The sequence below is a fragment of the Onychomys torridus genome, chromosome 1, assembly GCF_903995425.1.
Source record: "Onychomys torridus chromosome 1, mOncTor1.1, whole genome shotgun sequence".
Taxonomy (NCBI): domain Eukaryota; kingdom Metazoa; phylum Chordata; class Mammalia; order Rodentia; family Cricetidae; genus Onychomys; species Onychomys torridus.
This window is the reverse complement of record NC_050443.1, coordinates 162,496,404-162,549,630: the sequence shown is the minus strand read 5'-3', so window position 1 is coordinate 162,549,630 and position 53,227 is coordinate 162,496,404. Positions and strand designations below refer to the sequence as shown.

The 53,227-nt window shown below is 45.9% G+C and overlaps 1 protein-coding gene across 1 annotated transcript; it reads left to right on the top strand.

The window, feature by feature from the left end:
• Window positions 1-18,637: 18,637 nt before the first annotated feature.
• Cpn1 (carboxypeptidase N subunit 1) lies at window positions 18,638-51,874 on the top strand. Its single transcript, XM_036176281.1, has 9 exons — window positions 18,638-19,075; window positions 24,052-24,248; window positions 29,545-29,700; window positions 33,369-33,554; window positions 35,664-35,775; window positions 42,004-42,143; window positions 44,922-45,021; window positions 48,761-48,879; window positions 51,549-51,874. The coding sequence occupies exons 1-9, from the start codon at window positions 18,853-18,855 to the stop codon at window positions 51,690-51,692; spliced, it is 1,377 nt and encodes a 458-aa protein (XP_036032174.1). The 5' UTR covers window positions 18,638-18,852; the 3' UTR covers window positions 51,693-51,874.
• The last annotated feature ends 1,353 nt before the right edge of the window (window positions 51,875-53,227 follow it).

Below are 53,227 nucleotides of genomic sequence, written 5' to 3'. Positions count from 1 at the left end.
CTATATTGAAACCACATGTGTGGGGCCTGAGAGATGGCTCGGTGGTGCAGAGCACACACTGCTCTTGCAGAAGACCTGAGTTCTGTTCCCAGCACCCACATCAGGCAGCTCACAACCTCCTGTAACTCCAGCTGCAGGGCATTTGATGCCCTCTTCTGGCCTCTGTGGACATGCCTGCTTTAACATATGTACATATCATACCCCTACACAGACATACAACATAATTATAAATAAATACCTACCTGTGCACAGTTCTAGCAACGTTAGTTTATAATTGTGAAAACTTGAGATCAACCCAGCTGTTCTTTGCCACATGAATGGATAAGTCAGTTTTGGTACATCCCAGCAATGGGATGCTACTTGGTACTGACAAGACACGAAATGAGAATGCCTTGGAGACAGTGAAAAGGTCAGTGGTTGTGGTCAGAGGGAACACAGAGGACTTGGTTTTGTGTGATACATAATGATGGAGCTAGAACTTTACAGCTCTACCCAGAACTATGGAATGTGCAACACCCACAGTGAGCCCTAGTGAAAACAATTGGCTGTGGGTGATGATGATACCTCGGTGAAGGGTCATCATGTGCGCTGCTCTGGTGAGGAAGGGTGGTGGGGTGGGGGTGAGGGACTTTGCATGTGTAGGAGCGGGTAACGTATAGAAAGTTGCTCTACCTTCTGCTCCAGTTGAGTGTGAACCTAAGAGCCCTCTGAAAAAGAAGACTAAATCTGGAACTAGTGAGATGCCTCAGTGGTTAAGAGCACTTGCTGCTCTTCAGAGGACCCAGGCTCAGTTCCCAGCATCCACATGGCAACTCACAGTTGCCTCTAAGTCCAGTTTCCAGTGAATCTGATGCCCTTTTCTGGCCTCTGTGTTCACCAAGTATGTACATGGTATACATGCATGCATGCAGGCACTCAAACATACACACAAATTTAACAAATCTAAAAAAGGAATCACATATTTAAAAAGAAAATAACATTAGCCCTTATCTTGCAGCATATTTTTAGAAGTAGAGCTGAGTTCTTAGTACACGTAAGGAAAGGAGTACCTGGAGAGTTACCAGCACACGTCTGCTCACAGCTCCATTCATAATAGCAAACAGTGGAAGCAGCGCAAATGCTCCTCAGTGGAAAGGCAGATAGACACCATGTGTCACGTCATGCAATTCGTTACTTTCTGTCTTTAAAAGGGAACGAATTCTGACACATTCTGACACATTCTACAGCGCAGAAGAACCTCCAGGACAGTAAAGGGAATAAGCAGTTGCAAAAGGACAAAGGTACGATTACACTCAGCAGAGGCACTTAGGCAATCGACAAACTAGGCTAGTGGTCAGCAGGTGGGAAGAGGGGAAAGGAGCAAGTCTTTATTGGGGATAGAGTTTCGGAGGGAGATAAAAAATGTTTCAGCTGAATGTGGTGAGCCATGGTTGCACAATAATGCAGATGGACACAGTGTCGCTGGGAAATGTTGCTTCCCGGTAGTGAAGGTAGTAAATGCTATGTTGTGTGTAACTTACATGTGTAAAAATGGGTAGCTGAGGTACTTGAGTGGTAAAGGTGAGGATTTTAAAACCACACACTTTGGATCTAATGATTACTGTGGCTTCGTGTGTATTTGTCTTGTTTGTTAAGATAGGGGGGGTCTCACGTAGCCCAGCTAGGCTTCAAACTGGCAAATGACGATGACCTTGACCTCTTGCCCCTTCTGTTCCCAGCCCCCACCAAATACCTGGATTGGGATTCCAACACACGCCCCTGGCCGGGCTGTTGCAGTGGCCGACATAAATGTCCTTTCCCTTCCTCCTGTCACCTTTTGTTCAGCTCCTGGGAACTTTGCCTTTTCCCCTCAGGTTCCTCTCTTCCCATGCGCTTGAACAGTTAGAACCAGCCACTGAGTTCTCTGAGATCAAGTCCTTCATTTTCCTTTTAACTGCACTTCAGCATCACTGTGCATAAAGATATACTTTTTCACCTGGGTGTGGTGGTGCACGCCTTTAGTCCCAGCACTCAGGAGGCAGAGGCAGGTGGATCTCTGTGAGTTCGAGTCAGCCTGGGCTACAGAGTGAGTTTCAGTTAGCCAGGGCTATACAGAGAGACCCTGTCTCAAAACAAAACAAAACAAACAACAAAAAAAAAAAAACACAAAACTTTTTTTCTTCTTCTTCTTTTGCTAATCAATCTTTAAATCAATAGATTAAAAATCACATGTATTTTATAGTATATACATGATTCTTGATACTTTTTTTTTTTCCCCGGAAAGCACAAAATTTGCTTCTAAACATGAGTTAGGCTAGGCCGATAGCAGAATGGTAAAGTGCCAGCAATTCCAGGACCTGAGTTTGAACTCAAAACCGTCTAAAGAAGCCAGATGTGGGGGTAGCATTGTAATGTCTGTCCTGGGGAGGCAGATCATGTAGACCCCTCAAACTTGCTGGCCAGCCAGCCTAGCCTAAGTTAGGGAGTTTCCGGCCACTGGGAGACCTAATCTGAAGATTTCTTGGACACATGGAAAGGTAGGATAACCATACACATCACAAAGCTAAACATTTTTACAGAGCCTGTAAAAATTCAGGCTCTCTTCTCTCTCTGACTTGAGCCTTTCCCATCCAGTTCTCCATTTCTGAGCTGATGTTCCTCTCCTGCTTCCTTCTCCTTTCTCCTTCCCTTTTAGGTCAGGTAGTTTGGTTTCTCAGTTCCCACCCACCCCAGTTCCTCACGAAAAACATCACAGCAGAGCGTAGAGGCAATGGTAAGACGGTGCAAACATTGGGCTCTCTCAGTGCAAGTCGGTCAGGGTGATTATAAAGTTCTGGAGAGTTACTTTTCCTCTACAAATTTACAGTGTCTCTTCACTGCATAGAATGTCCTGTGACACAGTGTAACATCCTCAAGAGATTCTGAGAGCATTCTTCCACAGGGAAGTTTGGTCTGTCAAAAATAGCATCCTCCACTCTTTAAGCAGGTTGCTGTCAGCCTCTTACACCTCCCCCCAAAATGCTATGAGAGATATAAGGTTAGGAAAAACAAACAAACAAACAAACAAAACAAAACCCTGATGCTCAGAGGGTAAGGAGTTTGACCAAGTTTGCCCAGATCTCAGGCATAAAGTCCAGCTGCTGACACAAAGCCCTGGAGTTTGCCCAGTCTGCTCTCCAGCCATCGAATGAGCTTCCCGAGATCTATTTCACAGATCTTCTCAAGTCAGGAGACACTAGTCTTTCTTTTGGGGGGAGGAGGGTGTCATAATACGAAGTCCAGGCTTGCTCAACTATGTGATTCTCCTTCATTGGCTTCCTGGGTGTTGTGACAAAGATATGTGTCACCACACCCAGCTGACATTAGTTCTTTAATTTTAAAGGACTGACTAGCAATACGACCCAGAGCAGGCTCTATTGTGTCAGGTCGGATGGAAGTGACGTGTCATCTCCAGCTCTCCTTTGGAGATGTCTGGCCCTGCACAGTGCTGCTCCTGAATCCTTAGTTCCCTTGGGATCCAAGTGCTCTGAACTAAGTTTATGAACCAAGTCCAGCAAAGCTTGTAGGGGCTGCCCTGCCTTAGGGGTCAGGACTCACCAGGAAATTGCTAAGAGATTATATAAATGACCCATGTAACTTTTTAATCTATCCCCCAACCATAGAGACTTCTAGACAATTTTGGTTTCCGTTTTACTTTCTTATTAGCATGTTGTATTTCTAGGCTGGAGAGATGGCTCAGAGGTTAAAAGCACTGGCTGCTCTTCCAGAGGTCCTGTGTTCAATCCCCAGCAACTACATGGTGGCTCACAACCATCTGTAATGAGATCTGGCACCCTCTTCCTGCATGCAGGCATATATACAGGCAGAACAATGGATACATAATAAATTAATAGAATACTATATTTCTTTGGGCTGAAGGAGGCAACTATTTAAAGACACATCTCTATTTCAGAGACATTAAAATGCCAAACAACAATAAAAACAGCATCTTCGAATCAATGAGATCCATTTACCTGCTCTAGTTAATAAGACAACTCAAAGTCTGACATGCAATGGCCCCTTCCTCTCAAATGACCAGACCAATTAGCGCTATGGTCCTGGTTTCCAATTTACCTTCTACCTGATACCCTGATAGCCTTACTGAGGTCAAATCAGTAAACATACATCACATTCATTTTTCCAAAGCCAGAAAGAAGCTCTTTATCCCTGACAGAGAAGATTACTGCAGTACAGACTGTTTACAAATTAGGCAAGCCTGGTACACAGAACGGATTCAGAGTCCACACCACACAAGCTTCCCATTCACTAGACAGCAGTGTGTCACCCAACCAATGATCACAATCTTGGAAGCAGGGTTGGTGGAGGCAACTGGAAGAGCCTTGGATTCTAAAATTCCACATAAGTCATTTTCCAACCTGCTCTAAAGTCAACACAATGTAAAAGCAGAGATGAGTTCATTGTTTTTGACTGCTTTTCAACATGAAGACTTGTAACATGCTGGTGTAGGCTGGGAACTAGGGATCCAGAAACAGTCCTTAAGTGCCTTATGTTGTAACTGAGGAAGACAAACAAGCCAGCAATAACAGCAGAAGCCAGGGTCTGTGACTACACACAGAGTTCTGTGGGAAGGACACTGAAACCAGACCAGGAAAATGACAGGGCAAGTTTTCAGAAAATAATGCTTGAGTTTATTATTATTATTTTTAACACAAATAGGTGTCAGCCAGCTTCCATATGGAGAGAGAAGAGTGATCCCAACACTCAAAAGGACCTTAAAGGAAGATGTTGGATATTCAGGGGAGTCAGACAATCTGATGGTGGAAAGGTAATACAGTACACTTCCAGTCCTGGAAGACCTCTGCCAAGTAAAGAATTCTGGACCTAACCTGGGACAGCCAAAAGGCAAGGGTCTGAACAGGGGGAAAAGGTACAGAGAGCATGGTGTAGTTGGTGGGAATGGAACCCTGGGCACAAGGTAAGTGGGAGGCTGGCACCATGACCTAGGCAAGCCTGAATCAGAAAGTCAGTACCCTTGAGGGGGAAGGTAAGAGACACCGGTGGATACTTCCAGACAGAAGGGACTGCAATGGCTCCCGTGCCTTTGACCAGGGAAAGGTGGTGCCCTTTCCCCAGAGGAGCAGCTATAGAGGGAGACGGGGCACCTTCAGATTGAAGCGGTCACGGCTGGGGTCCCTGAAGACCAAGCAACAGAGAAAACATCTCAGCCCCCACATTAAGCAGCAGAACTGACACACACGCAGCATTCCACAGTTTGTACAGAACTTCTGTTGAAACAGAGACACGATTGACACAGGTGGTGTGGAGGCGGAGGGGTGAGGACTGCTATCTGGAGAGGAGCAAGCTGTTTAGAGAGAGCTTTGAAAACCTCATCACGGAAGCTGGGCTGGAGGCAAAAGCGACAACAAACTCCGAGGATGTCACACATTGAGACTAGCAACAGCAAGCATTTAAAAGAAAAGGTTTACAGGGATACTTTAGAGAATTTGTGTTAAGGATTATATATATATTCCAAAATGCTTGTCTCATATATATATATATGTATGTATATATGAGTCGATTTTGGTTCTTGAAACCAATTGAAAGCAAAATAGAAACACAAAGAAAAGAGAAGCTTCTGCCTTCTATAAAATTAAAAAAAAAAACTTGTTATTAAACAAAACCAAGAAAATGACTACCAGCCAAATGAAGTGGATTCAATTCAAAAGATGTGAGGACACAGAGCCAACCCATCCAAGTACAGACACTGGAGGACAGACCATCTTTCCCAACACAAAGTGTCACGTTCCTGATGGTTTCATGGAGTGGTCCTCTGTGGTGGATGTGTAGAAGGACATGGTATTAGATCCTACCAAAGATGGGGGGAGATGGCAAGTGTCCTGTAATGTCTTCTCTCTCATTCATGATAGAATCTCTGATCTTTAACTGGATACATCATTGTCTGGAACTTGTGACTATATTTGTCTGCTTTCCTTACATGTAGGCATGGCCCTGTGACCAAGCTTGAGCCTATAGAATATAAATAGAAACTCTGAGGTTTATTCTTTTTAAAAGTTCATTGAAATATAATTTCAACTCAATTTAGCCACTTAAACAAGCATGGTTTTAGGGGGGCAGATCAGACATGATAGCATATGCCTAAAATTCTAGCACCTGGGAAGATGAGGCAGGAGAATTACAAGTTCCCAGAGATTGTCTCAAAACAAACAAATTATGCTTTTATTATTTTCCACAGAGTTAGGTAACGAGCAACACAATCTTAGATCATGTCTATTACTTCGAAAAGAAATGCTGTACCCTTTATCTACCATTCCCCAGTCCCCAACACCCCCAGTCCTCGATAACCACTAGTCCACCTTCTGGCTTTACAGACTTGCTTGTGTCGAACATTTCTTGTAAATAAAGTCATGCACTGAGTGTTCTCCTTTGTAGGATTCCTTTACTCAGCGTGTTTTCGAGGCTCACCTGTGTTGCCGCCTAACATTGATTTCTTTTGGTTTTGGCTTATGATGCGTTGTGTGGATAGGACACACTATTTATCTTAGCGTTAGTTGATGGACATTTGTCTGGATTCTGATTTGGTGCTGTTTTGAATAATGTTACCATGTTCATGGACAAGTCTTTGGGGGGACACATTCCCATGAGTCTTGGGTAGGTACCCCAGAGTAAACCTGCTAGTTGGTAAGGTTTTGATATGGCTCTACGAGGAAGTCTGGTGAAGTCTCAGAAATAAGCTCCACAGCGGCCGCTCGGTTTCTTTTCATGGACCGACTGTGCAAGGCTGGGTGTTTTCTTCATGAAGAGAGAGTGCATCTTCCTTCCTGGTGGCCGAATGTGAACAGAAGACAAGTTTGGAACTGTCCTTGGCAAGAAGGGAAGACATGCACATTGAGCGTGGAGGGACAGCAAGCTAGCTGGAGTCAGGCCTACAGAGGCTCCAGACTTCGTTAGAGTTTCCTGTCGCTGGCAGCGGAATCTAACCCCAGTGTTTGTGGCCGTGGGCTTGATGACCACTCTCTAGAACCAACGAACAGTAGAGAAAGCTGCTGAGACAGGGGAACCCACAGAGGAGCTGGACCAGGAAGAGACAGACAATGTGGATGTCATCTGCACCTGTGCCCAAGGGTCATCCATCCTGTCGCAGATAGCATCGTTATCTTTCTGAAAGGTCTGTCTTTGTGAAGCTGGCTCATGAGAGGAATTCGGAACAACCAGATTACAATATTGAGTGGTGAGTAAACTGTCACCCTGAGCCACAATGTCGTCCCGAGCTCTGAGAAAGGATGCAGCAGTGTGTGGGAGGTCTGGAGGGAGCTGTCTGACGGAGCTGAGAGCCGGAGTTGGGACAATGCCTTCTCACATCCCTAACCCTATCTGCCCTGTTTTTAAATAACCCAGGCTGTTGGAACATGAGCACTAACCAGAACGGGGTATATGTGGAGATTATTAGAGAAAAATACATCAGAAGAGAAATTATTCCAGACAACAGAAAATGAGCTCAGACACATATCATCTAAAGGAGATGGGTTGAATTAGAAGAGCTAAGCAAAAAATTAGAGAAAAATAAAACCATGACAAAGAAATGTAACCAGCCTCAAGGCACCAGGAGGATGCAGATTACATGCAGCTAAATCTCTCACTAACGAGTAACAATCCTAAACGCTAATAGGCACAATGTGATGTTTGAATCAACATCCTGGGAAGACAATAGAAAACTCCCAGATTTGGAATTAGAAGGCCAACTATCTCCATATCTGCTGTTTAAAATCTAGGTAAATAATTTAAACTTTAGTGGTGAAGTGAGGGATGGCTCACTGGGTAAAAGCACCTACCACCAAGCTTGATAACCCAAGTTCAATCCCTGCAGCCTACATGGTAGGAGAGAACAACTCACCCAAGTTGTCTTCTGATCTACACACACACACACACACACACACACACACACACACACACACAAGCACACACACCATGGCACATGTACTGCTCCACATACACTATAAATTTAAATGTAATAAAATTCAAATACTAATAAATACATTTTAGTGGATCCCAGGTTCATTTCTGTGGCTGTAATCAAGTGCCCGGGCAAAAAGTACCTTGGGGAGGAAAAGGTTTAGTTTGGCTACAATTCCAGGTTTTATCTGTCACAGCAGGGAAGTCAGGGCAGCAGGGACCTCAAAAGCCAGGGACATCACATCCACGGTCAAGAGCAGAGAAAGGTGACGACATGGATGTTTCCAAGTGCTCACTTCCTTCTTTATACAGCTCAGAACCGACACCCAGGGAACAGCGGATACACACACAGGAAAATGGGGAGTGGTGATCTCCCAAGAAAACTTGGCACATCGTGTCTGGGGAGGTTACACTCTGTTTCTGGGGACTGCCGTGGGGTGACAGTTAGTCATGGGTGCCATCGGCAAATCCTAGTGGGATGTGAAGTAGACATTTGGAAGTGAAATTTTGGGTTCAGAGAAGTAGAAGTATGAAAGAAAAATCAGGGAGCTGCCAGCCATATTAAGCAGACAGGGTGGGGGGTGGGGCGGCAGCAGGTTCAAGGGCTGATTCCAAATGGTCAGGGTGACAATGAAGAACCAATAATCCCTTCCCAGGTACCAGTTTACCTAGCCCTGCACTCTCATGACACTCAAACCCCACATACTTCTCAAAAAAGAGTGATTGGGGAGTTGACTAAACTCTTGATCCACTTATAAGTCCAGTTCACTAAAGCCCATTTATCGGGGACTATGGGGGTCCCGCCCCTCAATAGTCCCCTCCCAGGGTCCGGGAAGAATCTACAACCAGCTGATAATTAATCTTTGATGGAAAGAAATGAGTCTATGTACATGAAACTCCTTAGTCCATACACTTTATTATTCTATGTCAGTTACAAGCTTATATTCTGTTCTCATATTTAGCTCCTTTCTTGCCCAATTACTCTTTACATTTATCTGTGTCCCCTCCAGGCTCTATCTTAATTCCTTCATCTAGTCCTGCCCCTTCTAGGTTCTCATCCATCTAGTTCTTTCCCATATCAGCTCCTCTCCCATCTCCTTCTCTCTCATCTTGTTCTTCCCCATCTGACTCTTCCTCGTCTTCCATCTCGTTCCTCTAGTCCTCTCTTCTAGCCCTTCAATCTAGTTCTTCCCCATCTCAGTTTGTTCCTCCCCAGTTATTACCCATCTAGTTCTTCCATTCTCTTTTCTCGTTTCCATTCTGTGTCCTGGAAGTCCTGGTATAAGAAGGGAGGGTCCGAGCTAAACTGTGTAAAGCTATTACTTAAGGTCCACCTGACCAAGGCGGTGTCTCCTTGTGGAATTTACCTTAAGTCAGGAGACTTGCATGTGGGTTGTTATTACTGTTAGTCCTTGAAAGTTGGGCATCAACCTAGGTAGTGTCTCCTGTTAGTCCTTGAAAGTGGCTAAGGGAGGTATCTGATTCCAGTGAAAACCTTTCCTGAGGCGGTTCTCCAAATTCCTGGAATTAGTATGTCCAGAGAGTGATCAGTCCACACTGTTAGCCCTTCTAGGGAAAAGTCAATTGGGAAAACTGAAGGCACACATGATTTTCATAACAGAATACAGCTGATATATAACAAGCAAAATAACACCAAAAACTCTTTGGAATTTGGCTTCCTCTGGAAGAATTCCCTGATCCCAAAGTGACTTTACTATAATCAGCTGAGTTCTTATGATATATTCCTGAGGCCTGTAGTACCCATTGATCAGGGTTAAATTGCATTGAGACTGCTCTGCAAGTCACTGCTGGAGGATACAAAGAAAGAATATTTAAAACTAAGATGCCTTGAGTCCGATTAAGCAAGACTGGTGTGAAAATTAGCCAAGACTCATTGTCAACATGATACATTTGGGGAGGACTCTCAATCAAAGAATTGCCTCCATCAGATTGGCCCTTGGACATGTCTATGGGAACATTTTCTTGATTGCTAGTTGATGGAGGTAGGTATGTTCCATTCTGGGTGGTACCATTCCTGGGCAGGTGCTCCTAAGTTGTATAAGAAAGCAGGCTGAGCAAGCCATGAGAGCAAACCAATAAGTGGGGTCCTCTGTGGTTTCTGCTTCAGTGCCTGCCTTCAGTTCCTGCCTTCAGTGCCTTCCTGCCTTCAGTTCCTGCCTGCCTTCAGTTCCTGCCTTCCTTCAGTTCCTACCTTCCTTTCAGTTCCTGCCTTTAGTTCCTGCCTTCACTGCCTGCTTTAGTTCCTGCCTTCAATGCCTGCCTTCCTTCAGTTCCTGCCTTCAGTTCCTACCTTGGTTTCCCTTGATGATGCACTGTCACCTGTAAGCTAAATAAATCATTTCCTCCCCAGCTTGCTTTTGGTCATGATATTTATCACAACAGAAAACAAAGTAGGACAGTTGATTCAATTGCCTACACAGCTCCCTCCCCTGAGTCCTCTCTTTTGTAGACTCTAGGAAGGATAGCAGAAGAGGATACTTGTCTCTGGCCTCTCTCCCTAAGGGTTGGTGTCCTCTCTGCTTTCTACAGTTTGAGCATCCTCCCTTTGCTCTGATCTCTCTGGTGGTTTGCTGACTCTGCTCTGCTGTGGATATTGCTCTGTATGCTGTGAATGTGTTGCTCTGATTGGTTAATAAATAAAGTGCTGACTGGCCAGTAGCCAGGCAGGAAGTATAGGTGGGACAAGCAGAGAAGAGAATTCTGGGAAGAGGAAGGCTGAGTCAGGAGACGCCAGCCAGACACAGAGGAAGCAAGATGTGAAGGCAAAACTGAGAAAAGGTACCAAGTCACGTGTCTAAACATAAATAAGAATTATTGGTTAGTTTAGATGTAAGAGCTAGTCAATGATAGGCCTGAGCTAATGGTTGAACAGTTTTAATTAATATAAGCCTCTGTGTATTTACTTGGTGTGGGACTGTGGGAGCCAGGTGGGACCAGGAATACTTCAGTTACACTGCTCTACAATGGTGTTCATTGGGACCGATTGATTTAGGATATATTTTTCTAACTGTGCTAGGTGGCCTGGGGTCTCTGCCCACCCTCTCTTTTTACTATTTATCTAACTCTGAGCAAATTTCTCCTCTAAAATGAGAAATGCAATGTCTTCTTTGCTGGACTGTTCTGAGGGATGTCTGTGGAAGTGTTTAGTAACCTGTAAGGCAATGTGTGAAGCATGTCTAAGGTTGGCTGGAGATTCAAAGGTCTAGATAGGGACAACCTTGGGAACACTGAGAATCTAGAAAGAGGGAAATGTCTGAAATTAGGGTGAAGAGAAGTGGGAACCCTGAAAGCGCCATCTGGTTTTGGAACACAACCATCTGCAGAGTTTGCTTCCCAAGGTTAGAGTCAAGGTCTGGAGAAGAAGTCAGACAACTGAGCTCTCTACTTAACCTCTCCATTAAAACCTTGAATTCTAGCTCAAGGTGTTTGTGGGAAATGTTCATTTCCTATTGCTTTTGTTAAAAATAATAATAACCACAAACATAGTGGCTCCCTGTCTCACTTGTGAGGACACTCGTAATTACAGGGGCCCCATCTGGCTGACCTAGGACAGTCTCCCCATCTCAAGATAACTGAGTAGCAATCTGTTTTCATCTGCAAACTTCATTCTCCTGCCATGAAACACGGCATTCACAAAGGTCAGGAATTGGACACTTTTATTATCCCCATGCCCACCACAAGAAGGGACAGAATTCTTGCACACACACCCCCAAAAAAACTAGGTGCTGTGAACCTGCTTGCCCACCCGGGAGGCTAGAGTGCTTTTTCTGACTTGACTATGCCCATCTCTTCGATAAGTTTACAAGTACCACACACACACAGGGCTCTCAGTTGTTTTGGTCCTTGGTGGAAAAAACGACATCACATATAGTCTTCAGCTCAGCATAGTCTCCACATACAGTTGTGGAGTGTATGGGGACTGCTCCATCGCCTGTACAGGATCCTGAACAGGTCAGATGCTTAATGATGTTGTTGTTCTGGCCAACTCTCACTGCCATTTCTGAGCACTTGTCATATGCCAGGTTCTGGAAAGAGCCTTACATCCATCATCTTTTTCTTTTCTTTTATGCATTTTACATACCAACCACAGATCCCTCTCTCATCCCTCCTCCCACTCTCCCCCACCTTTCCCCACCTATCCCTCATCCCCTCCTCCAACAGGGTAAGTTCTTCCATGGTGGGGGGACAGCTAAGCCTGGTACATTCAGTTGAGGCAGGACCAAGCCTCCCTCCCCCTCCCCCCCACTTCATCAGGGGTGAGCAAGGTGTCCGACTATAAGTAATGGGATCCAGAAAGCCAGCTCATGCACCAGGGATAGATCCTGACCACAGTGCCAGGGGCCCCTCAAACAGACCCAACTACATAACTGTCCCTCATATGTAGAGGGTCTAGTCTGGTCCCATGCAGGTCCCACAGCTGTCAGTATAAAGTTTGTGAGTTCCTTTGAGCTTGGTTCAGTTGTCTCTGTAGATTTCCCCATCATGGTCTTGCTCATGTAATCCCTCTTCCCTCTCTTTGACTGGACTCCTGGAGCTCGGCCTGGTGCTTGGTTGTGGATCTCTGCATCTGTTTCCATCACATACTGGATGAAGGCTCTGTGATGACACCTTGGGAAGAGGAAACAGAGATCTCCATGAGTAAACTGGGATGAGGGGGCAATAGAGGGGGAGGGGGTGGAGGATGAGAACTGTGGGGTATTTTCACACCAGCCCCACAGCTCCCCAGAGTTTTCTTGAGTGTGAGCAGCAGGAAATATTAGATAGGATTTATAGTGCGGAGATAAACAGAAAATACAGGATAGCCTCGAGAGGGCCTGGAACCTTTTCCAACGGCCAGACTGTCTCTGCCCCAGGGTATTTATAGAGACACAAAGGGGTGGCGCAAAAGACCTCCTCCCCCAGCACAGCCAAGTGTAGACCATCTCAGACACCTACACTCAGGCCCGTGGTCCAATCATCCTCTCTATGCAGACCTGCTGGGTAAAGCCATGAGGAACCTGAGAACGGGCTCCCACAGAGAACATGAGGGAATGAGATGGTTGAGCTGGGGGGAGGGACGGAGTGGAAGAGCAATGAACGAGATGTCTTGATAGAACATTATGGGGTAGGGAGAAACCTGGTGCTAGGGAAATTCCCAGGAATCCACAAGGACAACTCCAGGTTAGAATACTAGCAATAGTGGAGAGGGTGACTGAACTGGCCTACCCTGGTAATCAGATCGTGATTGACACAACAGTCCATGAGGGAGGAGGGGCTGTGTCTCCTCATGCTATGCAGAAGGGAGCTGAAGTTAGAGAAGTAGTTTTCCTCAGGGTCAAACAAGCAAAGAAAGGAATTGGAGTTAGATTTCACATCTAACCTTTGACCCTTGAAGTTCATGTTCCTCTTATTTCTAATGGATTTGAGGGACATTGTGGGCCCTGGAACTTCAAGGCACATACTCTAAAATTCTGTGGGATTCAGGAGAAGCTATCCCAAATTCAGCCCTCAATAATCTGCTAACCAAGAATGTTTCCTATAGAAAGTCAGGGGGTTCCCTCTCCTACAGAACAGGGGCCATCGATTTAAGATGACTGAAGTCTGCATAGAGAATGTCAGCACACTTCCCAGAGAGGCAGAGGCTTCCTACAGAAGAATAATTGGAGTTATCTGGGGGTCACCAAGCCACACCCTCACTAGTGACAGTAAATACCGTAGATCAAGGGCTAGTATGTGACAGCTAGTGATGACTGTACTCTCAAACTTTTCTCTGGACCCTCTCCTTCACCATGGAGGGTGACAAGATCACACAGGAAAATTATCACATTTTATCATCGATGTCCGGGGATAAAACTTAGCACTGACCTTGGGTCCACCCTTGGGGCCATCTATAAGCCACACTGGCCAGGCTATGTGCTTGCTGTTCACACCGAATATCCAAGAGGCTTCAAGTTACCTTTGTGGGTGGGTGTGGAGCTTGGGAGTCCCTTGAGTAAGTTAGCTAAGGGCAGAGCATGGAGATGCAAGGGAAGCCAGTAAGTGAACCCGTTTGTTCATTCGCTCAACAAATGCCACCCACAAAAGCCACCTGGGTGGAGCTGGAGACAGTGCTGCTGGCAGAAACCGTGGCCCAGGCTAGCCTGTGCTTGCTCCTGACACCTCCGGGTACATGGGGAGCTACACACGCCAGGCTAAGGCATGAACACTGCAGGTAGGAGGCTGACACAGCAACTCCCAGGGGAGGAGAGGGATTTGGGGCAGCGTTGAGCTCCCCAGGGAAGCAGCATTCAGGCAAGGATGTGTGCTTAGAAGGAGGAGGTTTTGTGATGGGCCACCAGAGCAAGGTAGAGGATTTCAAGGTGCAAGTCAGTGATTTTAGATCCACCAAGTTATGAACCCATGCATGTCACCTTGTTTTAGAGCACCCTCCTGCCCACCCTCTACTCCTTTCTCCTGCCTCAGGCAAACACTGTTAATTTCTACAGCTCGCCTTCACAGGATATTTCACATAAGTAGAATTGTATGGTGTTGCATCCTTTTCTCATGTGGCATAATGTTTTTGGAGTCCCTCCACATTGGACCAAGGCTTTTATTCCTTTTTATTGATAAATAGAATTCAGTTGCATCTATATACCTTTTACTTTTCTTTCCCTCCTTCCTTTATTCTCTCCATGCCCTGCTTCCCCAGCCCTGTCTGATGGGTTCTTGCTATATGGCCCAGGCTGGCCTTGAACTCTAAAATCCCCCGCTTTAGCTTCCCAAGTGCTGAGATTGAGTGTGCACCACCATGTCTAGCTAACATTTTATGACTATTCTCCAACTGATGGACATTTGTGTAGTTTCCACTTATAGATTATTATGAATGATTCTAGCATAAACATTCTTGAGTGCAAATATTTACACTTGAGCAGAAGCCTATTGATGGAGCCACTGAATTGTAAGGTAAGCCGTATTTATCTCTATGGGGAGGGGTTTACCTAATTACTTTTATATCACCGTTGTAAAAATAGCTATACTAGATACAATTTACATGCCATAAATTCACCTGGTTTAAGTGGATAGTACAAAAATATTAGTGCAACCAGGCATGGAGGTGCATGCCTTTAACCCCAACATTCAGGAGATAAGAGAGGCAGGTTGGATCTCTGTTGTACGAATCCTAAATGGTCTTATTAAAAACCTGGAGCCAGATACTGGGGTAAACGCTGAAAGATCAGAGACAAAGGAACAAGCCACAGCCACTTCTCACTTCGACAACTCCACGAATCCTCTGAATGTTGAGTCCTCAGCCAAAAGCCTCTAGTTCCTGTCTCCATGCCTTATATGCCTTTCTCCGCCCAGCCGTTTCACTTCCTATCACAACCTTCCTAGTGCTGAGATTAATGGCGTGTGTGTGTTTCCCTAATACTGGGATCAAAGCTGTGTGCCACCGCTGCTTGGCTCTGTTTCTTTCCTAGACTGGATCAGTCTCATGTAGCCCAGTGTGGCCTTGAACTCACAGAGATCCAGACAGATCTCTGCCTCCTGAGTGCTAGGATTAAAGGTGTGTACCACCACTGCCCGGCTTCTATGTTTAACCTAGTGGCTGGTTCTGTCCTCTGATCCTCAGGCAGGCTTTATTAGAGTACAACAAAATATCACCACAGATCTCTGCATTTGAAGCCAGCCAGGACAATGAGACCCTATCTTGTGTGTGTGTGTGTGTGTGTGTGTGTGTGTGTGTGTGTGTGTGTGTGTGTGTGTGTGTATGTTCAGTGAGATGGCTCAGTGGCTGAAGGTGCTCACTGCCAAGACTGATGACTTGAGTTTGATGTTGAAATCCAGGTGTGCAAGGAACCAGCTCCTACAGGTTGTCATGTGACCTCCTCATGTGAGCCATGGCATGCAAGCATCCCACCACCTACTAAATAGATAAATACATCTAAGTTTTAAAAGATACATATTAGTACATTTCCAGTTGTACACCCACAGCCACCATCATTGTTATCCAGTTTTAGAACTTTTATGACCCTAAAAAGAAACCTTGTGTCTAGTTACAGTTGCTCCTCACCCCATGCTTAGCTGTGGGTAATCTCGGATCCACACCAATTTCTCTACATTGATGTCAGCTTTTTGTCAACATCTCAAGTGAAAGGATTCATACACAGTGGAGCCTCCCTTGTGGGACATAGCGTTTAACACCCATCCACATTGCACAAGGTGTCAGCTCTTGGCTTTCATGTCATCCAACAACATCCCCTGGTGTGGCTTCCACTCTGTTGTGAGTAGGGCTGCTGTTGGCGTCCCTGATGGAGTTTTATGGGTATGCAGCTCCCACTTCTCTTGGGTAGATACCCAGGAGTAGAATTGTTGGGTTATATGGGAAATGTATATTTAATCTTTAAGAAACCATTGACTATTTTCGAAAAGGTCTGTGCTACCTGATTTTCCCATGAGCACTGTGTGAGGGCCCTGTTGTCCCTACCCTCACCTGCTGCCATTGGCATTCCTCCGTATTAGGGTCATTCTGGGGTAGGTAAAGTGATATCTGGTCTTACCTTGGATTTTAATAACTAATAATATTGAGCATTTAAAAAACTGACCATTCATACTTTGGTAAACTGTCTATTTCCATTCTCTAATAACCTTCTACTTAATGTCTTTGTTTGTCTGTTTTTTTGTTTGTTGTTTGAAGCAGAGTTTCTCTGTGTAGCTTTGCGCCTTTCTTGGATCTCACTCTGTAGCCCAGACTGGCCTCAAACTCACAAAGATCCACCTGGCTCTGCCTCCCGAGTGCTGAGATTAAAGGTATGTGGCACCACTGCCCAGCTTAATGTCTTTTTTAAAATAAGATTTTACACATAATTTAAAATATATATATATAATAACTGACATTCTGAATCTGGCTTATTTCACTTAACATTGTATGATCTCAGATCCATCCCCTTCTTGAAAGCAACATAGTTTTATTCTTTATGGCTGACTAATTCTCTACTGTGTGTATGTTTATCACATTTTATCCATCCATCTGTTGCTGAACACCAAGGATAACTCCACAACATGACTATTGGGAATAGAGAGCTACAGTGAACACAGATGTAAAGGTTTCACCATGTTGTGCTGACTTAGATTCCTTTGGCCATACACCGAAGAATGTGATAGCTGGGTCATATGACATGATTTTAATTTTTTTTGTAAGAAACACATATTTGTTTCCAGAATGGCTGGGGACTGATTTATATTTCTTTATGTTATCACCAGCATTGCCCTTTTCTTGATGTTAGTCATCCTGACTGGAGTGAGACAGACTTTCCATCTTGTTTTCATTTGTATTTTCCTGATGATTAAAGATGTTAACATCTTGATTTGAAAAGTGTCTGTTCAGCTCCTTTACTCATTGATTGGACTATCCATTCTATTGTTTAATTTTACTGTTGCTGTTTGTGGTAGTTTGAATGTAATTGGCCCCCATAAGCTCATAAGGAGTACCACTATTAGGAGGTATGGCTTTGCTGGAATAATATGGCCTCGTTGGAAGAAGTTTGTCACTGTGGAGGTGGGCTTTGAGGTCTCCAAATCACATCCAGTATCTTAGACCACTTCCTGTTACCTTGAGTCGAGATATAGGACTCTCAGCTACTTCTCCAGCACCATGTCTGCCTGCATGCCACCATGTTGTACCGTGATGATAATGGACTAAACCTCTGAAAACATAAGCCACCCCAATTAAATGTTTTCCTTTTTGAGAGTTGTCATGGTCATGGTGTCTCTTCACAGCAACAGAAACCCTAACTAAGACACTGTTCTTTAAATTTTATGTGTATGGGTGTTTTGCCCACATGTCTGTCTGTTACCATGTATGTGACTGGTGCCTGTGGAGGCCAGGGGAGGCTGTCAAGTCCCCTGGAACTGGAGTTATAGGTGGTTATGAACTCCCATGTGGGTGTAGGACTCAAACCTCGGTCCTCTGGAAAGCAGCCTTTGCTCTTAACTGCTAAACTATCTCTCTAACACCTATTTGGGGTTTTTGAGACAAGGTCTGATCAGCTAGCCCTGGCTGGCCTGGAAGTCACTACATAGACCAGACCGACTTCAAACTCCAGTAATCCTCCAGCTTCTGGGTACTAGAATTATAGGTGTGTCAGTGCATTCCAGCAGGGGTTTAATTTTCCAAGTACTTTAAATTTTGGATATTAATTTTATATTAGGTTAATATCTGGCAAACATTTTCTCCTGTTCTGTGGGCTTTACTCTTTGCTATGGAGAAACTTTAGTTTGATGCAGTCACACCTGCCAATTATTACTCTAATTTCCTCAGCTGTCAGAGTCCCATTCAGAAAGCCGTTATCCTTTGACAATGTTGAAATAGGATTGTCTTCCTATTGTTTTGTTATAAATAATTTATTAATTATATATACATTATCAAATATGAGGTTTCCAATTGCTTGCTCGAAGTATGTGCCTCATTTTCTCAAATTGTTTTGGTTTTGAGTGGGAGGACAAGACAGAACAGTGCTTCAGAATGGGGCACAGGGGGTGGAGTGTGGCCAAAAGGAACAGATAGCCCTATTTGTAAGTTGTAACTAGCACATGCCGAATGTCTTAAAAGCCCCTGGGCACCAAAGGGTTATAAGCAGCTGTTTCTTGAGGCCTGTTTACAGTCCAGTTAATCAGTAAGCCAGAATCCCAAAGTGGGGATGCGCAGAAACCTCCCAAAAGGTTTTCTAGGCTTAAGAGAGGAAGAGACATGAGACGGCGGAGCATCGTGGCTATCCTAGGGCCTCGGAAATAATTCCCAGAGTCACGGAGGCCGGTCCCCAGTCTCCTGCAGGTGCGGCAGGTGCGAGGCCCCGCCTGGCCGCTCTTGGCTCTGGATCCTGAGAGCGGGAGGCACATTGCAGAGCGCTTGGGAAGCTCGGTGAGATGCCAGATCTACCTTCAGCCTTCCTGCCCCTCCTCCTTCTCTCCAAGTTAGTTGCCCCTGTGACCTTTCGTCACCACCGCTATGATGACCTCGTGCGGACGCTATACAAGGTGCATAACCAATGCCCGGACATCACGCGGCTCTACAATATCGGGCGCAGCGTGAAGGGGAGGTACCTCTACGTGCTGGAGTTCAGTGACCACCCGGGAATCCACGAGGCCTGTAAGTCTTGAGTAGTTCTGGGGTGTGTTGAGAAACCAACACCTTCTACAAATCCAGAGATAGTGGTGGTTGTAGCAGGAGACCTCCATATACAATGCATTACCTCTTCCTCCACCTGAGAAGGCAGGCGGTCGGTCCTACTTGGCTCTCAAGATTCTTTTGGACCCGGGGAGCTGCAACCCCAGTTCAGGCTACAGCGCTTTCCTCCTTCCTGACTTCTGTTTGCTCAAGACTTCAGGGGTAAAGGGTGTCTTCCTCCTGTTCCCTCCAGCCTCCCCTCTCTTCCCTCACACACACCCCTGGTCTTTTTTCTCTCATTCCTTCTAGCAGGATCCAATAGCTTGTGAACATAGCAGAAATGGTTGACCTCCTCATTCTCCCGAGGGGCCAGGCAGATCTCTTCCAAGAACGGCAGTGATCCAACATGGTGTCCTAGAGAGAGTTTAGAGGTTGGGATATTCGTTTTCTTTTTTGTTAGTTTGCTTCTGTTATCCAAGCAATCCTTGTTTGCTTCAAAAATAGTTCATGACAAGCCAGGCAACATTAAAAAAAAAAAAAAAAAAAAAGCCCATCTCAAAACAACTAACCAACTGAAAAGACTAGAAATTAGATCTTTTTAAAAAAATAAAACTGAAACGCAGTCCAAACACTCAAGGATAACTATTATTTACATGGCTTGATATTGCTCCTTCCAGATGTGATAGTCAATCCTACCTCTCAAAGGCAAGTGTCTTTTCACTCTGTGTCAATGAATGACCCTCTATGGCTTTCTTGGTTGTGTGACATGCTATTGTCTGGCCTCAGTAACCACTCACACACTGATGAACTTGGATGATGTCTCTAGTCTCTCGTTGCTTTGTTTATAACAATGGTGACATTTGAGCTAAGTCACATGACTTATGTCAGTTCCTCCTTCAGACTGTCTGTCTCTCCCTCCCATACCCAGCCCTGCTCCATTCTGCATGATGATTTGCTTTCTGTCATTGCACGATACTCCCACTGGGTCTGTCATGCCAAGATGACCGTTCTCTGAACCCGTCTGCTCTCACTTGCCTGGGAGATGCCAGATCATTTCTTTCATTACAAATACAGTCTTCTTGCACTTCTGCTTTAAAGGTCCAATGGATACCGGCAGTGAGAGCTTCAAAGTTTTACACAGAGAAAGCTCAAGAAGGACGATGTGGTTCCCTGGGATCAGGGTCTTGCCTTAGCAAGCACCTGCTTTTGTTCAGATCACATGCATATTGTGGAAGTTTAAGGCTGTTGATGGACTTTATGAGGTCAGCCTCTTCAGGCCACGCCCCTTCTTGGTGCCGCTTAGTGCTCAAGGCCTTCCTTGAGGCTGTTGCAGACAATGTTGGCTCTCACTGATCCCTCTTTTCCCCTGAGTTAGCAGTTCTTTCATTTGCTCCTTACATCCCTCCATGCTACAAATATTTACCCATTGCCTGCTAGACAGAAGAACTTCTGTTGAGGATGTAGAGGTGGCTCAGCCGCCAAGAGAGCACTTGCTGTTCTTATAGAGGCCCCAAGTTTGGTTCCAGGCACCCAAGCAGCTCATCTACCTGTAACTCCAGTTCAAAGGGATCTGATAGCCTTTTCTGGGCTCTATGGAACACCCATACATACACACATATGATTCAATAATAAACCAGAAGGAAAGAGAGGGGGAGGTCCTTATTAAAAAGAATTTTCAGGCAGGCATGCTGGCACTTTTGTAGGCTTTAGAAATACAACAAAGAATAATACATCTTTTCCCTAATAAGCCTGAATTATAGTGGACTGAGACCATCAATAAATGGCACACTGGGCAAACGCTTGGTATGTCAGATGGAGTAAGTTCTGTAGCGAGAACTTGAACAGGAAGGAGAGATGGTCCTGCTATGTGGCAATCGGTAAGGAAGCAGAGAGGTCACTGGTGCCCCACAGGCTTCTCTGCGGGGTGTTGAGCAGAGATCTGAAGGTCTCTGATGGGGAGGGCATGGCAGCCTAAGGAGAAAGAAAATGCAGCCCCCAGGAGCCAGTACAATTGGCACTGAGGTCAGAGCCAGGTGGTGGAGAGCACTGGGCACCAGGGAGCTTGTTCGGGACTCAGAAGCAGGTGGACCCATCTTAGCCTTTACTGTGAGCAAAGCGAGATGCTGCTGTAGAGTTTTAGACAGAAGAGCCATGCACTCTGACTTTAAAGAGGACTTGGGATGGAGGCCAACAACCACAGTTTTAGGACCAGCCACTTGCTCTGGTGAATGGGCTTGTTTGTTTGTTTGTTTAATTTTTATTGACTCTTTGTGGATATCACATCATGTTCCAATCCCACTTATCTCCCGTCCGGTGATGAAGTTTCATGGATCACCATAACATTCAATCTGCTCTTGAATTATCTGTGCTGGCTTCTACTGAAAGAGTTGAGTAGTTGTGATAGTGATAACTGTCCACAAAGCCCCTCCTTGTCAGCCCCTGATGGGGATCATGGATGCTAAGGTGCCACACAGATGCAGGAAGACTAAGGGGAGATGGGTTACGAAGATGCAGATGTGAAGGTGTGAGAGCCCCAGCCACAGCAATCGCCGTTGGAGCTCATTATGGGAAAGGGTTGCATTCTGTCTCTATGGAAATAGGAAGCAGAGGGCTTGCTGGTGAGCTTCCCCTGAACACGCAGCACTACGCTGTGTGAACCAGACTAGCGGTTCCTCTGCCCGAGTCTCCCATTGCTTCGGGTAACTAAGAGAAGAGAGGAGACTAAACAGATTCTCCGGATTTGGTTTTCCCGAAGACAAATACCCACTACTTACTATCACAGACATTTTCTTAAAAGAAAGAAAGGAAGGAAGGAAGGAAGGAAGGAAGGAAGGAAGGGAGGGAGAGGGATAAGAAATGGGCTGGCATGGCAGTGCACACCTTTATTCCCAGCACTTGACAGCAGGAGCAGGAAGATCTCTGTGAGGCCAGCCTGCTCTACATAGCAAGTTCCAGGACAGTCCAAGGCTACGTAGAGATCCCTGTCTCAAACAAACAAACAAACAAACAAACAAAAAAACAAGAAAGAAAGAAAAAAATTAAGAAAGAAAGAATAAAGGAAAAAGAAGGAAGGAAAGAAGGGAAAAAGAAAGACAAAAGATTAAAGCAATAGAATACGTATTAAATGAAATGATTTTTTTTTTGTTTGTTTGTTTTTTGTTTTTTCGAGACAGGGTTTCTCTGTAGCTTTTGAGTCTGTCCTGGACTAGCTCTATAGACCAGGCTGGCCTCGAACTCACAGAGATCTGCCTGCTTCTGCCTCCCAAGTGCTGGGATTACAGACATGCACCACCACCACCCAGCGATATTTTTCTTGAGTTGAGTCTCTCTAGGTAGCCCTGCTGGCCTGGAACTTGCTGTGTAGACCAAGCTGGCCTCAGACTCACAGGGATCTGCCTGATGACACCCAAGTGCTGACGTTAAAGGCAAGCGCCACTATACCAAACCTGCATATTATTTTTAAAAATATGATCCTTGTGGATTGAAGGCATTCTTTTAGAGAGGCTCGTTATATACAGGAACACTAAGATAATAATGATGGATTTTTTTTTTCTAAAGGCGTGTTAAGATCATCTACTTGGCTAATACTAGGTCCATAAGGAAGCAGGACGTGTGCCTGTGTAAATAGAGCTCAGAACAATAAGTACCGTAAAAGGGAAGGCTGCAAAGGACTCCCTTCTAGCAAGAAGAGCTTAAGCTGGTGACACGTACTTACAGTGTTTGAACCGGACAGTGAAGAAATACGGGACAGACAGGAAGAGTCGACTAGCAGAGAAGCAGAAGCGTGCTGTGGAGGAAAGAAGGCAGCCCTGGCAAGAGCTTCTGTTCAGAGCGTAGCACAGCTGTCTCACAGGACACTGGAGCAGTGGTTCTCAGCCTGGGGGTCACAGCCCCACAGCGTCGCATATCAGATATTCTGCATAGCCAATGTCTACAATTCATAACTGTAGCAAAATTACAGTTATGAAGTAGCAATGGGAATAATGTTATGGTTGGGATCCCCACACCATGAGGAACTGTATTAAAGGGTCACAGCATCAGGAAGGTTGAGAACCCTGATCTTGAGGTTTTCACAGATCCTCACTTCTGATGTCCGTTAACAGCTAATGTGGCCAAAGGGAAGAATAAGGACTCAGGCAAAAGGTGATTCCTTTCTCTCATGCCTCAAGACATGCCTTTCTGGCTCTGAAGGAGAGATTCCAGAGCCCCATAGACCAAACAACTTACATCTTCAACAGGGAAGCCTGTTTTAGGACCAAGAGTACTTTATGAGACAAGTTTTGGGGAAACGCCATGGCCCAGAAAGACTGGTGTCTGAGCAGTGTTCTGGGTGTGTCTTTATGCTGTGCTCCTCCAAATGGTCCTGAGTGCTCCCTGGTCTTTGACCTCTAACACAGGCAGCCTCAGACAAGTTACTTAGTGTCTTCTGTCACTCACTCTCCTTCACGCTGAGGCTATGGGACCTGCTCCACAAGTTCTCTGTGAAAGTTAGCAATAATGATGTGAACAGCTAATACACTTGGGGGTTCAATACACGGTGGTCATTATTATCCCAGACATGAATTTCTATAACTTTTCCAATCACAATTTATTAGGAAGGGGCTTAGGGGTTTCTGGGAAAGACCTAATGAAAGCCTGAACTTTCTTTTCATTTATCTATCTTCTATCTATCTATCTTCCATCTATCTATCTTCTATCTATCTATTGTCTATCTATCTATCTATCTATCTATCTATCTTCCATCTATCTATCTTCTATCTATCTATTGTCTATCTATCTATCTATCTATCTATCTATCTGTCATCTATTTATGGAGGGGGACAATATGGTGGAGTGGGGTGAGACAGTCTTGTGAGTCTTAGGTTAGTCTGGAACGCACTATGGAAGCTAGAGATGGCCTTGAACTCGTGGTCTTCCTGCCTGCCCCTTCAATAGCTGGGTTGTGTTTCTGTTTCCAGTGGAACCGGAAGTCAAGTACGTGGGGAACATGCACGGAAACGAGGTGCTGGGCCGTGAGCTGCTCCTGCAGCTGTCGGAGTTCCTCTGTGAGGAGTTCCGGAACCGGAACCAGCGGATCCTGCGCCTCATCCAAGACACGCGCATTCACATCCTGCCGTCCATGAACCCTGACGGCTACGAGGTGGCTGCTGCGCAGGTACGCTGCCCAAGGGCGAGGCAATGAAGAGACTAAAGCCGTCCTATGAAATGAGTCAGTGGACAGTGTTCCAAGTCCCTTTGTAAATGTCAGTACAAAGAGGGAGAGGGAGATGAAAGAGAAGGGTAAAACCCCGGGGATGCAGGGAAGGCAGAAGCAAAGGGTTTAAACGTTAGCATCCCTGAAGTGCTCCACTGAGGGCTCTGGTTGAACTCAGTCCCTCCCGTAGTCCAGCTAAGCAGTAAAATACTGCCGACGAGCGAGCGAGGGTGTTCCCACATACCCACCTTCCTGCACTTTTAGCAGAAGAGCACACACTTTCCCCAGATATTTGGGGTGGGAGGTTAATTCTAGATGATTCCTCTCCCTCCCACCCCTTTCACCCATCGAGGCTTTAAACTAAACATGCTAGCTGAGTTAATATAAACTGAACTATATTCCCCAGCCTCCCAAAGCAGGTCTCAAACTCAGGCCCCGCCTGACCCAGGCGCTGCGTCCCCAGGCCTCCATCTCCTTCAGTGCACACCATTCCAGTTCTTTATTCTGGAATTGACGGTGCAGTGAGCTGCACAGAAACGTGCTTGCTGGCTTTGCCCTTCGTTCCCTAACGTAAATACGGCATGCCTTCATGTCCCCCTTTCAACCCTGGCGCTGCTTTGTGGCCCTGTGTCAGAGTAACAGGGGAAGATCTTTGAAATGTGGCTTCGAACCTGGCGGTGGTGGTGCACGCCTTTAATCCCAGCACTCGGGAGGCAGAGCCAGGCAGATTTCTGTGAGTTCGAGGCCAGCCTGGTCTACAGAGCGAGATCCAGGAAAGGCGCAAAGGTACACCGAGAAACCCTGTCTCGAACCCCCCCCCCCCAAAAAAAAAAAACAACTAAGAAAGAAAGAAATGTGGCTTCGAGTCCCAGTTCAGTCTGCTTAACGTCACAGAAAGGCCTGGGCATCAGGCTGCGTCCACACAGCACATGTATTTTCCTCAAACTCACAGAGATCCGCCTGCCTCTGCCGCCCGAGTGCTGGGATTAAAGGCGTGCGCCACCACCGCCCGGCCACATGCATTCTTTTAAAAGCTGTGTCTAAATGTCTTTGCAGAAGGAGGCTTACATTAAAGTATATTTTAAATCTGCTTGAGTCGGGGAGAGTGGAGGCAGATAGGGTGCCCGAGCCAGGATGCTGACGCAGCACAAGCGACTGAACACACGGAGAGAACTGATGGGAAGCCCTGCCAGGCCTCCAGCCTTGAGGAGGGAGAACTCCAGTATGGCTCTTGTCCTGCATTAGCTCCTCTGAACACAGCAGGGAAGCTGGAGAAGCAACTCGGTGCTGTCCCCATCCTTAGCACCAGACAAAGGAGGGACAGCAGAAATCCCCTGTAGCCCCTTCTCTGCCCACCTGGTGTGTTCTTAATCAGAGGGAGCAGGTCTTGAACTTGGTTGAATCTGAGAGAGGACCTAGCAGGTTCTCAGACTTCTGCCCAGAGAAAAGCTGTCGGCATGGCTGCCCGGGGAGATGCTTAGCCAGACTTTAAAGCCATGTGCAGGGAAGCAGAATCAAAGGTTCCCTGGTGATTCACACCCTATGAAAAAACGTTATAATGCTTGGGTAGAGAGGATCATGGTTGCAGATAGAACTGAGGTCGTGTGCCACCGCCATCCGGCTTAGCAATAGGAATCTATTACACCATTTGCTCTTTATGGGAACCTAAGAACCTGCATCTAGGTGATGTCCCTCCTCTTCCTCTTTTTCCTCCTCATTTTCTCTCCTCCCCTTTCTTTTCCTTCCTCCTCATTACCCCCCTCCCCACAGCTTTGGCTCTGCTGGAGATGAAATCCAGAAGTTTCACACACACTAAGTAAACACTCTGACACCAGCCCACAACCTGCAGCTCAGAAAGCCCTTCCTTGCCAGCTTGACTAAGGACCAGTTATGTACAAAATCAACCGATAAAGCCCATTGCTCTTAATAGTGACAGTTAAGAGCTACATCGCTGCCAGGCAGTGGTGGTGCACACCTTTAATCCCAGCCCTTGAGGGCCAGATTCAGGTGGATCTCTGAGTTCAAGGCCAGCCTGGTCTACAAAGTGAGTTCCAGGACAGCCGGGGCTACATAGAGAAACCCTGTCTTAGAAAAAAGAAAAGAAAGAAAAAAAGAGCTACATTGCTAAGAACAGGAAGTAGTGACAAAGGCCCTGCTTAGAGGTGCATACCAAACTCAAAAGTCCATAAATGTTTGCACTGTAACAGAAATGATGTGGGTAACTTCAGAGAACTTTGAAAAATGTCATGTTTTCAGTGCAATCTAAGAATAAAATGTGAGTGGGATGCCCATGTAAAAAGGGAGACGCTGAGAATTATAAAGATTCTTAGAGAAATTTTGAATGACATCTCTGAGTTTCCAATAGAAAGTGGGGTTCGTTCACCTCACTTCTGGGAACAGCCAAGAATTTGAGCTTTACCCACTTCATCTGTAGGACTGTAGTGGACACTATTCCCTTCTCCAGTGACACAAACAATAATTCTTATGACCTCCGCCCCACAGGCACATGCACAGACCTGCCCCCGCCACACACACTCTGAAACAGTATCTCATGTAGCCCAGGCTGACCTTGAACTTGCTATGAAGCAAAGCATTACCTTGAACTTGTGAACATATGCCATAGTGCCTGGTGTTTACCAGTGTCAGGGACTGAACAGAGCACTTTGTGAATGCCAGGCAAGCACTCTTAACAGCAGAGCCCGGGCTACTGATGGTAACCCTAACCCATCTCTGTTATACCACTTTCTATTTATTTATGTATGTGTCTAGCTCCCCAAGTGTGCTATGAATTCCTAGAAGGCTAGAGTAATATCTCACTTAGCTCTTTCCCCAGTGTCTGAGGGCCTTGGATTGACAATGCGTAAGTGAATGGTAGTTGACTAGAGGGATGAATGAGTAGGTAAGTGAGGGAATACACGAACAAATAAAGATAAAATCTGAACTATGAACAGAGACGTTAAGGGATCCAGAAGTTTAAGATTACTCAGAAGAATCCTATTATTCCATAATTTAGTTTCATTAGCATATGTTAACTATACATAAGGGTTTCTTGGTGACATTTTCATATATGTATATAAAGTCATCCTTTCCACCTCTTGAATGTGACCCAGAGTTTAATTAAGGTTGCTTTTGTGAGCATGGGTGGAGGGTCAGTTATTGGAACATGAGCATTTTACTTGTGGCTAGACCACTGAAGAACTCCCCGCTACCCATTAACCATCAATAGCTCTTCAGGGAAGGGCAGGGCCTTGGGAGCCTCTTCTCCCTCACAGCCATTAACTGTCTGTAAATCCTCAGAGAGGGTGGGGTCTAGGGAGTTTTGAGGAGCCCAATCTGGTGCAGGTTTTACACAGGGAATCACAGCTAGTGTGAGTCCATGAATTCAACAGCTGTTGTCCTGCCTGGGAGATAGCATTCCACAGCACTTCTCCATTCCACCACCTCTTCCACAGTGATCCTGGAGCCTTGGAAAGGGAGCAGATGTCCCATCTAAGGCTAAGCCATCAACAGTCACATATTCTTAGCACTTTGAATGGTTATGAGCCTCTGTGGTAATGGCTGCCCCCCTGTAAAAATATACTTCCCTGTCCAAAACAGGGATCTATAGACAATCATAATCGAAAGCCAGTTTTACTGATGCCCTTATAAGAAGAACACAACCAGGCACAGTGCTGCACACCTGTGGTCCCAGCATTTGGGAAACGGGGGCAGGAGGATCGAAAGTTCGTGGCCATCCTTGCTATATAGCTAGTTTAAGATCATACTGGAATACATAAGACCTCGTCTCATGAGGGAGGGAAGAATGGGGGACAGATGTACTAGTTACTTTTCTGTTATTGTGACAAAACACCATGGCCAAGGCAACTTAGGAAAGCATTTAATTGGGCTTGCAGTTTCAGAGCCTTAGAATCCATGATGGCAGAGCAAAGGCATGGTGGCAGGGTTAGCTGAGGGCTCACATCTTGATCTAAGAGCAGAAGGCAGAGACACTAGGAATGGTACGGGTCTTTTGAAACCTCAAAGCTCACCCTAGTGACATACTTTCTCTCCAGCAAGGCAACACCTCCTAGAAGTCCCCTAACAGCCACCAACTGGAAAACATGTATTCAAAGGCCAGAGACTTAGGGGATCAACACAGAGGGAAGAGAGAAGAAAGGAAAGATACGCAGAAACAGACACATTGGGGAGTCCAGGGGAGCCAGAAAGAAAACGTCCTGGTATACATCATGTAGGCAGAGTTTTTTTCCTGGACCACCGATCAGCTCTGTCCCATTAGCCACTCCCAATAACCACACAGAGACTTATTATTAATTATAAATGTTTGGCCGATAGCTTAGGCTTGTTACTAACTAGCTCTTACATTTTAAATTAACCCATTTCTGTCCCTTTACTTGCTGCCACGTGGCTTGTTACCTCATTTTACATGTCCTGTTTCCACAGATACAGAATATGGCTTTTCAGCACTGGGGTGAAAATAAGAAGCAACCGTGAATGGAAATGAAGTTTATTTTTACAGGAACAGAAATGTCCTGAAATTATGATTTTAGAATAATCATGACAGTGGTGTTGTTTTTCCCACTCTGTGGGCATACTAAAATACATTGAATTGTATTCTTAAGCAGTTCTGTAAAACTATATTAGGAGTCTCCTGGAACCCCCTAGAACTTCATGGTGTCTACATTTGAACCACCCAACGGGGACACTGGATACATGAAAGGCAATAATGCTGCATCATTTCATAAATTAGGCTAGTGCGTTGGTTTGAATGAGACATACCCTCCATAGGCTCATGTGTTTGAACACTTGACCCCTCATTGGTGGTGCTTTGCGCAGAAGGGGTTGGAACCTTTGGGAGGTTGAGCTTTGCTAGAGGAAGTACATTGCTGTTGGTGTGCTTTGAGGATTTACAGCCTCACTCTATTTTCTGATCTCTCCCGCTGTTTCCATCCTATGATTAACCATGATCAGCCAACCTCCTGCTCCTGCTACCATGCCCAGATCATGGTAGCATGTCAACTATGCCCTGCTTTCTGGCCCATTATAAACTCACCCTCTCCCCCCTCACCCCTATCTTTCTGGAGCCGTAATCTGAAATAAAACTTTTTTTTTTAATCTTAAATTGATTTTGGTCATGGTGTTTTAGCACAGAAACAGAAAAGTAACTAATGTAGTTAGTACCTTTAAAAGTTACACCACACTCTTGAAATATAGGGTTCTGTCTTAAATGCTCATCTTTTCCTTTCTCCATTTCTCCCAGGGCCCAAACACATCTGGGTATCTGGTTGGAAGGAACAACGCAAATGGAGTGGACCTGAACCGCAACTTCCCCGACCTCAACACCTATTTCTACTACAACGAGAAGTACGGTGGCCCCAACCACCACTTGCCCCTCCCAGACAACTGGAAAAGTCAGGTAGGAGATGAAAATTGGCAACAGAAGCTGGTAACTCGGCACCTGGAGTTGCTTGAGGGATGCTAAACATTCTTCACATCAAGAGAACTGTCGAGAATTGAACATCAGCTCCTTCCTTGCTTCTCTACCTAGAAGAATGTTTGCTCTCAGACTTCTTTGTACTCTTCCCTCTGGACAGCAAGGCCTCACTGACTACTGTCCAGGTTGGTAGTGATGGTGGTGAATGAGGAAAAGGCAGATTCTTGGTGATTTCTCAAAGCTCTTTCGAAGCCTGTTCCAGTTGGTCACTATAGCACATGAATGTGACAGGCAATTATAGTGGTACATTTCTCCAGTCCTGCACAGCCCTACAGTCCCTTAGCTGCTTATAAAATAATCCTTCAGCCGCTTAAAATTATTTACAAACTGTCTGACCTACGGCAGGCTTCTTGCTATCTAGCTCTTTCATCTTAAATTAACCCATTTCTGTTCATCTATGTTTTGCCACGTGGCCGTGGCATTAACAGTCTGCTGGCATCTTGTTTCTCCTTGGGCTGTGGCTAGGCATCTCTCCCTCCTCTCCTTTCTTCTTTCCATATATCTACTTGTATTTCCCTCCTGCCTCTAAGCTGCCTTGCCATAGGCCAATGCAGCTTTATTTATCAACCAATCAGAGCAACACATATTCACAGCATACAGAAAGACATCCCACAGCAAGCAATGGTAGCCAATATTAGCCCTGTTTGACAGCTACTACATTTATAGATCAAATTAAATTTACATAAGTAGTAACTGAAAGAATCAATATTAAACCCTAGGCATGGACTGGGGAGATGGCTCAGTTGGTAAAGTTCTTGTCCTACAAGCATGGGGACCTGAGTTTGAACCCCAGAACCCATGCCAAAATGCTAGGTGTAGGGCCAGCGAGACAGCCCAGTGGGTAAAGTTAGTTGCTGCCAAGCCTGAAGATCTGAGTTTGATTCCCAGAACCCACATGATGGAAGGAGAGAGCTGACTCCTTCAAGTTGTCCTCTGACCTCGACATCAGGCTGTCATGTATATGTGTTCATGCACACACACATATGCACACAAAATAAGTGCAATTGTAAAACATGTACATGTATGGTGGAGAGTGGAAAAGAAAGGTCTCCAGCTTCATCCTCTGACCTCCCTACACGTGCACACACCAGCATGTGCACACTCATGTGCACAGACACAGACAGACCTTCTGACTCACGTTTCCAACATGCTTTCTGCTGATACTGGACTGTTGACAGAAAGCTCCAGCATTCTACAGACAAGTTTCTCCTACCTGTGATGAACCAGATGTTCTCATGTTAGCTATAGAATGGTGTCTAACTTGTGGCTCCTCTTCTTTCCTCCTGAGTGACCTTTTGCATCTTAAAGCCCCCTTGTTTCCCACCCTCTCACTGGAGACAGCATCTGGCAAGCCTGAGGTAGCGTGAAAGGCTCCACCCTGCTTGGAGCTGCTGCTGCTGCTGAGCGTAACCTTTGCCTTTCTGGGAGCATCCCTGGCAGCCCTGACTTTTCTCCTGGGTGGGAGGGCTCCATCTGTGAACATCGAAGCTTAGAGACTGGGAGAAGAACACAAAGAGGGGAGGCCTCTCATTGGACGTTCCTGGGTGGATAGGGTCAGTATTTCCCCTTGAAAATGGTGAGGGCTGGAGAGATGGCCCAGTGCTTCACTGTGTCTACCATGCTTACAGAGAACCCACATTACACAGCTCACAATTGCCTGTAACACCAGTTCCAGGAATAGCTGATGTCCTGTGTCCTTGTGGACATACCCCCACACAGACACACATACCCACACATAATTTAAAATAAAATAAAATCTTTTTAGAAAAATGATGTAAAAGTTATATTGACATGTTGGATTTCTGGTTACAGCTGTCCTTTTGGCTCGGTTAAGTAAGTGAAAAATAACATGGTCCTATTCAGTGTATGTAGGCAGAAGAATATCATAGGTAATTTTTTATTTCCTGAGGCAAGATATCATGTAGCCAAGGCTGGCCTCAAACTTACTTATGAGGATGACCTTGAACTTCCATTCCTCCTGCTCTGCTTCCAGAGTGCTGGAATTATTGTTGTGAGCCATGTTCTGAATTTTTGAAAGGTTTATTTTGTTTGTATATTTGTAATTATATGGGGGTCTGTGCGTCTGTGTGGGGATGTGTCCATGTTAGCTGCAGGTGTTCTCAGAGTCCAGAAGAGGGTGTCAGATCCTCTGGAGCTGGAGTTACAGGTGGTTGTGAGCTGACATGGGTACTGGAAACCGAACTTGGGTCCTCTGTGCTAGCAGCAAGTGCTCTTAGCTGCTGAGCTGTCTCTGCATCCCCCATGCTTTGATTATTAAACTTGTTTCTCTGCATAAGACAAGATAATGAGCCTCCTACTCAGTCCTCTGCCTAGCTCTGAAGAGGAAAAATGGCCCTTGTGCTCCTGATAGAAGAGCCGTGAGGGAAAGGAACGACCAGAAGCTGGCCGGTTGGAACATGGAGCATCAAAGGGCCTGAGCTCTTGGTCCTGCAGCCACAGGCCACAAAATGACAATTTCTCCAACAGAGATCACACGTACAGCAGAGACCCCTTGGTCATGTAGCCATCTTAGTTTGTGTAAGTTTACTCTGTGACTTTGCACAGTGACAAAATGACCAAACATTGCCGGGAACTTACCTACCGACACATGGTGTGTTTGTCTGTCTGCCCTGCTTGTGTAAGCCCCAACTCTCCTCAGCTAGTCCCCTTTGGGGACTGGAGAGACAGGACCTTTAGAACTGACCTTTGGTCCAGGAAGCGCCGTTAACTCATTGACTTCAAGAGATCACCAAAGAGGCCCATGTGTGGGGAGAACAGCACTGGCAACTGGACTTTTGTGCTGCAGGTCCAGTGGGTTCATGGTTTTCTTAATCCCGCCAGTCACTAGCAAAGTAACACTCAGTAGAAATTAGTGTGTCTAATCCATGAAATGTAGATATGATCAGAGTGTCATTAAAATGGTGCAGCAGATGTGTTGGGAAGAGGAGGCTGAAATCATTACTTCAAGCAAGTGGTTTCTATTATTAGAACCCTAGATTTTTGCAAAGATGTCTTAGAAGCCCAGCCCTTGCTACACAGGAGGAACTGGGAAATCTTCGGCTCTCTCTTCTCCCTCCTTGTGCCCTTTCCTTCTCCCTCTCTTCCTCTCTCAAAGTTGAGTAAAAAAATATAGTGTTTATGACACTTCCTGACCCCACCTTCAACATCATATCCCAGAGTGGTGCATTAATTACAATCAATGTGCCTACATTGAACTGACCCAACACTCAGGATCTAAAATCACTAGTCCCACTAGTGACTACCCTTGGTGTTCTGTGGGTGTGGGTGCACATGCTGGAAGCGTCCATCACTGTCGCATGGACTGAAGAGTCTTCCTACCCTGGAGGCTCTCTTTGCACCTATTCCGTGCATTATAATCCACATATTTCACTTTGGGAAGGGGTCCCATATACTTAATTTTGAAATCGTCACCACCAAGGCGGAAGTTTCCCAGCTCCAGTTCTCATATCTGGGGTGGAGGGAGTGGGATTCACAATTCCTGCAGGCTCGCTCCTTCCTGACAGGATTCTCTGAGGGACCATGTGGCAGCTCAGCCACACCTTGGCTGCCAACTTCTCATGTCTTCACAGGTGGAACCCGAGACCCGGGCGGTGATCCAGTGGATTCGCTCCTTAAACTTCGTTCTCTCAGCCAATCTGCATGGCGGGGCTGTGGTGGCCAATTACCCATATGACAAGTCACTTGAGCATCGGTTCCGAAGTCCCCACCATCGAACCTCCAGTTCCCCCACACCAGATGACCAGCTCTTCCAGACAGTAGGCAGAATGGCAGCGGGGGACTGGGCTCAGGAGAGGAGATTCATGTCAGAGATACACAGGTCCACAGACAGTTACAGAAAACAGGGTTTGCTTGGGAGGGGCTGTCTAGTAAGTTACATTTCATTTCAGGTGATGGACCATAAATCCAGGAATGATTAAATCAAAAGGAAAACATTCTATAATTGCTATGTATAAAGAACACTTAAGCTGTGAGTTAGTGGAATGAAATGTGAATTTTGAGAGAATCTAACTTACACTTTTATGATAATATGTCTATCTTAATGAAAAATAGACCATGCAAATTAAGACTTAAATAATAATATAAAACAGTAGAACAGTGGCTGGGGAGATGGGTCTGAAGCTAAGAGTCCTTGCTATTCTTGTAGCAGACTCCAGTTGTGTTCCCAGCATCCATGTTTGTTAGCTCAAAACCACTTCCAGGGGATCTGACACTCTGGTCTCCAACGGCAACTGTACTCACATGCACACACACACAGGCAACAGACACACAGACACACATATAAATCTTTTTTTAAAAGATGAATATAGAGAGTTATATATTTATAACATATATTTTGTAAGTTTGTGATCTTTTGTAATAAAATTTATTAACTAAATTATAAAATATGAGCCAGGCGGTGGTGGCGCACACCTTTAATCCCAGCACTCAGGAGGCAGAGCCAGGCGGATCTCTGTGAGTTTGAGGCCAGCCTGGTCTACAGAGTGAGATCCGGGAAAGGTGCAAAGCTACACAGAGAAACCCTGTCTTGAAAAACCAAAAAATATATATAATGTGAATATATCTATAGATAATAAAATATTAGTAATATTGATTATAATTTATCAATGAATTACAGAAAATGACACCAATTTACTTTTCAAAGGCAGTAAATTAATTTATTTTTCTCCAGTAATAACATTTTGTCTACTGTTATAAAAAAATAATGACCAGGCGTGGTGGTACATGGTCTAAGTATTTTAATTCTAGTATTTAGGAGACAGAGACAGGTGGATCTCTGTGAGTTTGAGGCCAGCCTGGTCTATAGAGCCATTTCCAGGCTAGCCAGGAAAAGATGTTGTGGTGATATTTTGTTGTACTCTAAGAAAATTTGCCTGAAGATCAGAGGACAGAGCCAGCCACTAGATTAGACACAGAGGCCAAGCAGCGGTGGCACACACCTTTAGCCCCAGCATTTGGGAAGCACACTCGCCATTAATCCCAGCACTAGGGAGGTTGAGATAGGAAGTGAAATGACTGGGCAGAGAAAGGCATATAAGGCATGGAGACAGGAACTAAGGCCCTTTCAGCTGAGGACTGAGGCATGTGGTCAGAGGATTCGTTGAGACAGGATCTTCTCTTTTTGGCTGAGGAGTTGGGGAGGTGAGAAGTGGCTATGCCTTGTTTCCTCTGATCTTTCAGCATTTACCCTGATATCTGGCTCCGGGCTTTTATTATAAGACCATTTAGGATTCGTGCAACAGATGTCTCAAAACCGCCCCCCCAAAAAAATTATTAAAAAACAATGGGGATCATAGAGTCTAAGTATGTGCCTCTCTTCCCAACACACATCTTTCATCTGTCAAAATACACGTTTTCTACTTTACTCATTCTTTGATTTCTTTCATTAAATTCAGCTAGAAAATGGCCCAACTGAAAAGGACCTTCTGTGTGATCTGTTGTCATCCATTTCTTTGCACGTGGCAGACTTATCCCCGAGAAAGCAGAAACACCAGAATACAGGGCTCCTACAGCAATTACAACATCTGGGAAGCTGAGGCAGGACTGAGTTCAAAGCCAGCCTGAAAACAGAGTGAGACCCTGTCTGGAAAAACCCAACAGAGAGAAGGAGAGAGGTCAAGAGTGAATCCAGAATTCCTAACTGCAGCCTGAATCATGCTCGCTTACATAAATGCATGCACACTCTCACACACACCACCACCACCACCACCACCACCTCCTCCTCTATCTCTGGTCACACTTCCTTGCGCTGAAACATATAATGCACTGTATGTGTCATGTTGCCCCTTGGCATCCCCTAGTTCAGAGTCTGAGCTGCCGCTATGGGAGATGGGATTGCTCTCAGTCATTTCCTGTCTTTCCTCCAGCTGGCCAAGGTCTACTCCTATGCACACGGATGGATGCACCAAGGTTGGAACTGTGGTGATTACTTCCCAGACGGTATCACCAACGGGGCCTCCTGGTACTCTCTCAGCAAGGGTAAGCGGAGTCCTGGGAACAGCCATTTTACCTCCTTCTCAGGGACTCACGGGGAATGCGATAGAATTTTGCACCTCCCACAGGGGAAATGGAGAAATGGAGAACTCCCAAGCTAGCATTTAATAGCCTATTTGTGATCCTAAAAGACCAAAGTGGGGATCATGTGTGGTCTTGTAAAACTAGTGTGTTGCGCCCTGATCTGCTGGGGCATGGGAGGAAAGTAATGAGATCCAGTGGTGAAGGGTGTGGTCTCTGAGATCGAATTGTCTTGGAGTTCATCTTGCTTGTGTATCAGCTGTGTGGCTTCAGGCTAATCCCACGGCCCCTCTGCACTTTGGTTTTCCCATCTCTAGCTAAGCTGGATAACACACTCACCTCACGGATTTAATGCTGTAAGTAAAGCACTTGAAACGCCTGGCTTTTAAATGCTCTGTTTTCAAAAGCAGCACAGAGGTGGGCTTCAGACAGCAGCAGTTAGCAAAGGTGCTGGTCTCTCTCTCTCTCTCTCTCTCTCTCTCTCTCTCTCTCCTAGGGCTACCAACTCCTGCGTGAGCATTGGCCATTCATAACAAAAGGTCAGGGAGTTCAACTTCAGGTGCACTCTGCCCCTCCCCCCCAGCCCCAGCCCCAGCCCTTCCCTGCACCTTGCCTGGGACAGGCTTAGGATAAATGTGTGCTGTGAACCTTCCTCTGTAAGGACAGGGAAGAGGCTAGAGCAGGGAGCCGGGTTCACTCAGGAGCTGTTCACATCCATCTTTTCCCATACTCTCACCACCGGTATTGACAAGGGATGAGCTGATGTTTGGTCCTGGGAGAGTGGAGGGGAGAAAAGCCATGGTGTCACTGTGTTCTGAGAAGTTAAGACTTGTGGCCCCAAACCTACCTGAACACAAGAAGGAAGATTCAGTTAGATTCTAATTTCTTTAACTTTGTTCTAGGAAATCAGCTTCCCCACCCCACAAATTGGAATCATTAGATACGTGTTTTCAAATCATGCTTTTTTTTTTTTCCTCCTTCTCCACCTTCCCTGTCCTCTGAGGAAACACGTCCCATGCCTCCTCAGAAATCTCCACTCTAAAGCAAACTGGCACAATCTCAAGAATAACTTGATTAATTAGTCAATCACAGTGATTGTCTTAGTGCGTGGTCTCTGACCCTGCATCAGCAGTGCCCCTTGGGAAGTTAGACCCTTTGCCTGAGTCAGAAACTCTGGGAGTAAGGCCCAGAGTTGAGTTGTGTTTAGTTGGATGGCCCTGGCTTCCCGGGGACTCTAGTGCATGGGAGGAAAACATTTATAGAGTTTGGAGTTATGGTTATTGGTCTCTGGATTAGTCAGCGTTTTCTACAGGAACATAATCCATAGAATGAATGTATGTTAAAAGGGGAATTTATTATAATCACTTATAGGATAGAGTCTGGGTAATCCAACAGTGGCTGTCCTCACACTGAAGATTTGAGGACCCGGAAACTGCTCAGCTCACAAAGCTAGGTCCCTCTGCACCCCCAGTCTGGTGCTGAAGGCCTAGAGGGTTCCTAAAGAGCAGGTGGTCTTTAGCCCATGTTGTAAGACCAAAGAAGCTGGGTTCCAGTGTCAGGGGGTGGATGGCAGCAACAGAGTACATGAACTTAAGAACAGGGTAGATGAGCTCATCAGCAAGACGTAAAGACAAGCAGGCCACATGCAAAGCTTTCCCTTGAACCACCTTTTATCTGGATTTCTGCCGGAGGACGTCACCTATATCCCACTTCAGATGACTGGAAGTCCCCCATAGATATGCCCAGCAGCGTATCTCTTAGTGGAATCCGGGTCTAGTAGAGCTGACAACCAAAATTAACCGCCAGTCTCCAACTTCCTCTGTTTTTTTCTTATTTTATGTGTACATGTGTTTTGCCTGCATGTATGTCTGTGCACCCTTAAGAGCCTGATGCCCGAGGAGGCTAGAAGGTTTTGCATCCCCTAGAACTGGTGTTATAGATGGCTGTGAGCCACCATATGGGTGCTGCAATTCTAAGCCGGGTCTTCTGGAGGAGCAGCCAGTGCTCTTAACCATCTCTCCAGCCTCCTGCATTCATTTTATAATAGCTGCTTGCTCTCATCAGCCCAAAGAACAAGTGAAAGTTAACCAAGTGGATAATTATTTTTCAGTTTTTATTGTGACAAAATACACGTGCTACAGAACTTACCATCCTTTTCTTGTGGCTAGTTCTCACTGTTGCTGTGGCTGATCTTGCACTCATGGGCTCAAGGGGTCTTCCTACCTCATCCCTCTCAGGAACTGGGGCTCCAGGAGCATCCCACCCACCCAGCTCCATCGTAACCCTTTAAAATTATTTATAGATGTAATGTGTGGTGTGTGTGTGTGCATGTACGTGTGTGTCTGTATGAAAACGAGCACATATGCCCCAATGCAGGTATGGAGGTATTCAATGACAAATACGTGCTCCTTCCCCCACTTTGGTCTTTGGAGACAGAGTCTTTCTTTGTGTAGCCCTGGCTGGCCTAGCATTCACTCTATGGTCCAGGCTAGCCTTGAACTCATATCAAGCCCTCCAGTCTCTGGCTCTACAGGACAGAGATTATAGGCATGCACCACCACATCAGGCTTGCTGATTACACTTTTTTTTAAAAAAAAACATTCTTTTTAAAATTATTTTTTTATTTATTCATTATATATGCAGCATTATGACTGCAGGCCAGAAGAGGGCACCAGATCTCATTACAGATGGTTGTGAGCTACCATGTGGTTGCTGGGGATTGAACTCAGGACCTCCAGAAGGGCAGTCAGTGCTCTTAACCTCTGAGCCATCTCTACAGCCCCGACTGATCACACTTTTAACTGTGCTGTTAGCACCAGCCCTGTCTCTAGACTCTTCCCATCTTGCCCCATGCATACTTCTCTACGATTTTGACTAATCTGGATATTTCATATTGGAATCATGCAGTATTTATCTTTGAGTTTGGGCTAGTTTATTGCACTTAATGTGGCATTCTCACAGCTCATCAAGGCATTACCTTTGGAAGGCAGAATCCCAATGCATTCATCCACCACATTTTGTTTGTACACTGCTCATCAAATGGAACATGGGTTCTGTCTACCTTCTAATTACTGAGAATAGGCTGCTATGAGCATGGCTGTAAAAACATCTCTTGTTTTTACATCTTGAGATCTTGATTTCAGTGCCCTCGGATCCATATCGAGAGCTGGAATTGTTGGATTAGGTGGTAATTCTTTTCTGTGGTAGCTGTACCATTTTATAGTCTTATCGACAGCACACAGGCTCCAATTTCTCAACACCCTTTCTTAGCACTCATTATTTTCTCTCCACATTCTTCTTTCTGTAGTAGTCAGCTTGTGGGTGCAAGCTGGTATCACACAGAAGCTTGATTTACATTTCTCTAAAGATGAATGATGTAGAATATCTTTTTCATGTGCCTACAAGCCATTTGTACATCTTCTTTGGACCAGCATCTATTGAAGTCTTTGCTTATTCACCCATTCTTTCGTTCATTTATGAGATAAAAACTTTCATTTATTCATTTGAGATAAAACTTCGATATATGGCCCTGGCTGTCCTGGAACTTGCTCTGTAGACCAGGCTGGCCTTGAACCCACAGAGATCCTCCCGCCTCTGCCTCCCAGGTGCTGGGTATAAAGGGATCTATCACCATGCTGGACACGTATTTATATTTTTACACTTGAGTCTTGCTGTGTAGCCCAGGCTGACCTGGAACTTACGATCTTCTTGCCTTATCTTCCAGCCTTCTGAGTGCTGGGATCACAGGTGTGAACCACCATGACCATCTCTGTGTGTGGCTTTATACGTGGATCTAACTTTATTTTTACTTAGTGTTTCGATTGGTGTAACTTTGGTATCAGAAATGAGGTCTCCAGCTTTGTTCTTCTTTTCTCCCCCACAGTTATTTTGGCTTTGGGGGAGGTGGGTCCTTTGTGATTTCATATCATTTTAAGATTATATGTGTAATGATTCCATGTGAGAGAGATACAGCAGCCACACTGATTAAGCCAATTAAGAGAATAAGAAACCTTTAATCTTGGCTACATTTTTAAAGACAAAACTTACAATTGTGTCAGTGTTGGATGAGGGACAGAGTAACCTTGCAACATCTGCTTTTGGCAGAACATAGTAGTTACTTCAGGTATAACATGACAACTATTTTTACTTATATTCTTCAGTTATTAGTTATTTTGGTTAACACATCTTGGCCATGGTCAGGGTCACAGAAATCCCACATATGCTACCAAGCAGATATGGCTGTTGAGGATGGAAGACTGAGAAGCATCTGAACAGACAACAGATTGAGTCAGGACATTTCATATGTAAATTTAAGAGTATATATAAGGTGTAAAAGACGATCAGAAGTTACAGTGAGTTGGTTGGTCACTCTTGGTAAAATAGACGTCTTCGAACTGATGAATTTTAACCCAAATGAATGTACAATATAAATGTCATTCTAATAATCAAAAATATACTGAAACAATTGATTCAATCTACTATGTGAAAAATATAAACACTCAGAGGGAGCCATATATGATAGAGGAAAAAATAAAATGCAGATGTCTGCCACTTTTCCATGAGTCCACTTTTCAGATCACAGTTGTGTACCTCATTATTTGTGAGAGGCGTGAAGCAAATGCCCACCTTCTCTTGCCTCTCAGGTCTGCAGAACATCATACCTCAAAGAGAAACGCCATTCTCCTGAAAGCACACCTGGGCACACTCAGCTAGTGGGCAGACAGGAATAAGAGGGGCAAGAGAAATCAGGGCTGCAGAGGTGGCTCAGTGAGTAACAGCCTTTGCTGCACAAATGTGAGGACCCGGGTTCAAATCCCCACACGGTGGGACTTGGAGAAAGAAGACCGGAGAGTTATTGTACTTGCTGGTGGAGAGCTTCTCAGAAGAAGACATTCTCTCAAGGGAGTAAGGCAGAGAGTGACAGATCAGATAACCTGATACCTTACACACACACACACACACACACACACACACACACACACACACACACACACGGGAGGGGAACCAAGTCATGAAATGGAAGAAACATTTTCGAAAATGATTATGGTCCAGCGGTAATAATCTTCTTCCCGAGGACCCAGAAGAGAAGCTGTGAACAGCACGAATAGAAAGAATCTAGGAACACGGAGCTCTTTGTCCATCCATCTACTTTATGCCTCTGGATAAAGTTCTGTCTACACAGCTTCAGTTCTGTTCTCGTGCCTCGCTCCTCCCCTGCCTGATTTCTCTCTGCCGTCATCGGCGGTCCCCTCTGAGTTCTGTCTTAATTCTCTCATCTTAGTTCTGCCCCACCTTGGTCTTTGTCATCTCCTTCTGGCCCATCCCATTCTTCCTCATCTTCCATCTTATTCTTCTGGTTCCCCATCTAGTTCTCCAGTCAAAATCCTCAAAATCCTCCAAGTCTCTGAGGTTTACAGTATATACCCATGCAATAGCAGTGCTCCAGCTAAAGCAAGGTCACCAGGCTTGAATTCTTACAGGATCATGAAGGCAGAGTCTTCCTCAGGCAGTGACCACCAGGCTTTCTTTTATAACCCAAAATGAGAGAGGTAAGGGAGGAGGTCAGCTGAGAGCTAAAATCAGTAAATATATCAGAAAAGGGGAATTTGTCTGCTTGAACTACACTCCTAGTGGTGGTTAGGTAAATGTTAGGAGTCTATAATGTCAGTATACACCACTAAGGCTGTATAAGAAAGGATAGTCTGAGCTCAATTTGCTTTAATTCAGGAGATTGTTGGGCCTTGGATGTTTGATAGGTATTTCAAATAAAATACACTGTTACGAGTTCTTGGAAGCATATGTAGCCTAAAGGAAATCATTGTAGGAATCATCTAATATACATATATAAAAGCTAAAATATCACCAAGACTTCTTAAGCCATGGCTTGACTTTCGGAAAAGTCCTTGGCCTTTCCTAGTAGCAGCTTTTGTGATAGTAGCTGGGTTCTGTTACATTTTCCTGTGGTTTGCAGCAGAACATAAAGGATGCAGGTGATGATATGAGCACTGGAGAGAGAGAAAGGGACACATCTGAGACTGGGGAACAGCCGTGTGTAGATAAAAGTTAACAGGTGTCAGGAGGTAGAAGAGAAGGTGATGAGGATGTAGTGGAGAAAATGTGACTAAAGAGAAAGATGGGATGGGGTGATGGTGGGTGCCCAACACGAAGACCTGATGCTGCCTCTTTCCCTAGGAATGCAAGACTTCAATTACCTGCACACCAACTGCTTTGAGATCACACTAGAGCTGAGTTGTAACAAGTTTCCCCCCCAAGAGGAGCTGCAGCGGGAGTGGCTGGGTAACCGGGAAGCCTTGATCCAGTTCCTGGAACAGGTAAGGCGCAGAGAGGCGCTTCTGATGGTGGCGGGGTACCCGGGGACTCAGGCCTGGCCCTGGCTCTCACTCAGTGCAACAAGCGCTCTACTCATGGACTTTTTCCCTACAGTGTCCTGGACCACTACTGTCTGCCAAACCCTTAATTATAAGCTGAGGACTCTGGGTAGACAAGCATCTATCTCTGTCTCTATGGAACTGCCATTCTAACCAGGACAGACAATAAACAAAATAAGAAAGTAAACTCTCTAAAGTGTTTGAAAAAAAGAGAAATGCTGTGAAAAAAGGGAAATTATGGTGAGAGGGATTCTTAAACAAGGAGGCCAAAGATCGGAGGGGCACAGTCCGGCCAGGTGTCTAGAGCAGGGGCACAGTCGGGCCAGGTGTCTAGAGCAGGGGCACAGTCGGGCCAGGTGTCTAGAGCAGGGGCACAGTCGGGCCAGGTGTCTAGAGCAGGGGCACAGTCGGGCCAGGTGTCTAGAGCAGGGGCGCAGTCGGGCCAGGTGTCTAGAGCAGGGGCACCAGGTGTCTAGAGCAGGGGCACCAGGTGTCTAGAGCAGGGGCACCAGGTGTCTAGAGCAGGGGCACAGTCGGGCCAGGTGTCTAGAGCAGGGGTGCAGTCGGGCCAGGTGTTTAGAGCAGGGGCACAGTCAGGCCAGGTGTCTAGAGCAGGGGCACCAGGTGTCTAGAGCAGGGGCACCAGGTGTCTAGAGCAGGGGCACCAGGTGTCTAGAGCAGGGGCACCAGGTGTCTAGAGCAGGGGCACAGTCGGGCCAGGTGTCTAGAGCAGGGGCACCAGGTGTCTAGAGTAGGAATCCCAGGTGTCTAGAGCAGGGGCACAGTCAGACCAGGTGTCTAGAGCAGGGGTGCAGTCAGGCCAGATGTCTAGAGAGAGGGGCACCAGGTGTCTAGAGCAAGGGCACCAGGTGTCTAGAACAGGGGCAGGGCCCTCCAAAATAGTTACGTGAAAAAAAGTCAAGCTGCACATCTGAAAGCATGCCCGGCATCACTAACCACAAGGAGCTGCCACTCACATGCACTGGAGCAGCTTCTGCCAAAACCAGGAATGACCAGGCTTAGGAAGAAGTGGAGAAACTGGACTCCATGAGCACTGTTGCTGGGAATGAGAAGTGGCATCATTTCTGTGGGAAACAATGTGACAGCGCTTCTGAAAAATTACAAATCAGCCCGAAATTTAGCTCAATGATATAGTACTTGCTTAGTATGAGAGAGACGCAAACTTGGGTCTTCAGAGCTGCAAAAGAAACAATTAAAAGAAAACAGCACTGTTTTATTCTAAGGAAGTGGAATCAGACAGACAGGAAGGAAGGAATATTATTCAGCCTTCAAAACAAAGTACGCTCTGACACATACCTTGAGGGCATTATGCTAAGTGAAATAAGCCAGTTACAAATAGACACTTTAAGTGACTCCATTTGTTTAGATAGAGTTCTTAAAATCATAGAGACAGAATGCAGAATGATGGCTGGGGCTGCAGGAGCAGAAGGTGGGGTCGAGAGTGGGAGGTGTTAGTATTGCAGCTCTGAGGGGAAAGGTCCCCTGGCATTTGGGAGCCAAGGAGTACCACAAAGTCACACCTCACAGAAGATATTTATTGAGAAAGATCCAAGAGGGTGCCTGCCTCTGCTCTGGTGGGAAGCAGCAGGGAACTGAGTGAAAGGCAGACTTGTACTGGGTTTCTAGGGGGTGAAGTTTTCCAGGGGGGGGATTGGTGGGTTCTCAAGTCCTGAGTTTGGAGTGAGCCCAGGGATTGGTGGGTTTCAAAACCCAGAAGTGAGTGATGGGGAGTTACTACTTAAGGAGAGCAGTTTCAGTGTCATCAGATGAAGAGAGAAATGAGTCATTATGCTGGGCACACATTACAAATGTATCTGATAAACTGGACTGTACAATTTACAGTATAAGCATTTTATCACAATTTAAAGTGTGTGTGTGTGTGTGTGTGTGTGTGTGTGTGTGTGTGTGTGTGTGTGTGTAGGTATAGGTGCAGGTGCATCCATGCCGTGGTGTTTGTTTGGAGAGCAGAAGACAACTTGTAGGAGAGAGTCTGTTCTCTCCTTCCACCATTTGGGTCCTGGGATCAGACTCAGGTTGCCATGCTCGGCAGCACATGCCTTTATCCACTAGGCCATCTCAACAGTCTTTATCACAATTTAAAGTTCTTTAATTTAAGTAAAATTCAAGGTTAGATCATGAGGAACTGGAGAGATGGCTTGGCAGTTAAGAGTACTGGTTGCTCTTTCAGAAGACCTGGGTTTGACTCCCTACACCCTCATGGTGGCTCACAATCATTGGTGAGGAAAACTGAGGCCCTCTCTGCACACCAGGCATGCACATGATGTGCAGACACACATGCAGGCAAAATACCCAAACACATAAAATTAATAAGAATTTTAAAAAGATTAGAGGGGCAGCGCAGCTGGAATGGAAGCAGATCTGAGGAACCAGGCCTAGGGTAGTTGTCATCAAGCTGGGCTGCTCTTGGGAACTGCAGCCTTACAGACCAGCCCAGGAGCCTAAGGCCTTGCTGAGTTGGGCTTTGAGAAGAAAGGCAGTATGATTTGATTGAGTATCTAGCAGGCTCACCCCATCTACTGAGAAGGCAATTTGCGTTTGGAAGAGTGAAGTACAGCTTTGTAGGCTGCTGCCATGGTGTTAGTGAAGAAGGACTGTGCAGACCCATGGGAAATGCCAGAGCTCTCCCACTGCACAGCTGTTCTGTGATTCTTACTTGCTGTTGGCCACTGTCTCCTGCAGGTTCACCAAGGCATCAAGGGAATGGTGCTTGATGAGAACTCTAACAACCTCACAGGGGCTGTCATTTCTGTCTCTGGGATCAATCACGATGTCACTTCAGGTAGGCAGGAAGGGAGTTTCTGCTCCTTGTCTCCTTCAGTAGAACTAGGGACCATTTGTAAGCCAGAGCAACCAGCCATCAAGGACACTGGGGATGAGGAACTGGAGGGAGGAAAGGTGCCAGATATGGGGGCAAAAAAAGGAAGCATGGCATCAAGTATCCAGATGTTGATGAGGAAATTCCTTCACTTCTGGAGTGAGCAGGCTCTGAGAGCAGGGAGCATTGATGAGACGGAGGTCCTACTTAGAGCTCAGGTACTACTGTGGAGATAGTCTTATTGGGAGTATTTCTGGGCTTGGCGGTATTAATTAATAATGATGGCATGGAATAGGACCAAGAAGGATGGTAACACTCATGTTTAGTCTCCCCTCTGTATCAGGCATTTCCCACATGTCCATTCAGGAAAAGCTGATAGATTCTGTAGTTGGTTGTTTTACTCTTTGCCTCTTCGTGGGGGCCCACTACCCAGCTCTCAAATGAATACATTCTTACTTATAAATGTCTGGCCTTAGCTTGGCTTGTTTCTTGCCATCTTTTCTTAACCTAAGTTAGTCCGTCTATGTTTTGCCTCTGGGCTTTCACCTTTTTCTATTTTTGTCTTTCTCTCTCTTTCTTTCTTTCTTTCTTTCTTTCTTTCTTTCTTTCTTTCTTTCTTTCTTTCTTTCTTCCTTTCTTCCTTCCTTCCTTCCTTCCTTTCCTTTTTCTTTCTTTCTCCATTGCTGGTTGTGTAGCTGGGTGGCTGGCCCCTTGTGTCCTCCTCCTTCTCTCTCTTGCTCCTCCTTTATCTAATGTTCTTCTTCTATTTATTCTTTCTGCCTGTCAGCTCCATCTGTTTCTCTCTCCTGCCTTGCTATTGGCCATTCAGTTCTTTATTAGACCATCAGGTGTTTTAGACAGACACAGTAACACAGCTTCACAGAGTTAAACAAATGCAACATAAAGAATGCAACACATCTTTGCATCATTAAAGCAAATGTTCCACAGCATAAACAAATGTAACACACCTTAAAATAATATTCCACAACAAAATTCCTCCTATAGACTTGATTTGAGGCAAGGTCAACAGTAGAGGATAATCTTGGAATTACCTAGAACCTGCTGGAAGGGTACGGTCTTGGTTTCTTTTGCTTTTGCTATGATAAAGTACTCTGAAAATAAAAAGCAACTTAGGGGAGGAAGGGCTGTTCTGGCTCATACTTCCATGGTCTAGTCCATCATAGTCAGGGGTCGAGGTGGCAGGAGCTTGGAGCATCTGGCCAACTCACATCAATACTCAGGAAACAGATTGATGAGTGCGTACACGCTGGGACTCAGCTCCTTTTCTTCACTCACACAGCCCAAATCCCAGCCAGGGAGTGGTGCCGCCCACAGTGGGTGAGCGGTCTCACTCCCGTCAACACAGTCAAGGTAATTCCTCACAGCATGCAGAAGCCCATCCTGGGTGATTCTAGACTCTGTCAAGGGACAGTGAACACCAACAGGAAGCAGAGTCATCTCATGGAAGAGTAGTGTTGCAAAGTCCCCCGCTCCCAGAACTGCTCACCACTCATAGGAGTGCCTATGTGTTGGCTTTTCATGGATGTCTTAGCTACTCACTTCCCAAAACAACCTTGTTTGCTACCAAGCAGGCATCTCATAGCTCATGGTTGTCTGTCCAGGCTGGATGAAATCTGTGCTTCATATCCCTAAAGGTGGTCCCAGAGGCTCTTCAGTGGCAGGCTTGTTTAAGGAAAGGCCAATGTTCTAAAAGAATTGTGTCACCTCCGTCTGCCCAACAGTCGGGAATCTTTCAATCATGCAGAGCTTGGACCTCAGCACCTTCCCCAAGAGCTCATGCTTCTGGGCTTGGTTTTCACCCATTTAAGCAAGGATGGGAAGGTCTCTAAAATGTCAGAGCCCCTAAGAACAGATACCATGGATAGGCCCTGTGTTCAATATCCATTATGCGAAATAGATGCCACTCCTCTCCTTAGTGACATTTATGGGCTGCCTGGCAGGGCACCTGTTGTTGGTTTCAGATGAAGATAGCCTCTTTGAAGAAACATCTAGAATGGAGCTTTTGTAACACAATTGCTAATTACCCCTGAGTATGAACACCCAGTTAAGATAATAATAGTTTCAGGATATAACCCTAAACTGTCCAATATGTGCATAATAACATGCTGCATTGCTAAAGTATTTTTAAGTAAATTACAGGACTGGGTTGTAGCTTGGTAAAGTACTTGCCTAATGTGCAAGAAGCTCTGGGTCCAATCCCAGCACTGAATGAGCTAGGTATTGGGGCGCACACCTGTAATCCTAGCATTTGGGAGCATCTTTGGCTACACCATGAAGTTAAGACCAGACTGGAATGCATGAGTTCCAGCACCACACAAATTAGGCATGGTAATGCAGACTTGTAATCCCTAAACTGGGGAGGCTGAGGCCATCCTCAGGCAATATAACAAGTTGGGGGCTATATAAGACCCTGTCTTTTTAAAAATATATTGAAAATAATATTCTCTGGCCAGCATGGTGGCACACCCCTGTAATGCCAACACTCAGAAGGCTGAGGTAGGAAGATCATGAATTTGAGCTCAGACTGCATAATGGCTTTGATGCTAACTTGGGTCACATGAGACCCTGTTGTCTCAAAACAGTGAGGAGGTAGGAGGTGGGGGGAGAAGAGAAAAGCAAGAATTTCAAGCCATACCATTAGTGATCATTTAGTCTGATTCTCACATGTGTAACATTCCCGAGTGTTGGTTGTCCAACCTGGATCCCCAGGATTGTTAGTACAGAGTGTGCACTGCTCAGCTATGTAGCTTGTCCGGGGCCTCCATTAAGCTTCCCGAGTACCCACAGCTCTACACACAGTCCATTTCTTTCTTTGACAACTCTTTACCATGGTAGTTTCTGCTTCTGTATGTTGCTAGCATTTTCCTGGTCCTACCTGGCCCAGGGTCAGGACAAATTGCTCTCACCTGCCAGTCCCGCAGCTGCTCAAACCCAACCAAGTAAACACATAGAGACTTATATTACTTATAAACTATATGGCCATGGCAGGCTTCTTGCTAACTGTTCTTATATCTTAAATCAACCCATTTCTGTTAATCTATAAGTTGCCACATGGCTTGTGGCTTACTGGTATCTTAACATCTTTTCATGGCGGTGGCTGGCAGTGTCTCTCTGCCTCAGCCTTCCACCTCCCAGAATTCTCCTCTCTCCTATACCTCCTGCCTGGCTACTGGCCAATCAGTGTTTTATTTATTAATCAATCAGAGAAACACATTTAACATACAGAACATCCCACAGCATCTCTCTGGTGAAGTCTGCCTCCATATAACTTTAGACTTGGGATACTATTTCTTCAAACAGAAGTTGTTTCTTTGCAATGGCTTTTCAAATGTCAGAGGGCTCCAAGTTTTCTTCTCAGGCAAAATAGTAACAGACATGTCCACTTTCTCTCTTCCTTATCGACTTTTTATTGGACATGAGTCTGTTTTAGACTCAGGATCTGGAACAGACTGTAGTTTGAGGCAGAGCACAATGAAACCTTCCCAGGAGTGACCCCTGTGGTGGATCTTACTTCTGAATGGTTTAGCTGTTTATGGATTTCATCATGCTGTGAGGGAGAAAAAAACCCAAAACCCAAAATAGGCTTGTGGTCAGCTCAAACCCCCAGATCACTTTCACAGCCAGGTTCTGTATGAAGTAGGTTTGAAGTCAGCTGGCTGAGTTACATCCTTCTGACGTCTAGGTGAACACGGGGATTACTTCCGTCTGCTGCTTCCGGGAACTTATACTGTCACCGCCAAGGCACCAGGCTATGACCCAAAAACAGTGATTGTGACTGTGGGGCCTGCGGGACCAACAATGGTGAGTCTGGCTGAGCCTTAACCTGCTCTGTAAATGTCATGCAGTGTCTTAACAGCCCTGTTGCTGGGTTCCCCTTGATCTTTCCTGATTCGTCTCTTTGACACAGCCTGTTTCTCTCATCCTGCTTCTTCCTTTGTACATTAGGGATAATACTTCATTCTCACGGATTGCAAAGACAAAGCACAGGTCCATAGAGGTGCACCACAAGGCTAGTTTGTAAGTGCTGGGGTCCTGCAGATTCCCCAGGCTGCCCTGGTTGCATGCTTCAAGACCATGAACAGGGACCACCACTAGGTGGCGCTCTGCAAGCCGTCTGTGCCCTGTGGTCTCAAGCTCTCTTCCCATTTCGGCTACTGAGGACCAGCCCCTCCAGTGTTCAACTCTCTACAGCTCTCCTTAGTAGAGAGGATGAGAAGTGAAGAACCATTGATTTACAGCCTGGAACTTTTCACTGTAGATCATTTTATGTCAGAACCTCAGAGTGTAAAGGGACCGTGGCTGTCAGCCCTCCATGCACTCAAGCAGCTTCTATTTTTGAATGCCATCCTCAGTACCTTTTGGGCAGCTGCTGGGCATCAGATATTGTAGGAGAGCTTCCCAGAATTACCCATTTTAACCTTAACAACTATCTGTAAGTAACTGTTCGGTGTCACACAGTGGGTGGATGGTGGGGGTGGGATTCACCTCCTAATGTGTCACAGGGACTCACACTGTGCTCCCTGCCTGTGTGCAGAACCCTGTAAGCCAACAGAGCAAAGAGAGCTTCAGGTCTTTTAAAAATGCCTCTGAAACTTACAGATCATCACCCCCTCAAACACCTCCTACATATTTTCTTTCTCTGTCTCTGTCTGTCTTCTGTCTCTCTCTGGTGTGTGTGTGTGTGTGTGTGTGTGTGTGTGTGTGTGTGTGTGTGTGTGTGTGTGATGTATATGATAAGTGTGAGCATGTGTTGGGAGGATAGGGCATGGACATGTCATGGCACTTGTATGGAGGTCGGGCACAATGTCAAGTGTCGGTCCTTGCCTGTCACCTTATTTGAGACAGTGTCTCTCTGCTGTCTGATGCACAGTGCGTGTGCTCCAGACTGGCCAGCCTGGAGCTGCCAGGGATGCTCTATCTCTGCCTTCAGTCTTGCTGCTGAGTCACTGGGATTACAGAAACACACACACACTGTTGTGTCTTGCTTTAAGTGGCTTGTGGGGATTCAAACTCGGGTCTTCACACTTGTATGGCACATGCTTTATACTGACAGACAGGAAGAGAAGACAGCCCCCCATCACGCAGAAACCTGTTTCCCAGCCAGCCATCCCCTTTCTTCCCCATTTCACCCTAAAATCAAATACCCAGCAGCAGCTGCATACATAAACCATGCGCTGTAGGCAAGCCTGTTCACTGAGTTACGCCTGTTTTAAAGTAGTTTGCTCCCCACACCCACCTCCCCCCTGCCCCATATCCTTTAAATAAACTAGCATACCCATCCACTGTGTCAAGTATAATCCGGAGGCACAATCTGTCATTTGGATGTGATATTCAGAGGCAGTAGCAGCCACCAGTCTGTTCATTGATTGCACTGCCCGACTGCTTGGCTTCCATTTTAGTTTTAGAGCTGTTAGCTGCTTTCCAAGGAAAGAAAAATTGTTTTTTCTTACAATTAAGAGGATTAACACCTCTCCCAGGGCCCAGAATTCCCAGCTGTCCCCAGCTCCCTGGCCGATGCTGGAACCTTTCTCTTTCCTCCTCTGTTGCCTGTCTCCTCTCTTCCTTTCCTGGGTTTATGTGTTTGCTAATGGAAAGTAGGAAATGGTCTCATACAGTTGGCTCCGACTCCCCTCCGCTTTTACAGAACTAGCAGAAAATCTGGCTGTGGATTTTTACGGAAGGGGCAGGAAACTCAGGGCGTGGTTTTAACTCCTTGCCGCTTCAGTAGCTGAAACTATTACAAGAAGGGGTTGCCCGGGGTGTAGTTAGGACATGGTATTACCCCCTCCTCTTCCGCTGCCTGTGATGGCTCTGCAGCCACACCCAGTGCCCCACACCCAAACACCCAGTCCACAGCATCTTCCCACCCATTTGTGTTTCATGGCTAGAGGACAGCTGTACACAGCCCTTCGATCACATAGATGCCCATGTAATCTTGGGTTTAAAAACCCAGGTGGCGCACACCTTTTAATCCCAGGACTCTGGAGACAGAGGCAGGTGGATCTCTGTGATTTCAAGGCCAGCCTGGTCTACAGGGCAAGTTCCAAGTAGCTGGGGCTGCATAGTGAGACCCTATCTCAGAAAGAAAAAAAGAATCCAGCCAGGCAATCTCTGTTATCTCTCCGATCCTGGTTGCCAGGCAGAACGGCAGAAGGTTGAGACACTCGTCGGCTTGTATGGGCATGGTCCTGGTGACACACACAGCCACTAGGAGGAAATAGAGATCAAGACCCCTCCACTCATCGCTCTTGCCCTAAGCAGGATGTAAGCAAAAGCGTGATTGGAGGTGAGGATAGGATTTTTTGCTAATATTTAGTTCATCCAGCCACACACTTCATGTCATCAGTGGTTGATTCTGTACCGCTCTTTTGGGAGATAATTGACGAGTCTGGAGTACCCTACCATTAGAACCTGGTATGGGGGGGAAAGTCCAAACAGGCACTCACTCAGCTTCTGCCTCGCCCCTGCAGGTCAACTTCCAACTCAGTCGAAGCACGTCTCAGGTGTACCCTGTGCCCAAAGCTCCTGGCCGAGGACAAGGAAGCAGGCCAAAGCAGCCCCGGACATCCAGAAAGAAAGATCTAGCAGGAAAACGACATCGAGGCCCTGCCTGAAGCCAGCTGCGCACCCAGGGCCGCACACAGCAAGGCCGGGCCCCTGCTTCGAATCCTCCCGTGGAGACACTTTTCCTGTATTATCTGGGACATATTCAGACACAGGCACATAGAGAACAGTTCCGAGTGTTTCTGTCTGTCCTAGCTAGGCCAGCATTAAAGGAGTCAGAACCTTCTGGAAACTGGTGCCCCACTGTACATGCCTCCAGCAGGGTTCTGGAGACCTTCTTCCTGGGAGTCTGGTTTGGGTCCCTTGCCAGTGTGTACTGCATGCTGAGACAGGTTCCAGCTGGTTGTTCATCTGTCTCCAGAGTCTAGCATGGAGTGGTGACAACTTGGTACTACATGAAACTATCAAAATGACATAGTGCTGAGGGGACCCAGAATTGCCTGGGACCGTTTCCACAATAACCAGTGCTTTCCTAGTAAGGAAAGGATGTGATCCACAGGGTCCTGTTCCTTGTCCCCCACCTGTGAGCACTGCCAACAATTTACACCTTTTGTAATGTTTTCTGAGTATGTAGGAGATGTAGCATGCCTGTAGTCTGGCATGTGTTGCAGCATGTCCTTCAGGTCAATACTCCAGGCAATAATTTGCTGAGTCCAGCTGAACCCGCTGGTCCTGAAGGCATTGAGGAAACTAGATGTTTCTGAAGACATTATGTCATCTTCCATCTCATGCCTACTAGCATACAAGCTGATGAACCCTCATCGGCCTGGTGTCCTAAGTCCTCTGTCCCCAGTGCTGGGAGTTGGGGATCAGCCTGAGTTTGCACAGCTGCTCCATCTTTTTCCTATAGATGAGCAATTCCCCTCTCTCCTCTACATACATAGCCTCACACACATCAGCAGCTGTGACGATGTGGCCTGTCCCGGGAACTAGCACACTCTTTCTTGATCTGTGAGCCGTCTCAGTCTGTGACCAGAAGGAAAAGGGGCGAAGATGTCTCCTCTCCCTCTGAGAGACGTCTCTCCTCGGGCTAAAAGGTTAATGCTTTCTTTGCAGTTTCCGATCTTAATTCCTTGGATCCCTTCTAATGACGCAGCTTTGAGAGGGCACAACTCAGCTCAGTGACACATGATGCCTCATTTGTCATGTATGCTCCATTTTCCTAGGCTGTCTGAATATCACTCTGTCTCGAGGGTCCCCAATACTAAGTCATTGGACAGAACTGACGTTTACAAAATGGGGTCACAGAGGGCTTGCTGACACTGCCCCTGACTTCCTTCCTTCCTTCCTACTAAGAATCTTTACTGAGTCCTTACTCACAAAGGATGCAGAGAATACAAAGAGGAAGAAGGCATGGCCCATGGTCTCAGGGTGGCAAAGTAGCTTGGAAGACCCATGAACATCACAATACATCGTCATAATTACTGTGACCCCATAACTCTGAGGTGGGCCCCGGGGATCCCATGAGAAGAGCCTGTCCCAGCAACAGTGAAGCCATTGATAAGGTATACTGAAGTCAGACAGAGCAGGGTGTGAAGAAGTGGAGGAGTATGGTTAGTCTGAGAGGGTGGTAAGTGCGGATGCC

What these genes read in the sequence shown, in the direction of transcription:
- Cpn1 (XM_036176281.1), top strand. Translation starts at nt 18,853, where the DNA reads ATGCCAGATCTACCTTCAGCCTTCCTGCCCCTCCTCCTTCTCTCCAAG. An exon ending in CTGGTACTCTCTCAGCAAGG is followed by an intron (nt 35,776 to 42,003) that starts GTAAGCGGAGTC and finishes CTCTTTCCCTAG; the next exon opens with GAATGCAAGACTTCAATTAC. An exon ending in TGATCCAGTTCCTGGAACAG is followed by an intron (nt 42,144 to 44,921) that starts GTAAGGCGCAGA and finishes TGTCTCCTGCAG; the next exon opens with GTTCACCAAGGCATCAAGGG.